Source organism: Ranitomeya variabilis, chromosome 5 (assembly GCF_051348905.1).
Source record: "Ranitomeya variabilis isolate aRanVar5 chromosome 5, aRanVar5.hap1, whole genome shotgun sequence".
NCBI lineage: Eukaryota > Metazoa > Chordata > Amphibia > Anura > Dendrobatidae > Ranitomeya > Ranitomeya variabilis.
Genome location: NC_135236.1, coordinates 59,474,431 through 59,546,519, shown reverse-complemented (window position 1 = coordinate 59,546,519; position 72,089 = coordinate 59,474,431). Strand labels below are relative to the sequence as shown.

Genomic DNA, 72,089 nt, shown 5'->3' with positions numbered 1-72,089 from the left:
GTGGGTCAGTTTTAGCATTTAGTGAACATGGTAGGAAAAAAAAAAAAACAATTGTGGAGTTGCACTTTTTTGCAATTCTGCTGCACTTTGAATTTTTTTTATCCCATGTTCCAGTACAAGAAGAGGTAACGGTGTCTTACAAAAGTACAACTCGTCCCACGTAAAGCAAGCCCTCACACCACACGGCCATATTGACCAAAAAATAAAAGGTGTTTTCTACCTCCTGAGAAGAAAGGGAGCAAAAAAAAAAACAGAAACGGGAAAAACCCAAGGTCGTGAAGGGGTTAAACGCGTGGTGGAGTCTTTTGAAAAGCTGAAGTGTTTTTTAAATGACACTCAAAAATTGGACATTTGAAGAGCAAGTCATGAATGAAATAGTGGAAAAGGTGCAGTGTGAACATACCATATGGTCTACAGGGAGAGCTAGACTTCCACGTAGTTGGTCCTTTTGTTAAAACTTTTCCAGACGCTTTTCAAAAAGTGCATTTATAGTTCAGCAAAATGATTTACTGGATCCTGGTCCAGCAGCCACATCGGTGGCAGTTGGCACAAGCTCAAGGCTGCCGGGCTAGAGAATGCCACCTCCTCCTACCTGGGACATGCCCAACACAGTACTATGCGTGCGTCGTGCCTCAACGATGACATGTTAGGACCTGCTAATCAAGAGGCACCAGGAATGACGGAAGGTAGGAGGACATTTCACAAGCTCTGGCCCGACTTGACTACTGGTCTAAGGTCTTACAAATCTTTTTTGCTCAACTATATTGGCTCATTCTGACGTCGGTGATCTTTCTTCAGTGTCTATATGCCAAAACCAGAAAACACAGAACAGGAGTCAATCTTTCAATTCTAGTTTTACTCTATATGTTCCACTCCTGGTTTTTGGCACTTAGACACTGATAAAGAATCACTGACATCTGAATGAGTCCCTAGGGCTTCTTAAGCATGGGATGAAGGATCTGTTAATTACTGGTAGTCCATACTCAATCTCCTTTTATATAGCCGTTGTCCTTTCATTTTACTTTAAGGGATTATCCGCTTTAGAAAGTCTGTTCACATGCACCCTAGAGCAGTGTTCCCCAAGTCCATTCCTCAAGAGCCACCAACAGGTCATGTTTTCAGGATTTGCTTAGAATTGCCCAGGTGATGGAATTATTGCCTGTGCAGGTGATGCAATTATCACTTGGGCAATACTAAGGAAATCCTGAAAACATGACCTGTTGGTGGCTCTTGAGGACCGGAGTTGGGGAAGACTGCCCTAGAGTGTATTTTGGTGAAGAGTGAGATCTTCTGTTCTCGCGGGAGATAAGCCACTACCAAAGGTGTCTAGCAGTGACTTATTTTCCACTACACATAGAAAACGTGAACAGACAACCTAGTGTGCATGTGTTTCAAGGGGGGACACTGCTTTTGTCTGAGTGAGCCGCTATTGAAGGTGTATAGTACCATTACTTCTCCAGTAGTCACAGAAGGACTCTATGTGCGCTTTTAACGTGCCCTCTGCTGGACCCTAGCCACCTGTTGCCAACCACTGTGTGTGTTGCTTTCTTCTAACGATGACTGATACAACGCAGTGGAGCGTGATGATGTCAGTGATTGCTTTTTTTTCGAATATTCGAATGGCAAGTAGCACAATACTGGTCTTTCCTTTCTTCACATAGGATTCGTCCCCTTTCTATAGCATCTCGCTCATACATGGTCAAGACATAAATATGAGTATTTGAGTGGATATTCCAGGATGACAGAATTTCACTACTTCTTGTGATAAAATAGGAAGAAAGTTTTATGTTTTCAGTATTCTCGGATGGTGCAGTGGTGATATAAGTGAAGATACCATCTGCTATAATATGATGGATCTCTTCGCTAGAGTTCCCGTGAAGAAAAGCAATCAAGAAATTATTTGTGATTCACTGCTTAATCAAGTAATTCTCTTTTGGTGTGACTTAGATGACTTTGAACTTCGCTATCAGACTGTCACGTGGTGAATGAATCGGGCCATCATCTCCACTGTAAATGGGTATTTGATACTCCTGTTCGCACCTTATTTGGCAAAATCTGCCATGTTACTGAAGCCATATATTAGGAATCATCTTCCTGAATGTGATCATGTTGCTGAAAGCATCCAAACCTGATCATGGATTATGAAAATTCCTAGAAAGCTCAACTGAGCGTGGAAATTTTAGCCATCACATTAATTGAATTTCCTTTATATAATGTAGAGCTTCCTCCACCCTACAAGAGCCCCTGATGAAGCTTACATTACATAGTCTTCTGTGGAGATATTATTCTTTCATCAGGCTTAGAAGGCTACAGTAAGTACAGTCCCGGAGACAACCACAAGTCTATGTGCCTGTTTTAAAGAGCTGAACCGGTCTTTTGTTTGGCTTATAAGTGAGGGTCCCAAAAGTAGGACCTCTAATGATTAATTTTAAAAGTCATAAGTCCTGAAACAAGAAATTTGGTTGAACCTCATCTTTGTCTTTTTGTGTGTCTTGTATTTGTGCATGAAAGAGTAGAAGCAGTAACATCTTTTGGGATCTGTTCCCATTTTATCATATTGGAACTTAGTTTAAGTTTAACCCTCGCGTTTTGCTCACAGTGGTACCACAAAGCCATAGGCATTCTTTGTGCCGCATACAGAATTCGAATGTTACATTCAGATTAGTTAGTGGAATTATATACTAGTTATTTTCAGATTAGTACGGAATTGGACAGGAAAAAAAAACTGCTTGCTTCCATGTAAAGCTGGGTTCATACTGCGTTCCAGCAGTCCGTTAGACTGCGTTACACCGCGGCATAACGCGGAGTAGCGCAAGTCCGTTAACGCTGCCATTAATCTCTATTTTGGGCGCATCGCTAGCGCACGCCCAAAATGAGCATGCGCTAGCGATGTGCCGTCATTGAGTGACGGACCCTGGGACCCGGGCTGCAGCGTTTCCGGGTCCGTCACCGCTAGCGCAGGTAGAGCATCTGCTAGCTCTATTTGTGCTAGCGCGATGGCATGTCGGCACTTGCGTTAACGCAGCCCGTTTAACGCATGTGTTGAACGGGCTGCTGTTAACGCAGTGTGAACCTAGCCTAAAGTCCACCATACACAGGTACTTTCGATGCACCATAGACTTCTATGGTTCCTCACATTTTGGAGGTAATATAGAGCCATAGTGACTAGTTTGCAGTAGACATAAAAGTAATCGCTTCAGCATAAAGCTACATGCCGTGACGTAATCTGACACATCAGCCATATGTATTCTATACTCATCAAGAGACTGCCGTGAGAAAACATCATTAGGTTTGTTTGAGGTCTGGCTTCTGTCATATATCTACTGTATCTAGACAGTACTAAAATAATGAGAATCAATACATTGGCAATTTTATTTTTTAACGTGGCTTATCGATGGGTTGTGTTTTGGGAGGAAAACGAAGGATGCACATTTATTTATTTTTTTGTTTTGCAATCCCTCATTTTACCTTGGTATGGATGCTGAACCTGGAATATACAGTGGGTAAGGAAAGTATTCAGACCCCTTTAAATTGTTCACTCTGTGTCATTGCAGCCATTTGGTAAATTAAAAAAAGTTCTTTTTTTTCTCATTAATGTACACTCTGCACCCCATCTTGACAGATAACAGAAATGTAGTAATTTTTGCAAAATTATTAAAAAAGAAAAAAAAATCACATGGTCGTAAGTATTCAGACCCTTTGCTCAGACACTCATATTTAAGTCCCATGCTGTCCATTTCCTTGTGATCCTCCTTGAGATAGTTCTACTCCTTCATTGGAGTCCAGCTGTGTGTAATTAAATTGATAGGACTTGATTTGGAAAGGCACACACCTGTCTATGTAAGACCTCACAGCTCAAGGAGATCAGAGACAGAATTGTGGCAAGGCACAGATCTGGCTAAGGTTACAATAGAATTTCTGCAGTACTCAAGGTTCCTAAGAGCACAGTGGGCTCCATAATCCTTAAATGGAAGAAGTTTGGGACCACCAGAAGTCTTCCTAGACCTGGCCGTCCAGCCAACCTGAGCAATCGTGGGAGAAGAGCCTTGGTGAGAGAGGTAAAGAAGAACCCCAAGATCACTGTGGCTGAGCTCCAGAGATGCAGTAGGGAGATGGGAGAAAGTTCCACAAACTCAACTATCACTGCAGACCTCCACCAGTTGGGCCTTTATGGCAGAGTGGCCCGACGGAAGCCTCTCCTCAGTGCAAGACATATGAAAGCCCCCATAGAGTTTGCAAAAAAAAACAAAACAGGAAGGATTCCCAGACTATGAGAAATAAGTTTCTCTGGTCTGATGAGACTAAGACTTATTTGGTGATGAGTCTAAGCGGTATGTGTGGAGAAAACCAGGCACTGCTCATCACCTGCCCAATACAATCCCAACAGTGAAACGTGGTGGCAGCATCATGCTATAGGGGTGATTTTCAGCTGCAGGGACAGGATGACTGGTTGCTATTGATGGAAACATGAATGTGGCCAAGTACAGAGATATCCTGGATGAAAACCTCTTCCAGAGTGCTCTGGACCTCAGACTTGGCTGAAGGTTCCCCTTCCAACAAGACAATGACCCTAAACACACAGCTAAAATAGCAAAGGAGTGGCTTCAGAATAATTCTGTGATCATTCTTGACCGGCCCAGCCAGAGCCCTGACCTAAACCCAATTGAGCATCTCTGGGGAGACCTGAAAATGGCTGTCTACCAACATTCACCATCCAACCTGATGGAACTGGAGAGGACTTGCAAGGAAGAATGGCCGAGGATCCCCAAATCCAAGTGTGAAAAACTAGTTGCATCCTTCCCAAGATGACACATAGCTGTACTAGCCCAAAAGGGGGCTTCTACTCAATACTGAGCTAAGGGTCTGAATACTTATGACCATGTGATAGTTCAGTTTTTCTTTTTTAATAAATTTGCAAAAATTTCTACATTTGTTTTTTTTGTCAAGATGGGGTGCAGAGTGTACATTAATGAGAAAAAATGTAAGTTTTTGAATTTACCAAATTGCTGCAATGAAACAGTGACAAATTTAAAGGGGAATGAATACTTTTCGTACCCACTGTAAATTGGCTTCGACAAAGACGAGTATCGGTGTGAAGAAGGCGAAGATATTTTGGGCAGAGTTACGATAAAGTCGGGTGGGTGAGCTTCCTTTCAGGAATTCTATTGATGGACACTAAAACTTTGTTTTCCTATGAAATCACAATGGAGGGGGGCTACTTAATTTTTTTCAGACATGAAGGACGTGCCAGGTTTAGACATCCATTCCAGTTTTCCCCAAAACAAGGGAAAATGGCTGAGATTATGGGCCCAATTTGTGAAGGCTTTCACACCAGAACTCTGGCATAAAAGCTTTGAAAAGTTGTAAAATTTAGGTGCAACTCAGAGGTTGCGCCTAAAATTTGCAAGTTTTGCCGTTTTCACACCAGTTCCTCGACGCGCTAACAAAATGGGTGGAGCTATGGTGGGACAAGGGTATTTAGACCTCACCTTGTCTTATTCATGATGAACGTCCGTGTTCACTACGCCACAAGTCTTACTCCAGCAAGGAGGAGTAGGATTTGTGGCGAGTCGCACACAGAGGTTTACACCACTGTTCCTGGCACTCCTGATTCATGAAAAGGCATTTTCCCACTCATGTAGACCAGCGTGAACAATGATGACCTTGATGTATCGGGCCCTATGTGTTACGGGACTTTAATACTTTGGCTCTGAGGCTCCCTGCTTGGGAATCTGGTTGTGCCTCTCTAACATATGTCTTGAAATGATCATTTTTAGTGCAGCTCCCTCTAACATTTGTATGAAACTTCTGGCGCTGTGTTTTTGTTTCATATAGGTAATATTCAGCAATCAGTACTTCCTTCCTGCAGGGATTCAATATCTGATTGATGCTATTCAATAGGAATATTCCTTCTGTATTTAAGGGGTCGTCCACTACTAAGTCAACCCCTTCTTGATCAAAATATTTGGCCCCATAAAATAATAAAGCCTATACTCCCCTCTCTCGTTCTGGCGCCATTCCCACGGTGTCGCCACTCGCTCTCCTGTGGCTTCCATGTAGTTGTGTGACACGTATCGCCGGCGTCCAATCAGCGCTGGCATCACTGTCTCCGCCTTTGGACAAATCGAGCATGAAGAGGAAGTGGCTGCAGCTGATCGCGTACTTCCTCTTCCTGCTCAATTCGACAGGAGGCGGGGACAGTGATAACAGTGCTGATTGGCCCTGGGGTCACAAAAAACAATTGTGGTACTGCACTTTTTGTTTTTAGGGTTTTTTTGCAATTTCACCGCACTTAGAATTTGGTTCTAAGCCCCTACACGGCCATATTGAAGGAGAAATAAAAAAAATTATGGCTCTGAGAAGGGGAGCAAGAAAAGGAAATACCCCTGGTCCTTAAGTGGTTAATAAACCAATTGAAGCCTTCCTGTGGCTGCCTCGTTGAGCAGCCGAGTGTGCTGATCATCCCCACCTGTAGTAAATGAATAGCAATAAAATCCTGTTATTTTCCTGCACTATTGCTATTTATTTACTCGTTTTGTTTTTATCTACAGTTTTGACTGTTTAGTGGTCAGTGTGAACACGCGCCTACACTCTGCCTGCGCACCAACTTATATTCCAGTTCATCTCTTTAGGTTTTTCTTTAGGTTCAAATTTTTGCCTCATCCGTACATCTCTAGTCCTTACACTTTAAGGATTGGCGGTGCACACTTCTATATAATAGGATGTTTGCGTGGAAAAAAAAAAAAAGTAGATATATGAATGACATCCAGCCGCGCAGTTTACTTATTTCCCATCTGTGTTTTTTGGCAGGGAATTATTTGCAATATATGCCAAATGGGGCTTTTATGTGTTTGTTTTATTTTTCTTTCATTTTGCTTCTGCGCCTTGTGTTTACAGATAAAAATGTGGATTTTAATTTGTTTAAAATGTTACAATATATATATATATATATATATATATATATTAGTACAGACCAAACTTGTACAAAGTTGTACATTCACACTGAAGGCATCAAAACTATGAATTATGTGGAATTATATACTTAACAAAAAATTGTGAAACAACTGAAATTATGTCTTATATTCTAGGTTCTTCAAAGTAGCCACCTTTTGCTTTGATGACTGATTTTCACACTATTGGCATTCTCTTGATGAGCTTCAAGAGGTAGTCACCGGGAATGGTCTTCCAAGAATCTTGAAGGAGTTCTCAGAGATGCTTAGCACTTGTTGGCCCTTTTGCCTTCACTCTGTGTCCAGCTCACCCCAAACCATCTCGATTGGGTTCAGGTCTGGTGACTGTGGAGGCCAGGTCATCTGGCGTAGCACCCCATCACTCTCCTTCTTGGTCAAATAGCTCTTACACAGCCTGGAGGTGTGTTTGGGGTCATTGTCCTGTTGAAAAATAAAAATAAATGATGGTCCAACTAAACGCAAACGGGATGGAATAGCATTCCGCTGCAAGATGCTGTGGTAGCCATGCTGGTTCAGTATGCCTTCAATTTTGAATACATCCCCAACAGTGTCACCAGCAAAGCCCCACCCCCCACACCATCACATCTCCTCCATGCTTCACGGTGGGAACCAGGCATGTAGAGTCCATGGGTTCACCTTTTCTGCGTCGCACAAAGACACGGTGGTTGGAACCAAAGATCTCAAATTTGGACTCATCAGACCAAAGCACAGATTTCTACTGGTCTGATGTCCATTCCTTGTGTTCTTTAGCCCGAACAAGTCTCTTCTGCTTGTCTGTCCTTAGCAGTGGTTTCCTAGCAGCTATTTTACCATGAAGGCCTGCTGCACAAAGTCTCCTCTTAACAGTTGTTGTAGAGATGTCTGCTGCTAGAACTCTGTGTGGCATTGACCTGGTCTCTAATCTGAGCTGCTGTTAACCTAAGGCTGGTGACTCGGATAAACTTATCCTCAGAAGCAGAGGTGACTCTTGGTCTTCCTTTCCTGGGGCGGTCCTCATGTGAGCCAGTTTCTTTGTAGCGCTTGATGGTTTTTGCAACAGCACTTGGGGACACTTTCAAAGTTTTCCCAATTTTTCGGATTGACTGACTTTAGTTTCTTAAAGTAACGATGGCCACTCGTTTTTCTTTACTTAGCTGCTTTTTTCTTGCCATAATACAAATTCTAACAGTCTATTCAGTAGGACGATCAGCTGTGTATCCACCAGACTTCTGCACAACCTAACTGATGGTCCCAACCCCATTTATCAGGCAAGAAATCCCACTTATTAAACCTGACAGGGCACACCTGTGAAGTGAAAACCATTCCCGGTGACTACCTCTTGAAGCTCATCAAGAGAATGCCAAGAGTGTGCAAAGCAGTCATCAAAGCAAAAGGTGGCTACTTTGAAGAACCTAGAGTATAAGACATAGTTTCATTTGTTTCACACTTTTTTTTGTTAAGTATCTAATTCCACATGTGTTAATTCATAGTTTTGATGCCTTCAGTGTGAATGTACAATTTTCATAGTCATGAAAATACAGGAAAATCTTTAAATGACAAGGTGTGTCCGAACTTTTGGTCTGTACTGTGTGTGTGTGTGTGTGTGTGTGTGTGTGTGTGTGTGTGTGTGTGTGTGTGTGTGTGTGTGTGTGTATGTAAGACGCTGCGGATTATAAGTGGCACCCCAAATTTTGAGGAGGAAAAATAGGAAAAAAAACTTTTTTTTAATAAATTGGTGGTGCTTCTTATAATCCATGCGGCTTATTGCTTACCGGGGGGTGGTGGCTGCGGTGAAGCGGGGTCCCAGGCTCGCTGCTGGAGGAGGTAGGAGTGGAGCGTTGCTGCTGGCTGGGATGAGGGGGTGTGCAGGTGTCCTGTGCTGCAAGGGGGGCCTCCGGTGCTGCGGGGGGGGGGCGGCTCTGCTGACCTTTTGTGAAAGGCCAGAGCCCCCCCGGCAGTTCGTTCATGCTTTCCTGTGTGGTGGACTTTGGGAAGATAGCCGCTGGGAGGCGGCGCATGCGCAGATGGAGATCTTGGGGCCAAGATCTCGAGAGATGAGATCTCAGCGCTGAAATCTCATCTCCTGAGATCCCGGCGGCCATTTTCCCATAGTCCATCGCACAGGAAAGCATGAACGAACTGCATCGGAGACTCCAGCATCACCCTGGGCAGCAGCGGACAACCTGGGCAGTGGCTGCGGCCAGCCCCTCATCCCAGCCGGTAACGGTCAGCGGTATATCCACTTTGTAACATGCACCCTCTTTTCCCCCCCAAATTTGGGGGAAATAAAGTGCGTCTTACAAAGCGAAAAATACGTTGTGTGTGTGTGTGTGTGTGTGTGTGTGTGTGTATATGTATGTATATATATATATATATATATATATATATATATATATATTCTCTCAATTTTATGTCAATGTTCCATTCCAGTTATCTTCATTCATTTGGAAACGACGACTGCCAGTTAGGATTTAGTTTTAGTTACCTTGCTGTAAAAATGTTACACCCCCTCCTCGGCCTAAGCCCCTTGGTCCTGCCATTTGGTGCCCTGTAGTCCTGAAAAGACACTCCTTGTCACTAAAGGACCCCAGTACAGCTCCCAATATGGCTGCCTCTAGGGAGTATTTGCACATCGTGCAGTTGAGGGATTGCGCACATTTCTCATTTCATGGATCTTTATTTATATGTTTGACTTCATTTTGTATGGTTAACATTAAAAGTCATATCCTGAAATAATGCAGTGTAAACTTTGCTTTAATAAATGTTTGTTTTGTAATATATTGTTTACATTTCTAGTTTGTCTTTTTTTTGCTGTTTGTTTTAAGCTTTTTGTAATCATACCTCTGGTGTTTTGGCAATAGTTGTTTTACATAAAAAATCACATGTCAGGTCCCCTGCATACTTGAATGCCAGCAGCGTTGTACAGCCGGCACCTGCTCCTAACGGGAAGAGTTGGCGCCGATCACTGCTGTTAAACCATTTAAATGCTGCTGTAATTTTTGGTGTCAGACTTAAAGGGGCATTCCCATCTCCAAGATCTGTCACTATAGAAGTGGTCAAAACCATTGCCGCCTAATAAGGGCCTGCAATGGCCTTCACATGGGGTAAGAGACATAGCAAATCAGAAAAACTATACTACATCTCTAATTAGAGGTATTTGCGAATCTTATTATACCTAATATATTATGAGATAGGAACTTGGAGATGGAAATACCCTTTTTAACCCTTTAACGACCGCCAATACGCCTTTTTAACGCCGGCAGTTAAGGGTACTTATGCCTCAGCGCCGCTTTTTAACGGCACTGAAAATGAAGTGTATAGCGCCCCCCAGAGTCGGAATTTCTCCGGGGTCTCGACTATCGGAGGTAGCTGAGCCCCCCAGAGATCATGATGCGGGTGGCTTTTTACCGACCCCAGTGTTGAGATCGCTGTTATTAATGTTTATAACTGCGCCCGCAAAAAAAAAGTCTGATTTTTCCATTTAATTTCTCCTTTGATGTGATTGCACATCAGAGATGAGAGAAATGGGATCCCCCACCGGTACCTACAGAGTCCCTGCATTCACCCATGAAGCCCCCCGGGGGCGCCGATGTCGTCTTCTGGGAGAAAATTGTGGCCGCATGCGCAGTGCGCCCGTCAAGATCTGCTGGCCGGCAACAATAGGAAAATGTTCCTATTGATTCATTTTGATCACTGTGATTGACCCTATCACAGTGATCAAAATAAAAAAAAATTGTAAATTAATCCCCCCTTAGGGAAAAATAATAAAATTAAAAAAATGTATTTATTTCCATTAGGGTTGGGCTGTGGTGACGGGTGGGAGTAAGGGTTATGGCTAGGGCTGCAATTCTCAAAATTTTTGCCAAATTTTCATTTTTTTCATAAATAAACACAAGTCATATAGAAGAAATTTTAACACTAACATGAAGTACCATATGTCACAAGAAAATCTCGGAATCAGTAGGATACGTTGAAGCGTTCCAGAGCTGTAACCTCATAAAGTGACAGAGGTCAGAATTGTAAAAATTGGCCCGGTCATTAAGTACCAAATTGGCTCTGTCGCTAGGGGCTTAATGCCTTCCCCAAGTGGGTCTATATTGCTTCTTCCAATGGTCACGGGAGGGACTCTCGTAGTCTAGTGATGGCTGTCCCCATAACACGTTAACGTTACACCAATGGTCAATAACAGTAAGTCACCTTGCCTCTTTCCCAGAATATTCTGGATATTATTCCGAGTAGACGATTTATAACTTGTATAGTTCAACCATCAATCTCAGACTTGTTAGGGTCCGTCCTGACCGTGGTGTTCGGCACAGTAAACCTCCCTTGGTATTCTTCCTACAGATCGTGTCGACAGCTCGTCTTATTCACCGCACTACAGACAGGTCTAACAGGTTGGACCTGACGACTGTTCAAATAAACCCAAATCTATGAAGTGCTATGAGAAATTTTGGATAATTAATGAAGAGTTATTTTCCATAGCACTGAAGCAGAACCGAGGTTGTCTAAACGTGATTCCTGATGCCTTCTATGTCCCTCCCCCGACACAGATCTTTTAAGCACATGTCTGAAAGAAAGGAAATTCCACAGCAAATTTGGAGTCTTCAGCTCCAGCCAAGTGACGTGTCCGTTTAGGAGAAACTTTTTAGCATGAAGTAGTTCACCTTTAAAGCCTTAGACAAGAAGCAACTGAACGCATCGGACAAACAGTCTAGAGACCTGGTCTGCAACAAGGGGACAAACCTCCGATCTGGTTTCTTAAAGATACAGAGGAACAAAAAAAAAAAAAAAAAAAAAGGCCACCTGTAAAATTGCAACTATTGTAATTTTAAAAGAACTGAACTAATCCAAAGCAATTGTAGTTTGTTATAATACTATAATTTAGTTATTGGAAAGGAAAAAAAAAAAAAAAAATCTCCCGCCCGAACAGGGACTTGAACCCTGGACCCTCAGATTAAAAGTCTGATGCTCTACCGACTGAGCTATCCGGGCTTCTGTAGCAGCCTGGTTATGACACTATTGTGAGTTTGCTCACAGAGAGACCAGATTTTCTGAGTTGCCTGGAAAAATCTGGTTTCACATGTTATTCTGTCAACCGATTTTTTTTTTACACAATCCGATAATTCACCTGAAAAAGAGGGAACTAGCCTCATAGATTGGACCACACTCGCCTATTATCGGTGTGCAAAAAAAGTCTTCTGATTCCGTACAGATCAACGATGTAAAATCTAATTTTCACATTGCCATTATTAACCGAGGAATTCATTTTTTTGGTTTTATAAATTTTATCCACTTCTGATGGGGGAAAAAAAGGGATGACAATACAGATGACGAAAAATTATCCATTTTTTTGCTGGATAAAAATATTATTGTTTTTTTTTTATACACTAGTGTGAACTTTGCCTTAGGATAGATTTTTGGTCTGTGGGACTAGTGTGTAAATGTACAATATACCTTTGATGCCAATCAGTGATGAGAAGCTGATTCTCTCATATTTCCACTAGACGTCCGCGTTTCGTCCTAGGGAATAGTGATGAGCGAGTATACTCGTTGCTCGGGTTTTCCCCAGGTGACCTCCGAGTATTTGTTAGTGTTCGGAGATTAAGTTTTCATCGCGGCAGCCAGGGCCGGACTGGCCATAGGGCAGTTCTGGCAAATGCCAGAAGGGCCGATGGCAGTAGTGGGCCGCTTGAGTGTGCCGCTGTCGGCACTCTTCCCCCCGCTGTTGCGGCACACTCCCGGCCCCGCATTCAACTATACCGGCGTCATAGACGCCAGTACAGTTGAATGCAATGATGGAGGAGAGTGCGTCTGCTGACGCCCCCTCTCCCATCATTCCCCGCTCTGCCTGCCGCTGACACTGCGGGTGCGTGATGACGTCATATCATCGCGCACCTGCTGTGTGACCGGGCGGGCAGACTGCAGCTGCTGAGACCGGAGCCAGAGGAGAGAGGTGAGTAGTGTGTTTGTTTTTTAACAAAGAGTGATGAGTGGATTGTGGAGCTATTGGGGGGGGGGAACTGCCTGCCTGCCTGCATTCCATTCTATGGGGGCTGCCTGCCTGCATTCCATTCTATGGGGTCTGCCTGCCTGCATTCCATTCTATGGGGGCTGCCTGCCTGCATTCCATTCTATGGGGGCTGCCTGCCTGCATTCCATTCTATGGGGGCTGCCTGCCTGCATTCCATTCTATGGGGGCTGCCTGCCTGCATTCCATTCTATGGGGGCTGCCTGCCTGCATTCCATTCTATGGGGGCTGCCTGCCTGCATTCCATTCTATGGGGGCTGCCTGCCTGCATTCCATTCTATGGGGGCTGCCTGCCTGCATTCCATTCTATGGGGGCTGCCTGCCTGCAGTACATTCTATGGGGGCTGCCTGCCTGCAGTACATTCTATGGGGGCTGCCTGCCTGCAGTACATTCTGTGGGGGCTGCCTGCATTACATTCTATGGGGCTGGCTGCATTCCATTCCATGGGCATGTGCTGCATTATATTCTATGGGGCTGGCTGCATTCCATTCCATGGGCCTGTGCTGCATTATATTCTATGGGGCTGGCTGCATTCCATGGGCCTGTGCTGCATTATATTCTATGGGGCTGGCTGCATTCCATTCTATGGGCCTGTGCTGCATTATATTCTATGGGGTTGGCTGCATTCCATTCTATTGGAGCTGTGCTGCATTATATTCTATGGGGCTGTGCTGCATTATATTCTATGGGGCTGTGCTGCATTGCATTCTATGGGGCTGTGCTGCATTACATTCTATGGGGCTGTGCTGCATTATATTGTATGGTAGCTGCCTGCATTATATTCTATGGGGCTGGCTGCATTCCATTCCATGGGCATGTGCTGCATTATATTCTAGGGGGCTGGCTGCATTCCATTCTATGGGAGCTGTGCTGCATTATATTCTATGGGGCTGTGCTGCATTATATTCTATGGGGGCTGTGCTGCATTAAATTCTATGGGGCTGTGCTGCATTATATTCTATGGTGCTGGCTGCATTCCATTCCATGGGCCTGTGCTGCATTATATTCTATGGGGCTGGCTGCATTCCATGGGCCTGTGCTGCATTACATTCTATGGGGCTGGCTGCATTCCATTCTATGGGCCTATGCTGCATTCCATTCTATGGGAGCTGTGCTGCATTATATTCTATGGGGTTGTGCTGCATTATATTCTATGGGGCTGTGCTGCATTGCATTCTATGGGGGCTGTGCTGCATTAAATTCTATGGGGCTGGCTGCATTACATTCTATGGGGGCTGTGCTGTATTACATTCTATGGGGGCTGTGCTGCATTACATTCTATGGGGGCTGTGCTGTATTATATTCTATGGGGGCTGTGCTGTATTACATTCTATGGGGGCTGTGCTGCATTACATTCTATGGGGGTTGTGCTGTATTACATTCTATGGGGGCTGTGCTGTATTACATTCTATGGGGGCTGTGCTGTATTATAGTCTATGGGGGCTGTGCTGCATTACATTCTATGGGGGCTGTGCTGCATTACATTCTATGGGGCTGGCTGCATTACATTCTATGGGGGCTGTGCTGTATTACATTCTATGGGGGCTGTGCTGCATTACATTCTATGGGGGCTGTGCTGTATTACATTCTATGGGACTGGGCTGCATTGCATTCTATGGGTGCTGTGCTGTATTACATTCTATGGGGCTGTGCTGTATTATAGTCTATGGGGGCTGAGCTGTATTACATTCTATGGGGGTTGTGCTGTATTACATTCTATAGGGACTGTGCTGCATTACATTCTATGGGGACTGTGCTGCATTACATTCTATGGGGGCTGTGCTGCATTACATTCTATGGGGGGCTGTGCTGCATTACATTCTATGGGGGGCTGTGCTGCATTACATTCTATGGGGGCTGTGCTGCATTACATTCTATGGGGGCTGTGCAGCATTACATTCTATGGGGGCTGGGCTGCATTACATTCTATGGGGACTGTGCTGTATTATAGTCTATGGGGGCTGTGCTGCATTACATTCTATGGGGGCTGAGCTGTATTATAGTCTATGGGGGCTGAGCTGTAATGTTGGATACAGCTGTAATTATATGTTATATAGTTGTGTTACACTCCCCTCACTTCTTGTAGCCTACAAGTGTACAAAGATATTATACAGTCACCATGCGACAAGTGGGCCTGTGTGACTTTAAATGCCAGGGCTGAATTTTAGTCCCAGTCCGGCCCTGGCGGCAGCTGAATGATTTACAGCTATTAGCCAGGCTGAGTACATGTGGGGGTTGCCTGGTTGCTAGGGAATTCCCATATGTACTCAGGCTGGCTAGTAGCTGTAAATCATTCAGCTGCGGCGAAGAAAACTAAATCTCTGAGCACTAACAAATACTCGGAGGTCACCCGTGCGTGCTCTGGAAAACCCGAGCAACGAGTATACTCGCTCATCACTACTAGGGAACTGTGAGTGCTGCAGCCTTTCAGCAGCCGGTATAACTTTCAGGAGACCATCGAGAGACTGAAGACCAACATTGATTAAATGGCTACAGGATTTAAGAATGGGTTGTCCAATTAGGGTATAGCGGACAGCTGCGGTATTTTCATCCGTTAGGAGATGCTATACACTTAAATTTCAGGTCAGTAAAAAGGGGTATTGTTGGTCACTAAGGGGTCACACAGGTTCTCTGCTTTTGACCTAGTCATCCACTTCCATTTGTTACAAACTACCTCCTTGGCTATCACAGACTTGGCTATCTCCTTGATCTCTTAAGTAGAGTTGGTACTGATCGATTTGCACAACTCGGTCCTTCAACCACATCAGTAATTTGTGGATAGGAGCCCTGAAAACTACCGCTTGGCACTAAGCCCCGCCCCCTTCTGGGACGCGATGATGCCGGATGTGTTAACTCTTCACATCCGGGATGATCGCGCTCTCCCATAGGGCCCTGTGTTATGCCTTGCGGGGACGCTGCGTCCCCGCAAGGTGTACGGACATGCTGCGATCTGAAAAGACGCGCAGCATGTCCGGAGTCGCAGGCCCGCCGCGTGCGGGTTTCCACGCATAGTGGACACGGGATTTCAAAAAATCCCCTCCACTATGCTGGAACATCTGGACGCTGCGTGTTTGACGCTGCAGCTCTGCGCAGCGTCAAACAAGCAGCGTTTACTGACCGTGGACACACACCCTTACCTGACGTCATCTCTGGGCTACTCCTTTGATTAGCGGTTAGGCATGAGATTGTTCTCGGAGCTGCGGTCCACCAGCCAGAGATTACTGACATGGTCGCTGACCAAGTCCTGTAAATTGATGCCTTCCATCTCTACTCCTATTCTAAATTAACACTGAGTTTTTTTTAGATATTTAAGATCACCAAGTTTTTCAAGCAGAAGCCACTTCAGGAAACCCTTTTTCTTTGGCATCTTTTAGACGCCGCCGCAGCCGCAGGAGTTCTCTTTAACAAAGTTGCTTCTGGAAGAAGCAGGCAGCTTTTTTCCAGAACCGTCTCTATAGGAGGTTTTGACGACCTTTTTACTTTATCTTTATAAAGAAAGCAGTTGGCTTCTCAGTGGAAGTCATCCGGAGAAAAAACATGATACTTTTTTTTAACCACTCCAGGGTCTCCACACCTTGAAACGGTTAAAAGAAGTAACAAGAGACCAGGGGTGGATTATCAGAGGGTCAATATGGGCGGTAGCCCAGGGCCCAGTGGCTTGGGGGGCCCTGGGCCACCGCAGATTGACCCTCTGATAATCCGCCGGAGTGTGACTGAATGCCCGGCCCGCCGGCATTTATGTGCCCCGCCCCCCGGACCCGGTGGGCAGAGAGAGGGGGTCCGCATCGGGCCCCTTCTCATCTGCTCACCGGGCCCCTTCAGGCGCTGCGGCGCTTTCCTATTGAGGTGCGGGCGCTCGCCCGCACCTCAATAGTTAACAACAGCCGCCAGCCAGCCAATTGGAGGCTGGCAGCTGAAGTCGGCCGCAGCTCACACGTCACCGGCGTCTGACGTCATTGTCAGTCGCCGGCGAGTGTGCGCGGCTGGAGGGAGCTCGCCGCATGGAGCGCTGGTAAGGTGAGGAGACTGTTTTGTTTTTTTCTTTTTTTTTTTTTATAAGCTAACGGTGGACTGTGGACACATTGGGGGCAATGCTGGAGACACTGGGGCAATGCTGGAGACACTGGGGCAATGCTGGAGGACACACTGGGACAGATTGCTGTAGACACTGGGACAGATTGCTGTAGACACTGGGGCAGATTGCTGTAGACACTGGGGCAGATTGCTGTAGACACTGGGGCAATGCTGGAGACACTGGGGCAATGCTGGAGACACTGGGGCAGATTGCTGTAGACACTGGGGCAATGCTGGAGACACTGGGGCAGATTGCTGGACACACTGGGGGCAATGCTGGAGACACTGGGGCAGATTGCTGGAGACACGGGCAGATTGCTGGAGACACTGGGGCAGATTGCTGGAGACACTGGGGCAATGCTGGAGGACACACTGGGACAGATTGCTGTAGACACTGGGGCAGATTGCTGTAGACACTGGGGCAGATTGCTGTAGACACTGGGGCAATGCTGGAGACACTGGGGCAGATTGCTGGAGACACTGGGGCAATGCTGGAGACACTGGGGCAGATTGCTGGACACACTGGGGGCAATGCTGGAGACACTGGGGCAGATTGCTGGAGACACGGGCAGATTGCTGGAGACACTGGGGCAGATTGCTGGACACACTGGGGGCAATGCTGGACAATTGGACATACTGGGGCAGATTGCAGGACACTGGTGGTAATATGCTGGACACACTGGGGCAATATGCTGGACATACTGGGGCAGATTGTTGAACACACTGTCTGGGGGCAATATGCTGGAGTCAGACACTGGGGCAGATTGCTGGAGACACTGTCTGGGGCAATGCTGGACACACTGGGGCAGATTGCTGGACTGGTTACTGGGGCAATATGCTGGACATACTGGGGCAGATTGCTGGACACACTGGGGGCAGGACTGGAGGCATGGGCAGAATGTAGAGACGGGGCAGAATGAAAGACATGGGGCAGGATTGGATCATGGGGCAGGAGAATACGATGGAGACAGATGGGGCAGGATGGGGAGATCATATGGTGTAGAATGGATACTCATGAGTGCAGGATGGGAGAACATATGGCAGGAGCCAGGAATGAGACACACGGGGCCAGGGTGGGGAATATTATTGCCATAGGGGCTAATTAAGGGATATTATTACTGCAGTGATGTATTTCTTTTATTTTTTGAGTATACTGTTTTAAATGGGGGGGGCGGTCCTGTTACTGTGCAGAGTGACTCTATATCGCCTTTTTTTCTCCATGTGTAATGTAGAAGTTGTGAAAAATTAAGTAATGTGTTCTGCAAGCAGAGCTCGAGATAACTGTGTTATTTCCTGCAGAAACGAGTCCTGGCTGGAAGAAATGATGGCGGTCTGTGCTGGATGAAAGATGAAGGACTTCACCTAGAGATGTCATTGGTGAGTCAGTGTTAGCTATACATTGACACTATACACTATACTATATACAGAGCTCCTGTGTACAATGTCACCAGTGATCTCTGTATTACCTCTACACAGACACTGCATACTAAGTATAGATCTCCTGTGAATACTGGCACTTATGGTGATAGTATTGTGTTTTTTTTTTTATTATTACTGATCAGTATTGTAGTATTCAGTCACTATGTGGTGGTAATATGTGGCCTGGAAATGGTGTTGTGGTATTTGTCCCTTGAATGTGCTATTTGGTCACCAAGTGGTGGTAATATGTGGTCTTGACATGGTGCAGTGGTATTTGTTCCTTGTATGTGATATTATTCGATCACTGTGTTTGTAATTTGTGGTCTGGTCATGGCGCGGTGGTATTTGTTCCTTGTATGTGATATTATTGGTCAAAATATACCTAAATTATATTGCAGATTTTAACAAATATTTAATAGGTCATAGTAGAGTAGGGCCCGGCCATTTTTCTGGAATAATCTGGTTTGGGTATAATATGACACCCCCCCCCCCCCGTCACATGACACCCCCCCCCATCACATGACCCCCCCGTCACATGACCCCCCCGTCACATGACCGGGGGGGCCCACAGTGTCTGAACAGCCCGGGGCCCTGGCTACCCTTAATCCACCCCTGCAAGAGACTGAACATGCGCCATGCATTTGTTTATTGTTTTGAATGGTTTATTAGATGTTTTGAGGTGGAAACTGCCCGAAAAGGTATTATGTGCACGTAGCCTTGGAGGGTTTTTGGAGGAGGTTCTTTTACTTAAGTGTTTTCTGAAGCAGTTTTGGAAGAGCTTTTTTTTTTGCAGCCTTTAGATTGGACAGTGCCTATTCTCTGAGAGGGTTCCTTCAGGACCCGTTTTAAAGTGTCATGCATTTTTTATCTTTTCCACAATGTGTTTCTCAAAATGTCTTCCGAGAAAAAAAACTCTTTAATATGAACAGCAATGTGGAAAAGTTTTCCAATTGCCTCTAAAACATTCAGTCTAGAAAAAAGCCTTTCTGTGAACATAGCCTCATATTCTGTTAGGCTGTGTGCACACGTTGCTTTTTTTTTTCAAGTTTTTTATAAAAACTCAATAAAAACACATAAAAAAGGCATACATATGCATCCTATCATTTAGAATGCATTCTGCAATTTTTGTGCACATGATGCTTTTTTTCTGCGAAAAAAACGCATCGCCTAAAAAACACAGCATGTTCATTAATTTTGTGGGTTTTTTCGTGTTTTTCCTGCTATATAATGCATTGGGAAAGCTCCGGAAAAAAACGCATGGGTATTTCTTGCAGAAAATGTCCGGTTTTCTTCAGGAAAGTCCTGCAAGAAATCCTGACATGTGCGCACACCCTTACTGTCCCTTAAGACCTGTCTCTTATCTATCTTTGGTGTTGGACCCATGGCTTTCCACATCACTTGTATGCCAAAGACACTGAACTTTACTTCTCTGGTCTAGATATTTTCTGCTATCCTGAATATACGAATCATATATAGCCTCCTCCCAGTTCCTTACGCTCAGTATGAAAATCCCATCCACTTTAAGGCCGGGGTCATACTTGCTAGTGTGATGCGAGAAACTGTCATCAATACCCAGCACTGCCGCCGGCACTTGGACTGGAGCGTGAGGCTGCATGTATTTCTATGTAGCTGAACGCACCGGTCCCGAGTGCCGGGTATTGATGCGAGAGGCTCACGCAAGTTTCTCGCATCACACTTGCAAGTGTGACCCCGGCCTAATGGAACTGAAAGATGCTGCGTTTTTTTCCTCATGGAAAGTACACAGCGTCATAAACTGGCTATAGGGCAACGAAAATGCTCATATGTACCCTCGTCTCCTGCCTAGACTATTATTATTTATTGTTATAGCGCCATTTATTCCATGGCGCTTTACATGTGAGGAGGGGTATACATAATAAAAACAAGTACAATAATCTTAAAAAATACAAGTCATAACAGGTACAGTAGGAGAGAGGACCCTGCCCGTGAAGGCTCACAATCTACAAGGGATGGGTGAGAATACAGTAGGTGAGGATAGAGCTGGTCATGCAGCGGTTTGGTCGATCAGTGGTTACTGCAGGTTGTAGGCTTGTCGGAAGAGGTGGGTCTTCAAGCTCTTTTTGAAGGTTTCTATGGTAGGCGAGAGTCTGATGTGTTGTGGTAGAGAGTTCCAAAGTAGGGGTGATACGCGAGAGAAATCTTGTATACGATTGTGGGAAGAGGAGATAAGAGGGGAGTAGAGAAGGAGATCTTGTGAGGATCGGAGGTTGCGTGTAGGTAAGTACCGGGAGACAAGGTCACAGATGTATGGAGGAGACAGGTTGTGGATGGCTTTGTATGTCATGGTTAGGGTTTTGTACTGGAGTCTCTGGGCAATAGGGAGCCAGTGAAGGGATTGACAGAGGGGAGAGGCCGGGGAATAGCGAGGGGATTAGTCGGGCAGCAGAGTTTAGAATAGATTGGAGGGGTGCGAGAGTGTTAGAGGGGAGGCCATAGAGCAGGAGGTTGCAGTAGTCAAGGCGAGAGATGATGAGGGCATGGACTAGGGTTTTTGCAGATTCTTGGTTGAGGAATGTACGGATTCGGACTACTGAAACATCCTTCTCAGGGGCCTCCTATCAATCAGGTCAACTACCCCTCCCTTCATTCTTCCTTTCTCAGTCCTTTTCATGGTTAACCATTGTGTGTAGAATTCAGCTGAAGGTGTTAAGAATGAGGTACAAGGCTGTCCCCTCCTAACCGTCTGCTACCTCCTGTTGCTCACCTTCTTTCTACTCCTCACACAACTGTCTCCAGGGTTTTTCCCCCTCCTCTGATCAGACCCCATCACCTCCCCACACATATCAGATTCATCTCTACTTTGTAGTCCACTGCAAGTTATATTTAAATTTCTGACTTTTTGCAGTAACCAAGTGCAGTTCTTCTAACAGCCACCAGATGCTACTAAAGTAACACCAAAAATGTGTGTAGCCTGTAGCAAAAAGCTGAAACACCATCTGCAATTGTAGTATTGTGGCTTTTAGCTGCGCGCTTGGCAGCAGCTCTTAACTTTGATACGACCTGTGGCATTCAAGTATCTTAAGAGAGGAAGTTGACTGGAACCCTATAGCGCCATCTGTTGGAAGCAGCAATCCTCCAAGTCACTATCAACCCTTTAACGAGCCTTGCAATATGACTTAAGATAAAAGCCAAATAAGAATCTCAATTTGCAGGCACTGGTTATTTAATTTATTCACTTATATAGCGCTATTAATTACACAGCGCCTTGCACACATTATCATCTCTGTCCCCATTAGGGCTGAAATCTAAATTCCTTATCAGTATGTCTTTGGAGTGCTGGAGGAAACCAGAGAACCCGGACAAAACCCATGCAGACACGTTTCTGGGTATTGCCGCTTGTCAGTACAAAGTAAAAGATCTGATTTGGCAAGGTGAAAGGCTCTGAACTGGGGTCTAAAGGGTAAGATTTCTCCTTGTGGAGAGTGACATACTGGTCCTTGCATGCCAATGTATAGTGGCTTGCAATGCGCCACTGGGAAAAATAAATATGCAAATTGCCTCTTCAGAGAGGAAGAGGACTAGAACTCTATAGCGCCACCTATTGGACAAGGACAAACGTTAGACCACAGTCCAGAGCCTCTCACCTAGCCAAATCAGATATCACCTTTGCACTGATGAATAATAATACTCCGAAACACCGTGTCTGCAAATTGAGATTCTGGTTTGGCTTTTATCTTAAGTCATATTGCAAGGCTCGTTAAAGAGTCGATAGTGACTTGTAGGATCGCTACTTCCAACAGGTGGTGCTATAGAGTTCAAGTCCTCATCCTCTCTGAAGAGACAATTTGCATATTTAATTTCCCACAGGAGCATTGCATAAAGAATAAGACTCCTCACATTGGCATGCCAGGCCTGGGATGTCACTCTCCACAAGGAGAAACCTTACCCCTTAGACCACAAGTATCTTAATAAGTAGTGATGAGCGAGTATACTCGTTGCTCGAGTTTTCCAGAACACGCTCGGGTGACCTCTGAGTATTATTATTATTATTATTATTTATTGTTATAGCGCCATTTATTCCATGGCGCTTTACAAGTGAGGAGGGGTATACATAATAAAAACAAGTACAATAATCTTGAACAATACAAGTCATAACTGGTACAGTAGGAGAGGACCCTGCCCGCGAAGGCTCACAATCTACAAGGGATGGGTGAGAATACAGTAGGTGAGGGTAGAGCTGGTCATGCAGCGGTTTGGTCGATCGGTGGTTACTGCAGGTTGTAGGCTTGTCGGAAGAGGTGGGTCTTCAGGTTCTTTTTGAAGGTTTCGATGGTGGGCGAGAGTCTGATGTGTTGTGGTAGAGGGTTCCAGAGTAGGGGTGATACGCGAGAGAAATCTTGTATACGATTGTGGGAAGAGGAGATAAGAGGGGAGTAGAGAAGGAGATCTTGTGAGGATCGGAGGTTGCGTGTATTTGTCACTGTTCCGAGATTTAGTTTTCATTGCGGCAGCTGACTGATTTACAGCTACTAGCCAGACTGAGTACATGTGGGGGTTGCCTGGTTGCTAAGGAATCCCCACATCTAATCAAGCTGGCTAGTAGCTGTAAATCATTCAGCTGAGGTGATGAAAACTCAATCTCCGAGCAGTCATAAATACTCGGACACCACCCGAGCGTGCTCTGGAAAACCCGAGCAACGAGTATACTCGCTCATCACTATTAATAAGCATTAGCACCGATATCTATCTATTATCTTGGAACATCTTTAACACATAAAATGCATTCCAGAAACTACTGGTTTTTATACTGGTACTCCATTGAGTACAGACACCATGATGAAATTTCACGGCCAAATCTCATCTCTTAAGACTTCCCTCTTCTGTGTCTTCAGGAGAATTTCCCAACACGATGCCCATAAAACTAAAAGTATCATTATACATTTGTCCCCGCATTATGTGCCTTCACAGTAATACACACCCGACCATCGAATATGACGGGAGATTTAATCTTTGGCTCCTTCATGGAGCGCTTACTGTTGCCTGCCATCTTGGCTGCCTCTAATCTCATCATGCTGCCGCACGTTGGAGTGGTGGCTGATTGGCGCTCCTCTGCCTCAGTCTTTGCACTCGAGTGCTCATATGTATCCAAGTCTGAGAGATGCCAATCATTTGACTATAGGAAGTAGGGAGCGGCCTCTCCCGGACATTTCTCTGCGGACTGGAACAAATCCTTTGGCAGCACACATGTGCAGGCCCGATTAAAACTATATACTGTAATGTATAGTACTGAAGTATGCAATATAAGTAGACCAAAAAATAATAGTACAATTTTTGTTACAAAATTACTTTAAATTTAAAAAAAATCTCCCGCCCGAACAGGGACTTGAACCCTGGACCCTCAGATTAAAAGTCTGATGCTCTACCGACTGAGCTATCCGGGCTTCTGTAGTTTGCTGGTTTTGACACTTTTGTGAGGCTACAGAAACACATTCACAGGTTCCGTCTGAGTAGTGTTGGGGAAAGTCTCACATTCACATGAAAAAAATCTGTGTGCACTAGTCTCCCATATTTTGGATGAGGCTTGACTATGCAAGTTTATTCGTATGCAAAAAAGTCAGATTCTGTACCCATCGGCAGTGTAAGGCTACTTTCACACTAGCGTCGTACTCGGCCCGTCGCAGTGCGTCGGGCCGACGTACCGACACTAGCAGTGAATGCGCCGCACAACGGGGGCAGCGGATGCATTTTTCCAGCGCATCCGCCGCCCCATTGTGAGGTGCGGGGAGGTGGGGGCGGAGTTCCGGCCGCGCATGCTCGGTCGGAAATGGCGGTCCGTCGGCAGCAAAAAACGTTACTTACATGTAATGTTTTTTGCAGCCGATGGTCCGCCATAACACGGCGCAACCATCGCACGACGGTTGCGACGTGTGGCAAAGCGTCGCAATGCGATGCTAATGCAAATCAATGGTGAAAAAACGCATCCTGCAAGCACTTTTGCAGGATGCGTTTTATCAACCAAACAACGCATAGCGACGTGCACTGCACGACGCTAGTGTGAAAGTAGCCTAACATCTGACTTTTACTGATACATTGCCATTATTGACATAGGTAACTATTTCTGGTCCTGTAAATTTTAACAACTTCCGATATAGAAAAACGGATGGCAATACAGATGAGTAATAATTTTTTTTTTTCAGGATGAAAATTGAAAAAAAAATTGCACATGCTTGTCTGAGCTTTATGGTACAATTTAAAGTGTTTGCATGTATCCAATAAAATTTTTTGATGCCACATGAGCGCTGCAGCCAATCAGTTCCCACAGATATGCTGCTTCACTAACACTTCAGTAGGACGTCCGAGTGAAGAGTGCTAGAGCCCATCAGCAGCCGGTATAACTAAGTCAGGGGAGCATCGAGAGACCCGACACGGACATTGCTAAAATGTCACTGGTGCAGGAGGCGAGCGTAAGGTTGTTTTATTATTAATGTAAAGAATAGCACAGAAGAAAAAACAAAATATTGTTTTAAAACTAAAATGTTTTTGTTTTTAAAGGGAATCTGATAATGTTGAAGTTGGTTTCTTATTGATCGAGTTTTTTATTTGGGGCTGGAGTTGGTTTCTTATTCATCCTGTTTCTTATTCGGAGCTGAAGTTGGTTTATTATTCGTCCAGTTTCTTATTCGGGGCTGAAGTTGGTTTATTATTCGTCCAGTTTCTTATTCGGGGCTGAAGTTGGTTTATTATTCGTCCAGTTTCTTATTCGGAGCTGAAGTTGGTTTATTATTCATCCTGTTTCTTATTCGGAGCTGAAGTTGGTTTCTTATTCATCCTGTTTCTTATTCGGAGCTGAAGTTGGTTTCTTATTCATCCTGTTTCTTATTCGGAGCTGAAGTTGGTTTCTTATTCATCCTGTTTCTTATTCGGAGCTGAAGTTGGTTTCTTATTCATCCTGTTTCTTATTCGGAGCTGAAGTTGGTTTCTTATTCATCCTGTTTCTTATTCGGGGCTGAAGTTGGTTTCTTATTCATCCTGTTTCTTATTCGGAGCTGAAGTTGGTTTCTTATTGGTCCAGTTTCTTATTCGGGGCTGAAGTTGGTTTCTTATTCATCCTGTTTCTTATTCGGAGCTGAAGTTGGTTTCTTATTCATCCTGTTTCTTATTCGGAGCTGAAGTTGGTTTCTTATTGGTCCAGTTTCTTATTCGGGGCTGAAGTTGGTTTCTTATTGGTCCAGTTTCTTATTCGGGGCTGAAGTTGGTTTCTTATTCGTCCAGCTTCTTATTCGGAGCTGAAGTTGGTTTCTTATTCATCCAGTTTCTTATTCGGAGCTGAAGTTGGTTTCTTATTCGTCCAGTTTCTTATTCGGAGCTGAAGTTGATTTCTTATTCGTCCTGTTTCCTATTCGCAGCTGAGGTTGGTTTATTATTCATCCAGTTTCTCATTCGGGGCTGAAGTTGGTTTCTTATTCATCCAGTTTCTTATTCGGAGCTGAAGTTGGCTTCTTATTCGTCCTGTTTCTTATTCGGAGCTGAAGTTGGCTTCTTATTCGTCCAGTTTCTTATTCGGAGCTGAAGTTGGCTTCTTATTCGTCCTGTTTCTTATTCGGAGCTGAAGTTGGTATTTTGTTCATCCAGTTTCTTATTCGGGGCTGAGGTTGGTTTCTTATTAATGTTATTTTTGTTGTTAAACATGTAAAAAAAATACAGAAAACAAATTGCCGAGTAAGAAACCAACTTCAGCATCGTCTATGTAATGGTGGTGAGGGATCAGTGACCCAAATGCATTTACCCCTTAAAAACACCAGTGGTTCAAATTTGTGAGAATTAGCTATTTGCCCACTTTGTTGCCAGTTCTGATACCCTGAACCGGTTTGGGCCAGGCGGGAATGATCTGATCTTGATGTGGGGCTTCACTCTCTATGTAATGGTGGTGAGATATCAGTGGTCTTAAGTCATTTAACCCCTTAAAAACACTAGTTATTAAAATCTGGGAAAATTTGCTATTTGCCACTTTGATGCCAGTTCTCATTCCCATAACCCATTTGGGCCTGCCTGGAGTGACCGGAATTTAATGCGGGGCAGCACTATCTATGAAATAGTGTGAGATCAGTGGCCCAGAGTCATTTAACCCTTTCAATAACACCCTTCGGTGCCCAATTTGATGGACATTTTTGTGCCAATTTTATAATTTTTTTTAACTGCTTTTAAAGGGAACCTGTCACCCCCTGGCATTTTTAACTAAAAGCGCCACCTTGTGCAGCATTAATGCTGCATTCTGTCAAGGTGGCTCTTTTAGTTGGGGTCCCTTCCAACGCTAAAATATTTGTTTTTATAATTTGCCCCTTATACCTGTAGTCTGTCCGGGGGGCATGTGTTTTCCCCCTGACACAAACGCCTCCCAGCCATCCCTCAGCCCCTCCGTGCACCGGGCGCCGCCTCCTCTGCCTTTATTAACGTCCCTGGCGCCTGCGCTGTAAGTTCCCATTATGTGATGGGAGTCGAAGGGCAGCGCAAACTGCGCATTCCCGAAAAAAAAAGTGCCGGGGACATTAATGACTGCAGAGGAGTCGGCGCCTGGCACATGGAGGAAATGAGTGATGGCTGGGAGGCGGTAGTGTTCGGGGGGAAAAGACATGCCCCCCGGACAGACTACATGTATAAGGGGAAAATTATAAAAATAAATATTTTAGCGTTGGAAGGGACCTCAAATAAAAGAGCCACCTTGACAGAATGCATCATTAGTGCTGCACAAGGTGTCTCTTTTAGTTAAAAACACCTGGGGGTGACAGGTTCCCTTTAAGGGTATGTGTCCACGTTCAGGAAACGCTGCGTTTTTGACGCAGCGCTGAGCCGCAGCGTCAAAAACGCAGCGTCCAGATGTTACAGCATAGTGGAGGGGATTTAATGAAATCCCGTCTCCACTGTGCATTAAAAAATGCATGCGGAATTCCCGCAAAAACGCACATGCGTTGCGTTTTTTCAGAACGCAGCATGTTGCTACAATGAGCAAAACACGCAGGAACACCGCAGGTGACTTGCCAGTGACCTCAGGTGCTTTTTTGGTCAGGATTTTACCTGCATAAAATCCTGACCAAAGCCTGAAGCAAACCTGACCGTGGACACATACCCCAAGTGTATTTTCATCAGGACACCTAGAGCAGCTTCCTACAACCTGCATGCCCATATAAAAGGGCGTTATAATTATCTACACAAAATATTATGGTTCTTTGAAGGATCTAATGGTCACAAGCTCTGAGGGCAAGTTCACACAGACGTATAAAAACAAAAAACGATCAGAGTTTCATCCAGAAAAGTGTGACAATTTTTTTTTTCTCACGTGTCTGTGAACTGTCTGTATAAGATCATGTTTTTTACAGCAATAGCTATTAATAATTTACAGGACTATTTATACCGTCCCTATGTTACAGAAGTGCGATGCATCTAACTTTATTTTTGCGCACTCATAGACTTGAATTTTCCAGTCTTATTTGATTTAACAAAGACACTAGAACAGGATCTGGTATGAAATAAGGTGCAGGAAACGTTCATTAGTGACACCACTCGGGGTAGGAAATTAAAGAAAACCCACCCAAATGGTAAGATACCAGAACACAAAACTCTACTATAGGAGATTGATATGCTATGTTCACCAAGAAGCCCGGCTAGCTCAGTCGGTAGAGCATGAGACTCTTAATCTCAGGGTCGTGGGTTCGAGCCCCACGTTGGGCGACGTATTTTGACAATTTCTTGTAAACCTTCATCTCCTCCTCTGCGGACTTCCAGATCATTTCCTATTGATTCTAGACATTAGAGTCTTAGGCTACTTTCACACTAGCGTTAACTGCAATACGTCGCAAATGCGTCGTTTTGCCGAAAATACGCATCCAGCAAAAGTTCTTGCTGGATACGTTTTTTCGTCATAGACTAACATTAGCGACGCATCTGCGACGCATTGCCAAACGTTGCGTCCGTTCTGCGACGCTTGGGCGTGTGGTAGCGGACCGTCGGGAGAAAAAAACGTTACATGTAACGTTTTTTGCTCCCGACGGTCCGCTTTTTCCGACCGCGCATGCGCGGCCGGAACTCCGCCCCCACCTCCCCGCACTTCCCCGCACCTCACAATGGGGCAGCGGATGCGTGGGAAAAATGCATCCGCTGCCCCCGTTGTGCGGCGGAGACCACGCTAGCGTCGGGAACGGCGGCCCGACGCACAGCGACGGGTTGTTCCCGATGCTAGTGTGAAAGTAGCCTAAGGCTTTGTATCCATGATGAGTTTTTAGTGAATTTTTGATGCTGGGTGTTTTTGCTGCATCCAAAGCTCAGTGTAAGGGTATGTCTCCACGGTACGGATGGGCGGCGGTATCGCCGCAGCGGCGAAGCCGCTCGGCGCTAAGCCCCGCCCCCTTAATAGGACGCGATCATGCCGGATGTGTTAACTCTTCACATCCGGGATGATCGCTCTGTCCCATAGGGCCCTGTGATATGCCTTGCGGGGACGCTGCGTCCCCACAAGGTGTACGGACATGCTGCGATCTGAAAAGACGCGCAGCATGTCCGGAGTCGCAGGGCCGCCGCGTGCGGGTTTCCATGCATAGTGGACACGGGATTTCATAAAATCCCCTCCACTATGCTGGAACATCTGGACGCTGCTTTTTTGACGCTGCAGCTCTGCGCAGCGTCAAAAAAGCAGCGTTTCCTGACCGTGGAAACATACCCTTAGGCTACTTTCACACTAGCGTTGGGCTACCGACGCTAGCGTTCTCTGCGCCGCACAACGGGGGCAGCGGATGCATTTTTCCAGCGCATCCGCTGCCCCATTGTGAGGTGCGGGAAGGTGGGGGCGGAGTTCCGGCCGCGCATGCGTGGTCGGAAAAAGCGGACCGTCGGCGGCAAAAAACGTTACATGTAGCGTTTTTTGTGCCGACGGTCTGCCACAGCACAGCGTAACCATCGCACGACGGTTGCGACGTGTGTCAATCCGTCGCAATATGTCGCTTACTGTTAGTCTATGGGGAAAAAACGCATCCTGCAAGCACTTTTGCAGGATGCGTTTTTTCTGGAAAACGACGCATTGTGACGGATTGCAGTTAACGCTAGTGTGAAAGTAGCCTTATAGTTAGGCTATGTTCACACTTTGCGGGATCCTCTGCGGGTTCTCCCGCAGTGGATTTGATAAATCTGCAGGGCAAAACCGCTGCGGTTATCCCTGCAGATTTATCGCGGTTTGTTTTGCGGTTTCCGCTGCGGGTTTAATCCTATACTATTGTTGCTGCATATGCAGCAATATGCAGCATCAATAATAATGTTAAAAATAATAAAAAATGGTTATACTCACCCTCTGACGTCCGGATCTCCTCGGCGCTGCACGCAGCGGTCCGGTTCCAAAGATCCTGTGCGAGAAGGACCTTCGTGATGTCACCGCAGGCCCTGCTCGTACACCAACCCTGATACCGGACGGCCGCGTGCAGCGCTGAGAGGTGAGTATAGCATTATTTTTTATTTTAATTCTTTTTTTTTTTTTACACAAATATGGTTCCCAGGGCCTGGAGGAGAGTCTCCTCTCCTCCACCCCGGGTACCATCTGCACATTATCTTCCCGCATCGTGCGGGAAGTTAGCGGATCAATGCATTCCTATGGGTGCAGAATCGCAGTGATTCTGCACAAAGAAGTGACATGCTGCGGAATGTAAACCGCAGCGTTTCTGCACGGTTTTTCCCGCAGCATGTGCACAGCGGATTGCGGTTTCCATAGGGTTTACATGTAAATGTAAACACTATGGAAACTGCTACGGACCCGCAGCATCAAAATCGCCGCGGATCCGCGGTAAAACCCGCAAAGTGTGAACATGGCCTTACAGCAAAGTGGATGGGATTTAGAGTATGTTCACACTTGGCGTTTTTGCTCCTTTTTTAATGCATATTTGCAGCTGTGTTTTACAGTGCCAACAAAGTCAATGAGATCCCTTGTTTTGGTTTTTTTGTCCTCAGTATTTAGTGCTTTGCTTAGTTTTTGCAGCCACTTGTTTCAGTGTTTTTCACCCATTGGAAGTAATGGGTGGATAAAAAATTCAGGGAGCAGGTTTCTCTGTGGTTCTTATGCCAAAACCTGATGAAGTATTGTAAGAATGTAAGAATGATTTTTTTTCTCGTCTCTAAACTTTATCAGCACGCACAAGAGGCAAATGTGGAAAGACAAAAATGGAGCAAAAAAAGTGAGAAAAGACAAAAATACACTATCAAAGCGTCAGCCATCGTGGGTGTGAATGAGGGTCTAATTCATAGGTGGAATCTTGTACCTTTCTTCTTTGTCTCCCCTCCCCCATTGCATTAACTGTTGTCTAAATTCCTTCACAGCTGGATCCTGTTGGGAGGAAATGCAGATGAAAGTGATGTGATCAGTAAGTAACACAAAAAGAAGTGTGAACACCTGGCTGTTACTAGTGATTTTATAGTGGAATCCTTCCTGACTTGTAGTTTCTCGGGGACATTTGTATTTTCTTCTCACTGTATTTAGGCACAATGTCTAATGAAAGCTGAACATCATCAGCAGGGAAAATAAAACAAAAAGCGATTTCCCTGACTGGGAATCGAACCCGGGCCACGGCGGTGAGAGCGCCAAATCCTAACCACTAGACCTCCAGGGAACTTGATAGATTTACTATGTGATGTGTGTCAGGACCTGAGACTGATGGATTTCTACTATAGATCTGCTGCATCATACTCAAATATCCAAAAAAGAAAAGAATATATCCACTCTTACAATATCCTTCTCCCTCTTGCCGTGATCCTAATTCTGTATTTAGTTAGATTATCTAATGGAAGCAGAAAATCACCTAGAGAAACAAAACTAAAAAAATAGTATTAATAACATTAAATTATTCATTGGTGAACGTGCTCGGATATTATTAGTGTGATTGTGTGTATATTTGTATATATTCCTGCATGATTAGCACTTGTTAGACTCAATACGTGAGGGGATTGCGTAACAAACAGGCACAACTCCCGCACATGTGATGAGACTGTCCAACAACCACAAATCATGCAGCCGCAGAGATTCGAACATAATATTCATATTTAAACTTTGTTATGGATTATTACAGGGGAAAAAAAAACTAAGTTTCCCTGACCGGGACTCAAACCCGGGCCGCGGCGGTGAGAGCGCTGAATCCTAACCACTAGACCACCAGGGAAGTTGTAACTTTGCCATGTATATGATTTATCACTCTTCTACTGACAACACAAAAAAAATACAGCAGAGGTAAAATTATCCACACAGATATGCTGATACTTTGTGAGAAAGCACACAAACTTTTTTATAAAGTAGGCATCTGCTGTGATGTTCTGCCGACTGAGATATCCGGGCTCTTTACTCCATTGTTTTCTGGTACATTGTTGCCATGTGTTATTGTTAACAGAAATGTTCTTTGGCTGCAGATTGTTGAAAAAACAAACCATTCTTTGCTCACCTTCCCCCAGTCCATGGACCAGTCTCGGCCGCTCAGCGACTGCCCATGTAGACGGACTGCCCACTTCAGAGACGCTGAGCTCACTGATTGGCTGGGGCACTGTCAGGGTGTCTGTGCTCTGAAAGCTGCAAATATGATTGTTCTGGTGAGCCAATACAGGTATCACTCCTAGGATACTTTTGGGAATAAAAGTATTTACATTTTTCCGGCTAACACAATATCATTTTTTATTGTACATTATTGCTTTGTTCACTTATAGTTTAGCTGCGACATTTGTGTTTTACTTCTCATTAGAGGTGAAATAGTCAATCAATAGGGTATAGTCTTCTGCTTCCTCCCCTGCCCAGGAGCTCTGCTATGATCAGACCAAGTCCCTGTAGACACGGCCATTACACAGAACACAGCAGGGACACATTTATAAGCACAGGAACATTTTATTTAAACACATCCAAATGTGGAAATTATTATTATTCCAAGATCTATTCATTAAAATCAACTTTGTTCATTGGAAAACCCATTTACCACCTTAGGCATATATTTACATCTAAGGTGGCCTCCTTTTGTTTGCTGTGGGCTTCGGCGCTGAGTCTGCAACTTTTCATCAGCTGACACTTGCCCCTTGAGAAGATGATTCGTGCCAGCTTTTACCATCCACAGTCTTGGGGCAAAAAAAGAATAATAAAAAGTCCAATTTCTCATTCATTTCTCTCCTCTGTTATGATCTAGCGTCCCCCGTGCCCCCCCCCCCTGGTACCTCCACAATCCCTGGACCCACCAGCTCTGTCCCTTTGCCCCCGACCTCTTCTTCCTGGATAAAAATGGCGAGTGCATGCACAGTGCACCTGCCGAGATCAGCCAGCCGGTACCCGGCAAAAATAGATTTTTCCTATTGGTTCATTTTGATCACTGTGATAGGGTCTATCACAGTGATCAAAATAAAAACAATAGTAAATTAAACCCCCTTTTGTCACCTCCTTAGTGTCACGACTCAGCTTTCGAGTGACCTGGGACCAGGGGCTCCTTTCTTGGACCTAACAATAGGTGTCGCCCTAGCTCGCCCTGTTCCCCAGGATACTTCAGATGGTGAAGATGCCAGGGCCTCTGCCCTGCTTTACCTCCTAAGTTAGCCTTTTGTCTGTCCCTTTCCCCCTCCCAGGGAAGCAGGGGTGTTACTGTGCACCACAGTATACTAACCTGACAAACAGGGCAACACACACAAGGGTAAACTGAAAGCTACACACAAACAAAATATTCACTCACATATAACAGAGGAATCCACCAGGGTGGGCAGGAAGGAGAAGAAAGAAAAACAGGGAAGGATAAAGAATTACCAAGCATACAAACCAAACAACACTCCTTCTCAAGCCAACTTCTCCTTTTTGTCATGCAGCAAGTGCTATCTCTGACAAGGACAAGGTAATAGAACTCAGATTTTATACAGAAAAGGAGTGGCTTTCCAAGCACAGCTGAACACAGGAATCTCCAACATGGCTAATTAACCCCTTTTCTGCTGGCAGAAATAAATATGTTTAATAAACCGGAGAAGTGCTTCTTAGCGGCGGAGTAGGAGCAACCAAACACTGTTTTTAATGGCCTCAGCTTCTGCATGTGCTCTTACGAGCTGTTCGCTGAGGGTTGATGATTTTGAAGAGCGTGACTTAGATGATTGTTTGGCTGAGCTGGAAATACAAGATGACATCTCGGCTATTAGCTCGATTCTTGCCTCTGTCTTGGCTTTTATATCGCCCACCGTGCTTTCTCTCTCAGAGTTAAGTTGTAGGAAAGCTTGCAGCTCCTTGCAGGGAACTGACGGGTTAAGTCTCTGTAACAGGGAGGTGCACTGATCTGCCTTTTCTGCATACAGTTGAAAATCTGAACACAGTTGTGCAAGGGTTCCCTCTGGTGGTCGTTCGAGAGACAGGCTGTCTATGTGACTCAGCAGTTTTTGCCATAGCTCTGCTATAGCACGAAGAAGATCACGCTTACTGGATTCTGGATTCTTCCTTACTTTCCATGTGGGCTTTGTGGGATGTCTAGCCTTCTCACTAGATGGTGGATTAAGTTCATGCCATAGCTCTGCTATAGCACGAAGAAGATCACGCTTACTGGATTCTAGATTCTTCCTTACTTTCCATGTGGGCTTTGTGGGATGTCTAGCCTTCTCACTAGATGGTGGATCAAGTTCTATGCACTCTTCCTCCAACAATGGGTCTGGCAGAGACCGTGTAGTCATTCCTTCAGCCATCCTGATTCACAGGGAGAAGGGGAGCTGTATAGTCTCTTATATGCTGAGAGCGGATGCTCTGCAGGAAGTTCTGTAGCTTTATAGAAGCTGTGGGTGGCTTTACAAATGAATCTGGTAAGTCTTTTTTACTATTCTGTCCCCGGGGCCTGTGGCTGCAAATATGGCTCTGTGAGATGCTGAATCTCTTCACCTTACTTACAATTGGCAATGGTCGCAGATAGCTTAACTTAGCTGCAGCACACATGTTATGAAGAATCCAGAAGAGACTTTGATTTCTTTAAGAATTCTTGATGAATGCATACAATCAGCAGCAGGTAAAAAAGACTTTCTTCAGACAGGCTGAAAGCACATGTGCCTCTAATGAAGCCAAGATGGAGACTAAGACACAGGGAGAAGAAGGAAGTGACATGACACCCAGCAGAGGGAGACAGAAGGGGCAAACTTCATGGAAAGGGAGGATTTCAGCTATGCAAAACACAGGAACACATAGCAACAATAAACAATATGAGAACTGCAATACAGCATGTAAAATGTACAGGACAGTCTGTAAAATGTCTCACTCATGGGACATGGGACATAACAAAGGGGTTACAATTATCTACACAATATATTATGGTACTTTGTAGGAGCTAATGGTCACAAGCTCTTAGGGTGAGTTCACACACGCGTATAAAAATAACGGTCAGCGTTTCATCCAGAAAAATGGGACAATTTTGTTTTCTCACTTGTCCATGTTCTGTCCGTATAAGATCACATGTGTTACAGCAGCAGCTATTAATAATTTACAGGACTATTTACACCGTCCATATGTTACATAAGTGCGATGTATCCGTAAAAATCAAATTTTGTATTGTGTCTTTGGCATCTAATTCTTTTTTTTTTTGCCCCCATAGACTTGGATTGTCCAGTCTTATTTGATGGACACTAGACCATGCTGTAATTTCTTTCACACCCAGATCCGGTCAGTGAAACTAATCGCTCATCTGCACTGCCCCATTGAATGACTTTGGTCTGAGTGCTGTCTGTTTTTGTCCCAGTCTGAACAAGCCTTTACCATCAGTAGATGTGAGCTTTGCTCTGCTGCTCCTAGGTTTTCTTTGAGAAGTTAATTCTGGTCTGCGCAGTAAACACTGGAGCGATCTGCCCGGTCACACAACTAGCAGAAGACGACTGGAGCGACACCGAGACCAGAAGTAGATGGAGACCAGTCAGTGTTCTACTACAGATAGGAAACGTGCATTAGTGATGCCACTCGGGGCATGAAATACAAAAATGTTTTCTCGGAACTCAAAAACTTTTCCCCAGGAGATTGACTTGTTGTATTGACCATGTAACCTGGCTAGCTCAGTCGGTAGAGCATGAGACTCTTAATGTCAGGGTCGTGGGTTTGAGCCCCACGTTGGGCGACGTTGATTTGACATAGAATCACTTGCCTTACTTTTCTCATTCCAGAAACATCCACACTTGTGTATACAGGTCCTTCTCAAAAAATTAGCATATAGTGTTAAATTTCATTATTTACCATAATGTAATGATTACAATTAAACTTTCATATATTATAGATTCATTATCCACCAACTGAAATTTGTCAGGTCTTTTATTGTTTTAATACTGATGATTTTAGCATACAACTCCTGATAACCCAAAAAACCTGTCTCAATAAATTAGCATATTTCACCCGTCCAATCAAATAAAAGTGTTTTTTAATACCAAACAAAAAAACCATCAAATAATAATGTTCAGTTATGCACTCAATACTTGGTCGGGAATCCTTTGGCAGAAATGACTGCTTCAATGCGGCGTGGCATGGAGGCAATCAGCCTGTGACACTGCTGAGATGTTATGGAGGCCCAGGATGCTTCAATAGCGGCCTTAAGCTCATCCAGAGTGTTGGGTCTTGCGTCTCTCAACTTTCTCTTCACAATATCCCACAGATTCTCTATGGGGTTCAGGTCAGGAGAGTTGGCAGGCCAATTGAGCACAGTAATACCATGGTCAGTAAACCATTTACCAGTGGTTTTGGCACTGTGAGCAGGTGCCAGGTCATGCTGAAAAATGAAATCTTCATCTCCATAAAGCATTTCAGCCGATGGAAGCATGAAGTGCTCCAAAATCTCCTGATAGCTAGCTGCATTGACCCTGCCCTTGATGAAACACAGTGGACCAACACCAGCAGCTGACATGGCACCCCACACCATCACTGACTGTGGGTACTTGACACTGGACTTCAGGCATTTTGGCATTTCCTTCTCCCCAGTCTTCCTCCAGACTCTGGCACCTTGATTTCTGAATGACATGCAAAATTTGCTTTCATCAGAAAAAAGTACTTGGGACCACTTAGCAACAGTCCAGTGCTGCTTCTCTGTAGCCCATTTCCTGCACACACCTGTGCACGGTGGCTCTGGATGTTTCCACACCAGACTCAGTCCACTGCTTCCTCAGGTTCCCCAAGGTCTGGAATCGGTCCTTCTCCACAATCTTCCTCAGGGTCCGGTCACCTCTTCTCGTTGTACAGCGTTTTCTGCCACATTGTTTCCTTCCAACAGACTTACCATTGAGGTGCCTTGATACAGCACTCTGGGAACAGCCTATTTGTTGAGAAATTTCTTTCTGGGTCTTACCCTCTTGCTTGAGGGTGTCAATGATGGCCTTCTTGACATCTGTCAGGTCGCTAGTCTTACCCATGATGGGGGTTTTGAGTAATGAACCAGGCAGGGAGTTTTTAAAAGCCTCAGGTATCTTTTGCATGTGTTTAGAGTTAATTAGTTGATTCAGAAGATTAGGGTAATAGGTCATTTAGAGAACCTTTTCTTGATATGCTAATTTATTGAGACAGGTTTTTTGGGTTATCAGGAGTTGTATGCCAAAATCATCAGTATTAAAACAATAAAAGACCTGACAAATTTCAGTTGGTGGATAATGAATCTATAATATATGAAAGTTTAATTGTAATCATTACATTATGGTAAATAATGAAATTTAACACTATATGCTAATTTTTTGAGAAGGACCTGTAATACAGAAGATTGATCTAGTGACTTGCAATTATAAAAAATATTTTTGATTAATTTATCAAGAATGTTGTCCCTGATCATTTCCTATTGATTCTACAAATTACAATGTAAGACTTTGTGCCCACAATGAGTTTTTGGCGCTGGGTATATTTGCTGCATAAAAACTCAGTGTCTTACAGTTCCAGCAATGTGGATGACTCTTAAGGTATGTTCATCGTAGCGTTTTTGCTGATCATTTCCTATTGGTTCTAGAAATTTGAGTGTAAGACCTTGTGTCCACGATGAGTTTTTAGTGAATTTTTGATGCTGGGTGTTTTTGCTGCATCCAAAGCTCAGTGTCTTAGGCCGGCGTCACACTGGCGAGTTTTACGGACGTAAGAGCACAGAAAATACGTCCGTAAAACTCGCAAAATAAACGGCACAATTATTCTCAATGGGGCTGCTCCTATCAGCCGTATATTATGGTTCAGTATTATACGGCTTTCTACGGCCGTACAAAATCGCAGCATGCTGCGTTTGTCAGCGTATTGCGCAAAAAAATCGCCAATGAAAGTCTATGGGGGCGAGAAAAATACGGATTCCACACGGATCAGCAGTGTGACTTGCGAGAAATACGCAGCGGTGTTAGTGAAAAGTCGGTAATTCAATTGCCGGCTTTTCATTTCTCCTGCCTAAACCCGACAGGATATGAGACATGGTTTACATACAGTAAACCATCTCATATCCCCTTTTTTTTGCATATTCCACACTACTAATGTTAGTAGTGTGTATTTGCAAAATTTCAGCGCTGTAGCTGCTAAAATAAAGGGTTAAATGGCGGAACAAATTGGCGTGGGCTCCCGCGCAATTTTCTCCGCCAGAGTGGTAAAGCCAGTGACTGACGGCAGATATTAATAGCCAGGAGAGGGTCCATGGTTATTGGCCCCCCCGTGGCTAAAAACATCTGCCCCCAGCCACCCCAGAAAAGGCACATCTGGGAGATGCGCCTATTCTGGCACTTGGCCACTCTCTTCCCATTCCCGTGTAGCAGTGGGATATGGGGTAATGAAGGGTTAATGCCACCTTGCTATTGTAAGGTGACATTAAGCCAGATTAATAATGGAGAGGCGTCAATTATGTCACCTATCCATTATTAATCCAATTGTTTGAAAGGGTTAAAAAACACACACACACATGATTTAAAATTATTTTAATGAAATAAACACAGCGGTTGTTTTAATATTTTATTGCTCTCTCAATCCACTTGCAGACCCTCGCTTGGCAAAACAATAAACCAACAATATACATACCTTCTGCTGACCCGTCACGTCCCACGAGGTAATCCATCTGAAGGGGTTAAAATATTTTACAAGCAGGAGCCCTGCAAATGCAGCTGTGCTCGTGCTTGTAATTCCCCGGCGAATGAAGGAAATGTAGGTCATTGACCTACATTTCCTTCAGTCGCAGTGATGCGCCCCCTGGTGGATGTCCTCATATGACCTGGAGCGTGGGAAAAAGTTCCCAGGCTGCAGTTCATGAGAACATCCAGCAGGGGCGCATCACCGTGACTGAAGGAAATGTAGGTCAATGACCTACATTTCCTTCATTCGCTGGGGAATTACAAGCACGAGCACAGCTGCATTAGCAGGGCTCCTGCTTGTAAAATATTTTAACCCCTTCAGATGGATTACCTCGTGGGACGTGACGGGTCAGCAGAAGGTATGTATATTGTGGGTTTATTGTTTTGCCAAGCGAGGGTCTGCAAATGGATTGAGAGAGCAATAAAATATTAAAACAACCGCTGTGTTTATTTCATTAAAATACTTTTAAATCATGTGTGTGTGTGTTTTTTAACCCTTTCAAACAATTGGATTAATAATGGATAGATGTCATAATTTACGCCTCTCCATTATTAATCTGGCTTAATGTCACCTTACAATAGCAAGGTGGCATTAACCCTTCATTACCCCATATCCCACCGCTACACGGGAATGGGAAGAGAGTGGCCAAGTGCCAGAACAGGTGCATCTTCCAGATGTGCCTTTTCTGGGGTGGCTGGGGGCAGATGTTTTTAGCCACAGGGGGGCCAATAACCATGGACCCTCTCCTGGCTATTAATATCTGCCGTCAGTCACTGGCTTTACCACTCTGGCGGAGAAAATTGCACGGGAGCCCACGCCAATTTTTTCCGCCATCTAACCCTTTATTTTAGCAGCTACAGCGCCCAAATTTTGCATACACACACTACTAACATTAGTAGTGTGGAATATGCAAAAAAAATGGGGATATGAGATGGTTTACTGTATGTAAACCATGTCTCATATCCTGTCGGGTTTGGGAAGGAGAAATGAAAAGCCGGCAATTGAATTACCGGCTTTTCACAGATATCGCGCGGTAGTAAATATAAATACAGACTATATATATATATATATATATATATATATATATATATATATACTAGCTATTGAACCCGTTCTACGCCCGGGTGGCGAGCATTTATATTGGAATATGGTCTCCATCCTGGTATGTGCTGCTCCCATCCTGTCATATGCTGCTCCATCCTGCGCCCCCATCCTGTCATGTGCTGCTCCCATCCTGTCATGTGCTGCTCCATCCTGCGCCCCCATCCTGTCATGTGCTGCTCCACCGTGTCATGTGCTGCTCCATCCTGCATCCCCATCCTGTCATGTGCTGCTCCATCCTGCGCCCCCATCCTGTCATGTGCTGCTCCACCGTGTCATGTGCTGCTCCATCCTGCGCCCCCATCCTGTCATGTGCCACTCCACCGTGTCATGTGCTGCTCCATCCTCATCCCCATCCTGTCATGTGCTCCTATCCTGCGCCCCCATCCTATCACGTGCTGCTCCATCCTGCGCCCCCATCAGTGCGGGCGGCTGTGCTGAGTGCGGGCGGCTGTGCTGAGTGCGGGCGGCTGTATGTGGCTGTGCTGAGTGCGGGCGGCTGTATGTGACGTGGCTGTGCTGGGTGCGGGCGGCTGTGCTGGGTGCGGCAGCTGTGGACGGCTGTGCTGGGTGCGGTGGCTGTGCTGGGTGCAGCGGCTGTGCGTGGCTGTGGGAGGCTGTGCGTGGCTGTGCTGGGTGTGGCGGCTGTGCGTGGCTGTGGGCGGCTGTGCTGGGTGCGGCGGCTGTGCTGGGTGCGGTGGCTGTGCTGGGTGCGGCGGCTGTCCGTGGCTGTAGGCGGCTGTGCGTGGCTGTGCTGGGTGCGGAGGCTGTGCGTGGCTGTGGCGGCTGTGCTGGGTGCAGCGGCTGTGCTGGGTGCGGCGGATGTGCTGGGTGCGGCGGCTGTGCTGGGTGCGGCGGCTGTGGGTGGCTGTGCTGGGTGCAGCGGTTGTGCGTGGCTGTGCTGGGTGCGGCGGCTGTGCGTGGCTGTGGGCGGCTGTGCTGGGTGCGGCGGCTGTGCTGGGTGCGGCGGCTGTGCTGGGTGCGGCGGCTGTGCTGGGTGCGGCGGCTGTCCGTTGCTGTGGGCGGCTGTGCGTGGCTGTGCGTGGCTGTGGTCGGCTGTGCTGGGTGCGGCGGCTGTGCGTGGCTATGGGTGGCTGTGCGTGGCTGTGGGCAGCTGTGCTGGGTGCGGCAGCTGTGCTGGGTGCGGCGGGCGGCTGTGCGTGGCTGTGGGCGCCTGTGCGTGGCTGTGGGCGGCTATGGTCGGCTGTACTGGGTGCGGCGGCTGTGCGTGGCTGTGGTCGGCTGTGCTGGGTGCGGCGGCTGTGCGTGGCTATGGGTGGCTGTGGGCAGCTGTGCTGGGTGCAGCGGGCGGCTGTGCGTGGCTGTGGGCGGCTATGGTCGGCTGTGCTGGGTGCGGCGGCTGTGCGTTGCTGTGGGCGGCTGTGCTGTGCGTGGCTGTGCTGGGCGCGGCGGCGGTGCTGGGTGCGGCCATTTTCTTGGTCCTGCTCCCGGAGTCGGCGCCTGCGCAGTCCGCGCTTTCCGGCGCCATTTTCTTGAAGACACTGCAATGTGTCTTCAAGAAAATGGCGCCGGAAAGCGCGGACTGCGCAGGCGCCGATTCCGGGAACAGGGGGACAGTCACGGCCCGGAAGCGCGTCGGTGGAACGGGTCAGGTAAGTATACTCACCCTCCGCCTCCTGGCTCGTCCCTGCTTGTCCGGTGGAGATCGCGGTGTGCGTTCAGCGCTTACGCATACCGCGATCTCCTGGGAGCGTCGCTCTGTGCGGTCCAGACTGCGCCGGCGCTTGCGCAGTCTATAGAGGCTTCGGACAGAGTGACGCTCCCAGCGTTATATTATAGATACATACACCGTATATATGTTTTCCCGAACATTTGAGCACATATATCCATTAGATATCGGTTTTGCAAGCCTGCGAGAAAATATCGCAGTACGGATGCCATACGGATTACATACGGAGGATGCCATGCGCAAAATACGCTGACACACCCTGCCTACGGATCACTATTTTGGGAACATTTCTCCGTATTACGGCCGTACTACGGCCGTAAAATACAGACCGTATTGTCTTACGCCGAGTGTGATGCTGGCCTTACAGTTACAGCAAAGTGGATGGGATTTAGAGTATGTTCACACTTGGCATTTTTGCTGCTTTTTTTAAGGCCTGTTTCACACGTCAGTGGCTCCGGTACGTGAGGTGACAGTTTTCTCATGTATCGGAGCCACTGACACACGTAGACCCATAAAAATCAATGCATCTGTGCAGATGTCATTGATTTTTTGCAGACCGTGTCTCCGTGTGCCAAACACGGAGACATGTCAGTGTTCGTGGGAGCGCACGTATTACACGGACCCATTAAAGTCAATGGGTCCGTGTAAAACACGTACCTCACACGGACGTTCTCCGTGTGGCGTGCAGGAGACAGCGCTCTAGTAAGCGCTGTCCCCCCCCACATGGTGCTGAAGCAGCGATTCATATCTTCTGTGCAGCAGCGTTTGCTGCATAGAAGATATGAATAAGAGTGTTTAAAAGAAAGATCTTATTATAATAAGATATTATTATTATTATTATTATTAAGATCTATCTGTCCACCCTGTGTGCCCCCCGCTGTTCTGAAAATACTCACCCGCCTCCCTCGTTGGCTGTCGCTGCTTCCTGTCCTGGCCGCGCCTTCTACTGTATGCGGTCACGTGGGGCCGCCGATTACAGTCATGAATATACGGCTCCACCTCCCATAGGGGTGGAGCCGCCTATTCATGACTGTAAATGAGCGGCCCCACGTGACCGCATACAGTAGAAGGTGCGCGGCCAGGACAGGAAGCAGCGACAGCCAACGAGGGAAGCAGGTGAGTATTTTCAGAACAGCGGGGGGGCGCACAGGGGGTTGGAGGGCTGCGGACAGATAGATCTTTCTTTTAAACACTATTATTCATATCTTCTATGCAGCAAATGCTGCTGCACAGAAGATATGAATCGCGGCTTCAGCACGATGCAGGGGACAGCGCTAAACTTTAGCGCTGTCTCCTGCACGCTCCGTGTGGTACCCACTCGGCACACGGGCGGCACACGTGTGCCGCACGTATGGCCTACGTGAGCTCACGGGCACACGGACACGGATAACTCCGGTACCGATTTTTTCCGGTACCGGAATTATCTGGACGTGTGGGACAGGCCTTATGCAAATTTTCAGCTGTGTTTTACAGTGCCAACAAAGTCAATGAGATTCCATTTTTTTTTTTTTGTCCTCAGTATTTAGTGCTTTGCTTAGTTTTTGCAGCCACTTGTTTCAGCGTTTTTCATCCATTGAAAGTAATGGGTGGAGAAAAAATTCAGGTAGCAGGTTTCGCTGTGGTTCTTATGCCAAAACCTGATGAAGTAGAATGATTTTTTTTCTTGTCTCTAAACTTTATCAGCACGCACAAGAGACAAATGTGGAAAGACAAAAACAGCAAAAAATGCAAGAAAAAAAACAAAAATACACTATCAAAGCGTCAGCCATCGCGGGTGTGAATGAAGGTCTAAAGGTACCTTCACACGAAGCGACGCTGCAGCGATAGCGACAACTATGCCGATCGCTGCAGCGTCGCTGTTTGGTCGCAGGAGAGCTGTCACACAGACAGCTCTCCAGCGACCAACGATGCAGAGGTCCCCGGGAAACCAGGGTAAACATCGGGTTACTAAGCGCAGGGCCGCACTTAGTAACCCGATGTTTACCCTGGTTACCAGCGTAAAAGTAAAAATAACAAACAGTACATGCTCACCTGCGCGTCCCCCGGCGTCCGCTTCCTGTACTGTGTGAGCGCCGGCCCTAACAGCAGAGCGGTGACGTCACCGCTGTGCTTTTACTTTCACTTTAGGGCCGGCTCTCACAGTCAGAGCAGGAAGCGGACGCCGGGGGACGCACAGGTGAGCATGTACTGTTTGTTATTTTTACTTTTACGCTGGTAACCAGGGTAAACATCGGGTTACTAAGCGCGGCCCTGCGCTTAGTAACCCGATATTTACCCTGGTTACCAGCGTAAAACATCGCTGGTATCGTTGCTTTTGGTGTCAAACCTGATGATACACGCCGGTCTGACGACCAAATAAAGTTCTGAACTTTATTCAACGACCAGCGATATCACAGCAGGATCCAGATCGCTGCTGCGTGTCAAACACAACGATATCACTAGCCAGGACGCTGCAACGTCACGGATCGTTGTCGTTCTCGTTGTAAAGTCGTTTCGTGTGAAGGTACCTTAATTCATAGGTGGAATCTTGTACCTTTTGTCTTTGTCTCCCCTCCCCCATTGCATTTAACTGTTGTCTAAATTCCTTCACAGCTGGATCCTGTTGAGAGGAAAAGCAGATGAAAGTGATTTGATCAGTAACACAAAAAGAAATGTGAACACCTGGCTGTTACTAGTGATTGGATAGTGGAATCCTTCCTGACTTGTAGTTTCTCGGGGACATTTGTATTTTCTCTTCACTGTATTTAGGCACAATATCTAATGAAAGCTGAACAACATCAGCAGGGAAAATAAAACAAAAAGCAACTTCCCTGACCGGGAATCGAACCCGGGCCGCGGCGGTGAGAGCGCCGAATCCTAACCACTAGACCACCAGGGAACTTGATAGATTTACTATGTGATGTGTGCCAGGACCTGAGACTGATGGATTTCTACTATAGATTGGCTGTATCATACTCAAATATCCAAAAAAGAAAAGAATATATCCACTCTTACAATATCCTTCTCCCTCTTGCCGTGATCCTGATTCTGTATTTAGTTAGATTATCTGATGAAAGCAGAACATCACCTAGAGAAAGAAAGCTAAAAGAATTAATAACATTAAATTATTCATTGGTGATGAGTGAACGTGCTCCGATATTATGAATGTGCTTGCATATATATATATATGTATATATATATACTAGATGGTGGCCCGATTCTAACGCATCGGGTATTCTAGAATATGTATGCGTAGTGTATAGCACAGCCCACGTAGTATATTGTGCAGCCCACGCAGTACATTGCGCAGCCCATGCAATACATTGCGCAGCCCACGCAGTACATTGTGCAGCCCTCGTAGTATATCGCGCAGCCCACATAGTATATCACGCAGCCCACTTAGTATATCGCGTAGCCTACGTAGTATATCGTGCAGCTCACGTATATCGCGAAGCCCACGTAGTATATCGCACAGCCCACGTAGTACATTGCACAGCCCACGTTGTATATTGCGCAAGCCACGTTGTATATTGCGCAGCCCACGTAGTATATTGCGCAGCCCAAGCAGTATATTGCGCAGGCCACGTATATTGCGCAGCCCACGTTGTATATTGCCCAGCCTATGTAGTATATTGCACAGGCCACGTTGTATATTGCGCAGCCCATGTAGTATATTGCCCAGCACACGTAGTATATTGCACAGCCCACATTGTATATTGCGCAGCCCACGTATATAGCAATGTGGGCATGATATCCCTGTTAAAAAAAAATAATTAAAATAAAAAATAGTTATATACTCACCTTCCGTTGGCGCCTGGATCCAGGAAGCGGTTACTGACGCTTGGGATCCACCGAAGCTCCGCCGAGCTGCTGGCGCCGGCTGCCATCTTCCTTTCCCAGGATGCTTTGTGAAATTACCCAGATGACTTAGCGGTCTCGCGAGACCGCTAAGTCTTCTAGGTAGTTTCGCAATACATCGCCGGGAATGGAAGATGGGGCTGGCGCGAGCGGCTCGGCGAACTACGGAGGGTGAGTATAGCAGGTTTTTTGTTTTTTTTATTATTTTTAACATTACATTTTTTTACTATTGATGCCGCATAGGCTGCATCAATAGTAAAAAATTGGGGACACACAGGGTTAATAGGGGTTACGGAGTGCGTTACCCGCGGCATAACGCGGTCTGTTACCGCCGGCATTAACCCTGTGTGAGCGGTGACCGGACAGCGTATGCGGGCGCTGGGCAGTGAGTGCGGGGAGTAAAGAGCGGCCATTTTCTGCCAGACTGTGCACGTCGCTGATTGGTCGTGGCAATGGTCGTGGGCGTTTTGCCATGACCAATCAGCAACTTGGATTCCATGACAGACAGAGGCCGCGACCAATGAATATCCGTGACAGACAGAAAGACAGACGGAAGTGACCCTTAGACAATTATATAGTAGATATATAATCCTGCATGATTAGCAATTGTTAGACACAACACATGAGGGGATTGCGTAACAAACTGGCAAAACTCCCGCATGTGTTGAGACTATCCAACAACCGCAAATCATGCAGCCGCAGAGACTCGAACATAATATTCATATTTAAACTTTGTTATGGATTATTACAGGGGAAAAAAAACAACACATAGCTGATAAGGTTTGTCTAAATATGAAGTTCTATCCATAGGAAAATCTAATCATAAACAAGCAGGGTAACGTTTCTCCTTATGGAGAGTGACATACCAGCTGGCTTGTCAAGGTAAGGAGGCTTATTCGCCTCAGAAGAGGCAATTTGCATATTTAATTTCCCAGAGGCGAATAAGCCTCCTTACCTTGACAAGCCAGCTGGTATGTCACTCTCCATAAGGAGAAACGTTACCCCTTAGACCCCAGTCCAGAGCCTCTCACCTAGCCAAATCAGTTCTCATGCTTTACACTGACAAGGGCCAACAGCCCGAAACACCGTGTCTGCGAATTGAGATACTGATTTGGCTTTTATCCTAAGTCATATTGCACGACTCGTTAAAGGGTTGATTGTGACTTCGCTACTTCTACTAGGGTCTATCACAGTGATCAAAATGAAAAACAATAGTAAATTAAACCCCCCTTTGTCACCTCCTTAGTCTCACGACTCAGCTTTCGAGTGAACCGGGGCCAGGGGCTCCTTTCCTGGCCCTAAAAATAGGTGGCTCACTAGCTCGCCCTGTTCCCCGGGATACTTCAGACGGTGAAGACGCCAGGGCCTCCGCCCTTGCTTTATCTCCTAAGTTAGCCTTTTGTCTGTCCCTTTCCCCCACCCAGGGATGAAGGGGTGTTACTGTGCACCACAGTATACTAACCTGACAAACAGGGCAACACACACAAGGGTAAACTGAAAGCTACACACACACAAAATATTCACTCACATATAACAGAGGAATCCACAAGAGTGTGCAGGAAGGGGAAGAAAGAAAAACGGAAGGATAAAGAATGAGGGTGTGTGTCCACGGTCAGTAAACGCTGCTTGTTTGACGCTGCACAGAGCTGCAGCGTCAAACACGCAGCGTCCAGATGTTCCAGCATAGTGGAGGGGATTTTTTGAAATCCCGTGTCCACTATGCGTGGAAACCCGCACGCGGCGGGCCTGTGACTCCGGACATGCTGCGCGTCTTTTCAGATCGCAGCATGTCCGTACACCTTTCGGGGACGCAGCGTCCCCGCAAGGCATAACACAGGGCGCTATGGGAGGGGGGCGATGATCCCGGATGTGTACAGTTAACACATCCGGCATCATTGCGTCCCAGAAGGGGGCGGGGCTTAGCGCCGAGCGGCTTCGCCGCTCCAGCGATACCGCCGGCCATCCTGAACGTGGACACGCAGCCTTACCAAGCATACAAACCAAACAACAGTCGCTTATACTGTACCTCCTCCAGCACTCCTTCTCAAGCCAACTTCTCCTTTTTGTCATTCAGCAAGTGCTATCTCTGACAATAGAACCCAGATTTTATAGGGAAAAGGAGTGGCTAACCAAGCACAGCTGAACATAGGAATCTCCAACATGGCTGATTAACCCCTGTTCTGCTGAAAGAAATAAAAGTTTAATAAACTGAAGTGCTTCTTCTCAGCGGCGAAGTAGGAGCAACCAAATGCTGTGGTTTTCTGGCTCCGCTCTGTTGCAATAACCCTGTGACACTTAGGTAAAAGTAATAAAATAAAAAATATTTTTTTCCCATTCTTTGCAGTTAGGGTTAGGTTTGGGGTTAGGGATATGGTTGGGGCTAGGGTTGGGCTAGGCTTAGGGCTGGGCTAGGGTTAGGGTTGTGTTGGGGTTACAGTTGTGTACGGGTTACGGTTGGGGTTGGTGTTAGGGTTGTGGCTAGGGTTGTGATTAAGATTGGGATTGGAGTTACGGCTAGGGCTGTGTTAGGGTTGGGATTAGAATTGGGGGGTTTCCACTATTACATACAACAGGGGTCTTCAAACGCTATAAAAAAGTCAAAACGTGTCCAAAAAGTCAAACGGTGCTCCCTTCTGAGCCCTGCCATGCACACAAACTGTGGCTTTCCCCAACATACGGGATATCGGCGTAGTCTGTAGAAATTGCACAACAAGTATTGTTGTTTATTTTCTCCCATTACCCTTGTGAAAATAAAAAAGTTTGGGTCTAATATACATTTTTTGTGAAAAAATTAAAATGTTCTTTTTTTCCTTCCACATTGCTTTAGTTCTCGTGAAGCACCTGAAGGGTTACTAAACTTCTTGAATGTGGTTTTGAGCACCTTGAGTGGTGCAATTTTTAGAATAGTGTCACTTTTGGGAATTTTCTGTCTATTGACTGACTCACATGTGAGGTAGTCCCTAAAAAAATGGTTTTATAAATTTTGTTGCAAAAATTAGAAATCGCAGGTCAAATTTTAACCCTTATAATATCCTAACAAAATAAAATTATGTTTCCAAAATTGTGCTGATGTAAGGTTGAAATGTGGAAAATATTATTTATTAACTATTTTTGTCACCCGCCTCTGATTTAAGGGCACAAAAATTAAGTTTTAAAATTGCAAAATGTTCAAAATTTTTGCCAAATTTGTTTTTTTTCATAAATAAAAGCAAGTCATATGTGAAGTACAATATGTAAAAAAAAATACAGCCTCAGAATCAGTGGAATCCGTTGAAGCGTTCCAGAGAAATAACCTCATAAAATGAAAGTGGTCAGAATTGTAAAAATTGGCTTGGTCATGTTGTGCTTAAAAGGTTAAATCATTGAAAGGCACTTTACAATATTATTCATTTTGATAATTTTGTAAACTAGAATTATATAAAGAACACTTCCGCCCGAACAGGGACTTGAACCCTGGACCCTCAGATTAAAAGTCTGATGCTCTACCGACTGAGCTATCCGGGCTCTGTAAATAACTGCTAATGACACTATTGTGAGGCTGCAGGAACACATCCAGAGCTGCAGGAACACATCCAGAGATTCTTTTGTGAGTACTGTTTGGGAAATCTTTCATTACTCAGCTAAATGTTATTCTGACCTTTTTTTTTTTTTTTTTTTTACACAAACCAAATATTCACGTGAAAATAATTGCAGCATTAGTCTCCAATATTTTGGATGTGGGGCATCACTACCTATGTATTGGTGGTGTGAGATCGGTTGCTCAGAAACATTTAACCCTTTCCAAAAATGTACTGTGGTGCCCATTTTAAGTGTATTTAGGTCAGGACACCCAGGGCAGCTTCCTACTACCTGCATGCCCATACAGTAGTGTAGTTGATCCTACAAGGGCATTACAATTATCTACACAACATATTATGGTACTTTGTAGGAGCTAACGGTCACAAGCTCTTAGAGCGAGTTTACACATGCGTATAATAATAACGGTCAGAGTTTCATCCAGAAAAATGGGACAATTTTGTTTTCTCATTTGTTTGTATGCTGTCCTTATAAGATCACGTGTATTACAGCAGCAGCTATTAATAATTTACAGCACTATTTACACAGTCCCTATGTTACAGAAGTGCGATCTATCCGTAAAAATCAAATTTTGTATTGCGTCTTTGGCATCCAATTTTTTTTTTTGCCCCCATAGACTTGGATTGCCCAGTCTTATTTGATTGATTGACACTAGACCATGCTGTAATTTCTTTCACACCCAGATCCGGTCAGTGAAACTAATCGCTCATCTGCACTGCCCCATTGAATGCCTTTGGTCTGAGTGCTGGCTGTTTTTGTCCCAGTCTGGTCGACCCTTTACCATCAGTCCATGTGAGCTTTGCTCTGCTGCTCCTAGGTTTTCTTTGAGAAGTTAATTCTGGTCTGCGCAGTAAACACTGGAGCGATCTGCCCGGTCACACAACTAGCAGAAGACGACTGGAGCGACACCGAGACCAGAAGTAGATGGAGACAGGTAAGTGTTTTACTACAGATAGGAAACGCGCATTAGTGATACCACTCAGGGCATGAAATAAAACAAATGTTTTCTCTGAATTTAGAAACTTTTCCCTAGGAGATTGACATGCTGTATTTCCCATGTAGCCCGGCTAGCTCAGTCGGTAGAGCATGAGACTCTTAATCTCAGGGTCGTGGGTTTGAGCCCCACGTTGGGCGATGTATTTTGACATTTTCACTTTTCTCATTCCAGAAACATCCACCCTTGTGTATAATACAGAAGATTGATGTAGTGACTTGCAGTTATAAAAAACATTTTTCATTAATTTTTCACGAATGTCCCAGATCATTTCCTATTGATTCTACGAATTACAATGTAAGGCTTTGTGCCCACAATGAGTTTTTGGTGCTGGGTATTTTTGCTGCATCAAAAGCTCAGTGTCTTACAGTTCCAGCAATGTGGATGGGATTTAGGATATGTTCACATGTGGCGTTTTTGCTGCGGTTTTTTAATGCCAATTTTCAGCTGCTTTTTATAACACCAGCAAAGTCTATGAGATTCCAGAAATCACATATATTGTTTTTTTGGCCTCAGTGTTTTGTGCTTTGCTTGGTTTTTGCAGAATAGAGCATGTCCCTTCTTTCAGTATTTTTAACTAATTGAAAATTGTCTCTTCAGAGAGGAAGAGGACTAGAACTCTAGTGTCACCTATTGGAAGTAGAAATCCTAACAGTCAATGTCGACCCTTTAACGAGCCTTGTCACAGGATAAAAGCCAAACCAGGATCTCAATTTTATCCTAAGTCATGTGACAATGCTCGTTAAAGGGACGACATTGACTGTTAGGATTGCTACTTCCAATAGGTGGCACTAGAGTTCTAGTCCTCTTCCTCTCTGAAGAGACAATTTGCATATTTCCCAGAGGAGCATTGAGGCTTTTACGTCTCCTCACCTCGGCATGCTTAACATGTCACTCTCCGCAAGGAGAAACGATACTTCTTGGATCCCTTACTCATTGAAAGTAATGGGTGATGAAATAATACAGCAAAAGGTTTTCCTGCCTTTTTTTCCTGTCATTAAACTTTATCAGAATGCACAAGAGACAAATGTAGCATGACAAAACGCAGCAAAAAATGCAACAAAAACGCAAGAAAAACCAAGCAAAACCTGCAGGGAACACGACATGTGTGAACATAGCCTTACAGTTCCAGCACTCCAGCACAGTGGATGGGATTTAAAAATTTATTTTATTTAAAAAAAAAAAGATATTTTGACAAATTTTATCTTCAGTCTTCGTGGGAACAGTTTGGGGAAGGCCATTTTCTGTTCCCCATGACTGCGCCCAGTGCACAAGGTCTATAAAGGCATGGAGGAGGAGATTGGTGGGAAAAAACTTGACTCACAGAGTCCTAACCTCAACCCCACTGAACTTTACTTTCAGAAGGTCAGCCATTGAGGGTGAGAATGAGGGTCTAATTCATAGGTGTATTGTTACCTATGACTGTTGTGTTTGAAACTGTTAAACTGTAAAGCGCTGCGGAATATGTTGGCGCTATATAAATAAAGATTATTATTATTATTATTATTATAGGTGGAATCTTGTACCTTTTGCCTTTGTCTCCCCTCCCCCATTGCATTAACAATGACTGTTGTCTAAATTCCTTCACAGCTGGATCCTGTTGGGAGGAAAAGCAGATGAAAGTGATGTGAGGGGCAAGTAAGGCTACTTTCACACTAGCGTCGTACTGCGATGTGGCAACGTACCGATGCAAACTGATTAGAAAACACAAAGGTGGCAGCAGATGCAGTTTTACAACGCATCCGCTGCCCCATTGTGATGTCCGGGGAGGCGGGGGCGGAGTTCTGGCTTCGCATGCGCGGTCAGAAATGGCGGACACGACGCACCCAAAAACGTTACATGTAATGTTTTTTGTGCCAACGGTCCGACGCAACACGACGCAACCGTCGCACGACGGTTGCGACGTGTGGCAATTCGTTGCAATGTGTCGCTAATGCAAGCCTATGGAGAAAAAACACATCCTGCAAGCAATTTTGCAGGATGCGTTTTTTCTACAAAACGATGCATTGCGACGTGCAGTGCACAACGCTAGTGTGAAAGTAGCCTAACACAAAAGAAGTGTGAACACCTGGCTGTTACTAGTGATTGGATAGTGGAATCCTTCCTGACTTGTAGTTTCTCAGAGACATTTGTGTTTTTTTTCTCACTCTAGGGCTGAATACTGACGCTTCGCTGCAGCTTTTCCTAGTGCTACTGATTGGATTTTAACTATTTAGCTGCAGCTCACTGAATGGCATTTGGATTGCAGCTAAATAGATAAAATCAGGAATTATTGCTGCAAACAGTCTTCGTGTTCCCCGTGCCTTTAATCCCTAGTTTATCAAACAGTTTGCATCGGAATATTGGTGTAAATCTGAAACGTTATATTTATTTCTGCACAACTTGACTTGTTCAAATGTTTTGTGATTTTTGCCATTTACGCCAACTCGGCAAACTTTCTGAAAAGTGGATGGAACTTAACCAGGAGGAGTGTAGCCGAGCACCGCCAACTTATTTATGCTGAATAGTTGCAGGAATTGGGACAGAAATGTCTTCCGGTCCCTGATTGGTGTATGAGTGAAAGATGCTCAAATTCACTAAGAGTCGTATCTTACTTCAGTGCACCCGTCATCAGAATACCAGTATTGATGAATTTAGGTCTACATCATAGAGACACCTACAATGCCCTACTCCTTGTTAATGAGATCATATTTCTGTATCTATTCACAATATCTAATGAAAGATGAACTACATCACCTGGAAAAATTAAACAAAAAGCTATTTCCCTGTCCGGGAATCAAAGTGTAGCTGGATTTAGAACATTTCTGTGTTTGATAGTCATATTGGGGGGATATTAAATGGCGAGGTTATAGGGGCTCTCAGACATTATCATGTATCACCACATTCTGGACAGCACTTATAGGGTCCTGCTTTATATAGGGGGCTGGAGACCTTGTTTTATGTTTTACTGTCATCGGGGAATGGGCAAATTTCCCACATCAAGTTTGTAACATGCCCTCAGCTGCAAGGGTATGTTTTCGAACCAAGTAGGTAGAGAATGGGTATCGGAGCATGTGCTGATCAAGTCTGTGGGAATTGTCAGGGACAGGAGACTACACGTGATGCCTTCATCTATGGGGTAGTAATCTTGGGGTCATTGGAGATCTACGCAGAGTCCAATTTTCTGCAACACATCTGTCCCTAACGAATTAAGATGCATCAGGGTGACAACTTGGGTCACTCACAATTAAATGTTATCATGCAAATTCAGTCAGAGGGTCTGATTAATTTGTAATTTAGTAGGTCACCCCCTACGCCTTCCCAAGTTGCATATTTGGGGGACAGTATGTCCTTTGAGACGTGTTCCTGCACGAATACTGTACAGGCTGCTCCAGTGTTTATTATGAATGAAACAGATCGTCCCTCCCCAGGAAGAAAATGGTGGACATTGAGTGTGGGCCCCTGGGAGGTGACAATGGGGCACAGGGAGATATCTGGATTGCCAGTTTCCTAAGGGGGGGGGTTCAGGATAGTAGCTATTGATTTTATAGGACATTTGACTGAAAAATATTCTTTTTGTCCACAACACCAAAATTAGTTTGCTGCAGTCTCTATTCTTCCTTGATGGTTTCTTCCCCCTCTCCCTCTTTCCTTTCTGGCTGCACCTGTTCTAATTAACTCTTTCTTTTAGATGCTTTCTACTCCAGCACCTTGGGTTATTTCCTTCAGATCAACCCATTGCATATTACGCCACTCCAGGCGACTAGTACATACTACAGTCTGGACTATAGTATTAACCATATCCACCATGTGTATCACAGAGGAAAAAAGAGGCAAAAGCAAATCAACGTACTATTAAAATTAAATAATTTATTTCACATATACACTTATTAATGCCTCCTGTTGAGGAAGCCAGTACGGCGAAATGGCACTGTCGTGGTATCTGAGGATACTGACACCGGGACAAATACTTATTTAACCCCTTTACCCCCAAGGGTGGTTTGCACGTTAATGACCGGGCCAATTTTTGCAATTCTGACCACCGTCCATTTATGAGGTTATAACTCTGGAACGCTTCAACGGATCCCGGTGATTCTGACAATGTTTTCTCGTGACATATTGTACTCCAAGATAGTGATAAAATTTATTTGATATTACCTGCGTTTATTTGTGAAAAAAATGGAAATTTGGCCAAAATTTTGAAAATTTCGCAATTTTCCAAATTTGAATTTTTATGCAATAAAATCACAGAGATATGTCACACAAAATACTTAATAAATAACATTTCCCACATGTCTACTTTACATCAGCACAATTTTGGAACCAAAATTTTTTTTTGTTAGGGAGTTATAAGGGTTAAAATTTGACCAGCAATTTCTCATTTTTACAACACCTGTTGTGATCCCAATGGCAAGGGATCTCCGAGATTAAAGCAAAGTCTGCAAACATAAATACCAGCTCATAGGGAAGTGGTAACTAAGCTGACCATGTAGCTGATCCTAGCACAAACACTAACAGTAGCCGGGGAACATGCCTACGTTGATCCTAGACGTCTCGCGCCAGCCGGAGAACTAACTAACCCTATCAGGGAAAATAAGACCTCTCTTGCCTCCAGAGAAAAGACCCCAAAGTAATACAAGCCCCCAACAAATAATAACGGTGAGGCAAGAAGAAAAGACAAACATAAGAATGAACTAGATTTTAGCAAAGAGAGGCCCACTGACTAAATAGCAGAAGATAGAAAGATGACTTATATGGTCAGCAAAAAACCCTGCAAAATATCCACGCTGAGTATCCAAGAACCCCCAAACCGACTAACGGTGAGGGGGGAGAATATCAGCCCCCTAGAGCTTCCAGCGATATCAGGAATCACATTTTGTACAAGCTGGACAAAAATAAGAACAATGCAAATAAACAAAAATAAGAAAGCAGGACTTAGCTTATCTTGCAAAGAACCAGGACCTGAAGACAGGAGCAAACAGAAATGAACTGATTACAACGATGCCAGGCACTGGACTGAGAATCCAGGAAGTTTAAATAGCAACACCCCAGGCCTAACGAAGCAGGTGAGTACCAACCTGGTAAAAGACAATCAAGTGCCAAATCACTAGTGACCACAAGAGGGAGCCAAGAAGTATAGTTCACAACAAACACCATTTTTTTTAGGGACCACATCTCATTTGAAGTCATTTTGAGGGGTCTATATGATAGAAAATAACCAAGTGTGACACCATTCTAAAAACTGCACCCCTCAAGGTGCTCAAAACCACATTCAAGAAGTTTATTAACCCCTTCCCGACCTTTGACGCAGCGTATGCGTCATGAAAACCTGTGCCAATCCGACCTGTGACGCAGCATATGCGTCATGGTCGGATCGCGCTCCTGCAGGCCGGGTGAAAGGGTTAACTGTAATTTCACCCGGCCTGCAGGGACATTGGGAGTGGTACTTGAGCCCAGGGCAGGTGGCTTCGCCCCCCCCGTGGCTACGATCACTCTGATTGGCTGTTGAAAGTGACGTTTCACTTTCACTTTCAATCAGAGCGATAGTAATATTTCACCAATGAAAATTGGTGAAATATTACAATCCAGCCATGGCCGATGCTGCAATAGCATCAGCCATGGCTGGAGATCGCGATCAGCCCCCCCCCCACCACCACCGATCTCCTCCCCTCCGGTCCTCCGTCCTGTCATATAGTGTCCCCCGCTCCCCTCCGTCCTCCTGTCCGCTCCCCCCACTGTCCGATCACCCCCCCGCTGTCCGATCACCCCCCCACTTCATACTTACCGACCTGTGTCCCTACCGGTGTCCGTCCGTCTGTTCGATGGGCGCTGCCATCTTCCAAAATGGCGGGCACATGCGCAGTGCGCCCGCTGAATCTGCCGGCCGGCAGATTTGTTACAGGTACATTTTGATCACTGTGATAGGTTCTATCACAGCGATCGAAATAAAAAAAATAATAAATAAACCCCCCCTTTATCACCCCCATAGGTAGGGACAATAATAAAATAAAGAATTTTTTTTTTCTTTGCAGGGTTAGGGTTAGGGTTAGGGTTTTAGGGTTAGGGTTTGGGTTTTAGGGTTAGGGTTGGTTCACACTGCGTCTAAGCAGTCCGTTTGACGGACTACGTTACACCGCGGCATAAACGCGGTATAACGTAGTCCGTTACGGCCGCCATTGACAGCAATGTCAGATGCATCACAAGCGCACGCCCACAATGGCTGTGCGCTAGGGATGTGCCGTCATTGAGTTACGGACCCGGAGACGCGGACTGCAGCGTTTCCGGGTCCGTCACTGCTAGCGCAGATAGAGCTAGCAGATGCTCTATCTGCGCTAGCGCGATGCAAATGTCGGCACTTGCGCTAGCAGAAGCTCGTTAGCGTATGTGCTGAACGGGCTGCTGCTAGCGCAGTGTGAACCTTGGATTAGGGTTACGGCTAGAATTAGGGTTAGAACTAGGGTTAGGGTTAGAATTAGGCTATGTGCACACGGTGCAGATTTGGCTGCGGATCTGCAGCGGATTTGGCTGCGGATCCGCAGCGGATTTGGCTGCGGATCCGCAGCGGATTGGCCGCTGCGAATTCGTAGCAGTTTTCCATCAGGTTTACAGTACCATGTAAACCTATGGAAAACCAAAGTCGCTGTACCCATGGCGCGGAAAATACCGCGCGGAAATGTCAATTCTTTGTGCGGATTCCACAGCGTTTTACACCTGTTCCTCAATAGGAATCCACAGGTGAAATCCGCACAAAAAACACTGGAAATTCGCGGAAAATCCGCAGGTAAAATGCAGTGCCTTTTACCTGCGTATTTTTCAAAAATGGTGCGGAAAAATCTCACACGAATCCGCAACGTGGGCACATAGCCTTAGGGTTAGGGTTGGAATTAGGGCTAGGGTTGGAAATAGGGTTAAGATTAGGCTGTGGTTAGGGTTATGGTTAGGGTTAGGGGTGTGTTGGGGTTAGGTTTTGGATTAGGGTTGGGATTAGGGGTGTGTTGGGGTTAGGGGTGTGTTGGGGTTAGGGTTGTGATTAGGGTTATGGCTAGAGTTGGGATTAGGGTTAGGGGTGTGTTGGGGTTAGTGTTGGAGTTAGAATTGAGGGGTTTCCACGGTTTAGGCACATTAGGGGTCTCCAAACGCAACATGGCGCTACCATTGATTTTAGTCAATCTTGCATTCAAAAAGTCAAATGGTGCTCCCTCCTTTCCGAGCCCCGACGTGCACCCAAACAGTGGTTTACCCCCACATATGGGGTACCAGCATACTCGGGACAAACTGGGCAACAATTATTGGGGTACAATTTCTCCTGTTACTCTTGTGAAAATAAAAAATTGCTTGCTAAAACATAATTTTTGAGGAAAGAATAATGATTTTTTATTTTCAAGGCTCTGCATTGTAAACCTCTGTGAAGCACTTGGGGGTTCAATGTGCTCACCACATATCTAGATAAGTTCCTTGGGGGTCTAGTTTCCAAAATGTGGCCATTTGTGGGGGGTTTCTACTGTTTAGGCACATCAGGGGCTCTGCAAACGCAACGTGACGCCCGCAGACCATTACATCAAGTCTGCATTTCAAAAGTCACTACTTCCCTTCCGAGCCCCAACGTGTGCCCAAACAGTGGTTTACCCCCTCATATGGGTTATAAGTGTACTCAGGACAAACTCGGCAACAACTACTGGGGTCCAATTTCTCCTGTTCCCCTTGTGAAAATAAAAAATTGCTTGCTAAAACATCATTTTTGAGGAAAGAAACATGATTTTTTATTTTCACGGCTCTGCATTGTAAACTTCTGTGAAGCACTTGGGGGTTCAAAGTGCTCACCGCATATCTAGTTAAGTTCCTTGGGGGGGGTCCAGTTTCCAATGTGGGGTCACTTGTGGGGGGGTTTCTACTGTTTAGGCACATCAGGGGCTCTGCAAATGCAACGTGACGCCCGCAGACCATTCCATCAAAGTCTGCATTTCAAAAGTCACTACTTCCCTTCCGAGCCCCGACGTGTGCCCAAACACTGGTTTACCCCCACATATGGGGTATCAGTGTACTCAGGACAAACTCGGCAACAACTATTGGGATCCAATTTCTCCGGTTCCCCTTGTGAAAATAAAAAATTGCTTGCTAAAACATCATTTTTGAGGAAAGAAACATGATTTTTTATTTTCACGGCTCTGCGTTGTAAACTTCTGTAAAGCACTTGGGGGTTCAAAGTGCTCACCACATATCTAGATAAGTTCCTTGGGGGGGTCTAGTTTCCAAAGTGGGGTCACTTGTGGGGGGTTTCTACTGTTTAGGCACATCAGGGGCTCTGCAAACGCAACGTGACGCCCGCAGACCATTCCATCAAAGTCTGCATTTCAAAAGTCACTACTTCCCTTCCGAGCCCTGATGTGTGCCCAAACAGTGGTTCCCCCCCACATATGGGGTACCAGCGTACTCAGGACAAACTGGACAACAACTATTGGGGTCCAATTTCTCCTTTTACCCTTGTGAAAATAAAAAATTGTGGGCTAAAAAATAATTTTGGAGGAAAGAAAAATTATTTTTTATTTTCCCGGCTCTGCGTTATAAACTTCTGTGAAGCACTTGAGGGTTTAAAGTAGTCACCGCACATCTAGATTAGTTCCTTGGGAGGTCTAGTTTCCAAAATGGGGTCACATGTGGGGAAGCTCCAATGTTTAGGCACACAGGGGCTCTCCAAACGCGACATGGTGTCTGCTAACGATTGGAGCTAATTTTTCATTCAAAAAGTCAAATGGCGCTCCTTCCATTCCGAGCCCTGCCATGTGCCCAAACAGTGGTTTACCCCCACATGTGAGGTATCAGTGTACTCAGGAGAAATTGTCCAATACATTTTAGGATCCATTTTATCCTGTTGCCCATGTAGAAATGAACAAATTGAGGCTAAAAGAAATTTTTTGTGAAAAAAAAGTACTTTTTCATTTTTACGGATCAATTTGTGAAGCACCTGTGGGTTCAAAGTGCTCACTATGCATCTAGATAAGTTCCTTGGGGGTCTAGTTTCCAAAATGTGGTCACATGTGGGGAAGCTCCAATGTTTCGGCACACAGGGGCTCTCCAAACGCGACATGGTGTCCGCTAATGATTGGAGCTAATTTTTCATTCAAAAGTCAAATGGCGCTCCTTGCCTTCCGAGCATTGCCGTGTGCACAAACAGTGGTTTGTGACCACATATGAGGTATCAATGTACTCAGGACAAATTGCCCAACACATTTCAGGATCAATTTTATCCTGTTACCCATGTGAAAATGAAAAAATTGAGGCTAAAAGAAATTTTTTGGGAAAAAAAAAGTACTTTTTCATTTTGAGGGATCAATTTGTGAAGCACCGGGGGGTTCAAAGTGCTCACTATGCATCTAGATAAGCTCATTGGGGGGTCTAGTTTCCAAAATGGGGTCACTTGTGGGGGAGCTCCAATGTTTAGCCACACAGGGGCTCTCCAAACGCGACATGGTGTCCACTAAAGATTGAAGCCAATTTTTCATTGAAAAAGTCAAATGGCGCTCCTTCCCTTCCGAGCTCTGTCGTGCGCCCAAAGAGTGGTTCCCCCCTACATATGGGGTATCGGTTTACTCAGGACAAATTGTACAATAACTTTTGTTGTCCAGTTTCTCTTTTTGCCCTTGGGAAAATAAAAAAATTCATTTTTGTGACTAAAAAGTTAAATGTTCATTTTTTCCTTCCATGTTGCTTCTGCTGCTGTGAAGCACCTGAAGGGTTAATAAACTTCTTGAATGTGGTTTTGAGTACCTTAAGGGGTGCAGCTTTTAGAATGGTGTCACTTTTGGGTATTTTCAGCCATATAGACCCCTCAAACTGACTTCAAATGTGAGGTGGTCCTTAAAATAAATGGTTTTGTAAATTTTGCTGTAAAATCGCTGGTTAAATTTTAACCCTTATAACTTCCTAGCAAGAAAAAAAATTGTGTTCCAAAATTGTGCTGATGTAAAGTAGACATGTGGGTAATGTTATTTACTAACTATTTTGTGTCACATAACTCTCTCATTTAACAGAATAAAAATTCAAAATTTGAAAATTGCTAAATTTTCAAAATTTTAGCCAAATTTCCATTTTTTTCACAAATAAACGCAAAAATTATCGACCTAAATTTAACACTAACATGAACCCCAATATGTCACAAAAAAACAAACTCAGAACCGCTAGGATTCGTTGAAGCGTTCCTGAGTTATTACCTCATAAAGGGACACTGGTCAGAATTGCAAAAAATGGCCAGGTCATTAAGGTCAAAATAGGCTGGGTCATAAAGGGGTTAACCCTTCAGGTGTTTCACAGGAATTTTTGGAATGTTTAAATAAAAATGAACATTTAACTTTTTTTTCACAAAAAAATGTATTTCAGCTCCAATTTGTTTTATTTTACCAAGGATAACAGGAGAAAATGGACCCCAAAAGTTGCACAATTTGTCCTGAGTACGCCGATACCTGATATGTGGGGGTAAACCACTGTTTGGGCGCATGGTAGAGCTCGGAACCGAAGGAGCGCCATTTGACTTTTCAATGCAAAATTGACTCGAATTGAGATGGGATGCCATGTTGCGTTTGGAGAGCCCCTGATGTGCCTAAACATTGAAACCCCCCACAAGTGACACCATTTTGGAAAGTAGACCCCCTAAGGAACTTATCTAGATGTGTGGTGAGAACTTTGACCCATTAAGTGATTCACAGAAGTTTATAATGCAGAGCCGTAAAAATAAAAAATCATATTTTTTCACAAAAATGATTTGTCACCCCCAATTTTTTATTTTCCCAAGGGTAAGAGAAGAAATTGGACCCCAAAAGTTGTTGTACAATTTGTCCTGAGTACTCTGATACCCCATATGTGGGGGTAAACCACTGTTTGGGCGCATGGGAGAGCTCGGAAGGGAAGGAGTGCCGTTTGACTTTTCAATGCAAAATTGACAGGAATTGAGATGGGACGCCATGTTGCGTTTGGAGAGCCACTGATGTGCCTAAACATTGAAACCCCCCACAAGTGACACCATTTTGGAAAGTAGACCCCCTAAGGAACTCATCTAGATGTGTTGTGAGACCTTTGAAAACCCAAGTGTTTCACTACAGTTCATAACGCAGAGCCGTGAAAATAAAAATTATTTTTTTTCCACAAAAATTATTTTTTAGCCCCCAGTTTTGTATTTTTCCAAGGTTAACAGTTGAAATTAGACCCCAAAAGTTGTTGTCCAATTTGTCCTGAGTACGCTGATACCCCATATGTGGGGGGAACCACCGTTTGAGCGCATGACAGAGCTCGGAAAAGAAGGAGCATCATTTGGAATGCAGACTTAGATGGATTGGTCTGCAGGCGTCACATTGCGTTTGCAGAGCCCCTAATGTACCTAAACAGTAGAAACCCCCCACAAGTTACCCCATATTGGAAACTAGACCCCCCAAAGAACTTATCTAGATGTGTTGTGAGAACTTTGAACCCCCAAGTGTTTCACTACAGTTTATAACGCAGAGCCTTGAAAATAAAAAATCCTTTTTTTTCCACAAAAATTATTTTTTAGCCCCCAGTTTTGTATTTTCCCATGGGTAACAGGAGAAATTGGACCCCAAAAGTTGTTGTCCAATGTGTCCTGAGTACGCTGATACCCCATATGTTGGGGTAAACCCGTTTGGGCGCACGGGAGAGCTCGGAAGGGGAGGAGCACTGTTTTACTTTTTCATCGCAGAATTGGCTGAAATTGAGATCGGGTGCCATGTTGCGTTTGGAGAGCCCCTGATGTGCCTGAATAGTGGAAACTCCCCAATTATAACTGAAACCCTAATCCAAACACATCCCTAACCCTAATCCCAATGGTAACCCTAACCACACCCCTAACCCTGACACACCCCTAACCCTAATCCCAACCCTATTCCCAACCATAAATGTAATCCAAACTCTAACCCTAACTTTAGCCCTAACCCTATCTTTAGCCCCAACCCTAACTGTGGCCTTAACCCTAGCCCCAACCCTAATCCTAGCCCTAACCCTTGCCCTAACCCTAGCCCTAACCCTAGCCCTAACCCTAACCCTAGCCCTAACCCTAACCCTGATGGGAAAATGGAAATAAATACATTTTTAAAATTTTTTAATTTTTTGCTAACTAAGGGGGTGATGAAGGGGGGTTTGATTTACTTTTATAGTGGGTTTTTTAGCGGATTTTTATGATTGGCAGCAGTCACACACTGAAAGACGCTTTTTATTGCAAAAAATATTTTTTGCGTTACCACATTTTGAGAGCTATAATTTTTCCATATTTTGGTCCACAGAGTCATGTGAGGTCTTGTTTTTTGCAGGACGAGTTGACATTTTTATTGGTAACATTTTCGGGCACGTGACATTTTTTGATCACTTTTTATTCCAATTTTTGTGAGGCAGAATGACCAAAAACCAGCTATTCATGAATTTCTTTTGGGGGAGGCGTTTATACCGTTCCGCGTTTGGTAAAATGGATAAAGCAGTTTTATTCTTCGGGTCAGTACGATTACAGCGATACCTCATTTATATAATTTTTTTATGTTTTGGCGCTTTTATACGATAAAAACTATTTTATAGAAAAAATAATTATTTTTGCATCGCTTTATTCTGAGGACTATAACTTTTTTATTTTTTCTTTGATTACGCTGTTTTGCGGGACAAGATGACGTTTTCAGCGGTACCATGGTTATTCATATCCGTCTTTTTGATCGCGTGTTATTCCACTTTTTATTTGGCGGTATGATAATAAAGCGTTGTTTTTTGCCTCGGGGGTTTTTTTTTTTACGGTGTTCACTGAAGGGGTTAACTAGTGGGACAGTTTTATAGGTTGGGTCGCTACGGACGCGGCGATACTAAATATGTGTACTTTTATTGTTTTTTTTATTATTTAGATAAAGAAATGTATTTATAGGAACAATATTTTTTTTTCCGCATTTTTTGGGGGGATTTTTTTTTTTACACATGTGAAAAACATTTTTTTTACACTATAACATTGCCCCAGGGGGGGGCATCATGTTATAGTGTAAGATCGCCGATCTGACACTTTGCTGTGCACTGTGTCAGATAGGTGATCTGACATGCACAGCTCCTGGAGGCTTCCCAGCGCCTGCTCTGAGCAGGCGCTGTGAAGCCACCTCCCTGCAGGACCCGGATGCCTCGGCCATCTTGGATCCGGGCCTGCTGCAGGGAGGAGGAGGTAAGAGACCCTTACATCGCGTTGCTCCGGGGGTCTCAGGGAGCCCCCTCCCTGCGCGATGCTTCCCTGTACCGCTGGAACACTGCGATCATGTTTGATCGCAGTGTGCCGGGGGTTAATGTGCCGGGGGCGGTCCATGACCACTCCTGGCACATAGTGCCGGATGTCAGCTGTGATAGTCAGCTGACACTCGGCCGCACTCCCCCCGTGAACGCGGCCGATCGCGCAGGACGTACTATCCCGTCAGTGGTCATACGGGCCCACCCCACCTCGACGGGATAGTACGTCCAATGTCAGAAAGGGGTTAAGTAAAGGATGATGTTGAGATATGGGCATTAGCATATGGTAATGCACCTCTTTGCATTGGGCACTTTATATCTAACAGTATATTATAATAATATTACAAATTGGTCATTACAACAATGATCTATTGCACTGGGCGCCTTTATAAAGTACTGTTTGTTGATTACCAAAATTGATGATGTGTAATACGGCATGAATTATATATGTCCCATTTCTCATAGTCCATGGTCTTTGTTTTACCCTAAGTAATTATGTAAAATTCCCTTGTTTTATTTTAATAAGTGTATATGTGAAATAAATTATTTAATTTTAATAGTGCATTGATTTGCTTTTGCCTCTATTTTCCTCTGTGATACATATGGTGGATATGGTTAATAATAAGTATTTGGAGGTTACAATTACATGGTTGGATTTTTGAGATGTAGAAGTCTGGACTATAGGTCTAATGTCATTCATGAAGCACTGCAGCAATAGCAAGAGGTCACAGCAAAATGACTGAGACTTGATCATCCCATGTGGCTTGATGTCACACCGCTCTGTCATACTTACCTTCCTTCGGAGTCCCGGCTTGCTTCTGGACTCGGAGCACGCAGCTCAGCATCCTCACTTCCGGTCTCATGGCCGGCTCCGGGGTCTCGTCTCATGCGCACATTGCAGCTTAGACCGCGGCCATGCGCACCTCTGCTTCCTTAAGCTGCTGGAGGCTCCTGACCCGGAAGTCCTGCGGTACGTCCCCAGGTATATCAGGCAGTCTCTTCCTGTAGGGGGTGCATGATTATCACTTGCACTTCCTAGTTATTTGGGCCTTGGTATTTTCTCCTGTGTCTCAAGTCCTCACCTGTCGTTTCCTAAACTCCAAGTTACATTCCTCCTTTCTTCGTTCCCTCAGTGCTCATCTTCCCCAGTTCCTGTACCTTTCCCTTGAGGTCTGTTTGGTACTTCCTGGCCATCTCGTCTCTGTCTTGTACCCTGCCTTACTTCTGCCTAGTCCTCTCTTCCCTTGACACCCTAATCTGTTGCTTCTTCTTGTGTCTCCAACCAGCCGTAATTTAGTACCGGCTGTCGCGGTGATAGTCTCCTTTGGGCCTGCCCCTGATGCTCTCTGTATAGAGGGTGGTCCTCACTAAGTTAGCTCACCTGGAGGAGGTTTGTCACCGTCATCCAGTGGTTTCACCCTTGGAGTTCCACAGGTTGTCACACTTGATATGTCTCCTCAATACCTTGGAGACGCATTCTAAATGTTAGGGGTCTGGGGGCTGAGTAATGAGAGATGAACTCATTGGATGAACCAGGGCCAATGTTATGCTAGCAGCTATACCTGTGGTAGATCATGTACCAGCAGGTTATTTTTTATACTAGGAGATAGAAAGTGTACATGACTCATGGTCCTCATGGGGAGCAGAGGCACCTTGGGCATTCATGGGCATGGAGACCCACAGGACACAGTAATTACCCCAGGGAATTATGTTGGCCACAGTATCTTCAGTCCCATTCTATCGTTCCTGCATAAGGCAGCGGTATCAAAAAGGATGCACAATTTACATCCAGTACAGAGACTACTGGGGTCTCTGCATTTTCATACTATCATAGATTACATACAGAATTCTATGTCTATTTCTAACTGCATCCTAGCCAACTCAAGTCTGCTCTTATCGATCTTCCAGTAATCCTTCCCAATTCCAAATATACTTCTCCCTTTCCTTTTTAGGCTGCCGTCACACTAGCAGTATTTGGTCAGTTTTTTACATCAGTATTTGTAAGCCAAAACCAGGAGTGGAACAATTAGAGGAAAAGTATAATAGAAACATATGCTCCACTTCTGCATTTATCACCCACTCCTGGTTTTGGCTTACAAATACTGATGTAAAATACTGACCAAATACTGCTAGTGTGACGGCAGCCTTAGTCGTATCACTATGTCACAGTACCTCTGAGGTTACTTATTAACTTGCAGTTGCTAATTCTCTGACTGCAACTTTAATGCCTGCAGTTATGGGAAGGACTGAATGGGATCACATAGTCTTAACCGCAGAAGACACTATTCTTCTCCCACCACGAATTTGCTTGCAAGAGAAGGCTTTGAACTCCCAGAACCATTGAGCTCATAAAAGAAGAATTTCTAGGAAATATCAAAATCAGGTAATCAGCCCTTTGTACCCATGCAACTTTGATAAACAACCAACAAAGCAAAATCTATACCACCAATAGTTATTGCAATTACTTCCACTAGTAGTGTTGAGCATTCCGATACCGCAAGTATCGGGTATCGGCCGATACTTGCGGGTATCGGAATTCCGATACCGAGATCCGATACTTTTGTGATATCGGGAATCGGTATCGGGATTAATATCAATGTGTAAAATAAAGAATTAAAATAAAAAATATTGATATACTCACCTCTCCGACGCAGCCTGCACCTTACCGAGGGAACCGGCAGCCTTCTTTGCTTAAAATGCGCGCGTTTACTGCCTTCCGTGACGTCACGGCTTCTGATTGGTCGCGTGCCGCCCATGTGACGGCGACGCGACCATTCACAACAAGCCGTGACGTAATTTCAGGTCCTGAATGCCTAATTCTAGGCATTCAGGATTTGAAAATTACGTCACGGCTTGTGATTGGTCGCGTGCCGCCCATGTGACCGCGACGCGACCAATCACAAGCTGTGACGTAATTTTCAAATCCTGAATGCCTAGAATTAGGCATCCAGGACCTGAAATTACGTCACGGCTTGTTGTGATTGGTCGCGTCGCGGTCACATGGGCGGCACGCGACCAATCACAAGCCGTGACGTAATTTTCAAATCCTGAATGCCTAGAATTAGGCATTCAGGACCTGAAATTACGTCACGGCTTGTTGTGATTGGTCGCGTCGCCGTCACATGGGCGGCACGCGACCAATCAGAAGCCGTGACGTCACGGACGGCAGTAAACGCGCGCATTTTAAGCAAAGAAGGCTGCCTGTTCCCTTGGTAAGGTGCAGGCTGCGTCAGAGAGGTGAGTATATCAATATTTTTTATTTTAATTCTTTATTTTACACAGTAATATGGATCCCAGGGCCTGAAGGAGAGTTTCCTCTCCTTCAGACCCTGGGAACCATACAGGATACCGTCCGATACTTGAGTCCCATTGACTTGTATTGGTATCGGGTATCGGATTAGATCCGATACTTTGCCGGTATCGGCCGATACTTTCCAATACCGATACTTTCAAGTATCGGACGGTATCGCTCAACACTATCCACTAGTCAAAATACCATATTATGAGAGAGTGTTATTTTTTTTTTATGCAAAACCTTTATACACATCCTCTGATTCAAGCAGATTACATCTAGCACAAAAGAGGAGGGATTACCTAGATCAGAGCATAATGGCAGGTTTCAAGTACTTAATCCAAAACGTTCCCTTCAACATCCTGCAGGAGGCACAGCTTAACAATTAAATCTGAGTTACCTTTCCCCTCTCTGGCTATTGTTTCTTGATCTGGATATACTGGTTGGATGGACTACTACTCCTATCACGATATTTCCTCTCTTGAGTTCACACAGAACAAAGCACAGGCACTTAGGACAACGATTCTAATTTAACACAATTTTACGTCAGTCACTCAATCCACACTCCACAATCGCTGGTATAAAATCCTAACGGGATCTCTTTTTCAATCAGAGACTGTAATCCCTTATTGGTCACTCAAAAATCATTCAGTCCCACATTCAAAAATCCTCATAGTTTACAACAATATCACTCCAGACTTTACAATCAGATAGACAAGGAGGACAACATATAACAATGCTCTGACTGCTGAAATATACAGGTAGAACTGCGAAGGCATCTGACCAGGGTCGGACTGGCCCACCGGAGAACTGGAGGATCCTCCAGTGGGCTCAGGCACTGACACCTGCTGGCACACTGGGCAAGCAGTTGCCTTGGGCCCCCGCTGCCCCAAGTGCCCCAGCGGCACACTAAGCAACCCCTGAGTGAGGGGAGGGGGAGCAGCTGGTCACAGGAGGCAGGAGCTGCTGCTGAGGCTAACCCTGTGCCTGCTGCTAAAGAAATGAATATTCACTGCTTTCCATGCCCATGGGAGTGGAGAGCAGTGAACAGTCATTTCTTTTTAGCAGCAGCAACACCTGATCACCCACAGTCTTAGGAAGCCTGCCAGCCAACACTGCCTGCTATTAAAGAGGAAGAATACTCACTGCCACCAAGGCTGGTCTCTTAGAGGCAGTTTTGGGCTGCCTAATGCTTTAGACATGCTTTGTGGTATTTTCCTGATGAAGGGGTCAGATAGACCTTGAAACAGGTTGAATAAACCACCAGAGTTTTTCATTACATTTGAATCTGTATTATTGTGGCAGCGCGGACTAAATCCACAAACTATCCTGCTCCCCCACCCACGGGACCTTCATGATGCACAGATACAGCAGAATAATATAGGTATAGTACAATGCCAGATTTCACTTCTTACATGAGTGATAGCTCTACAATACCATACAGCAGAGGGCCTTTATATAAGTCAACCCCTTATATGCCAATTATGCGAGAGCAATGCGCGAGCCTTGTATTGCATCACCCGAAACATCCGTATTTCTATGCAGCTGCACACTCCTGTCCAAAGAACTGGCAGCTGTGCAGGGTGAAGCGATGCAAGGCTCTCGCAAGTGGAACTCTGAGTCGGACCTAATATATAGTAATGATTAGGGTTGAGCGAAACGGGTCGGCCATTTTCAGAAGTCGCCGACTTTTGGCAAAGTCGGGTTTCATGAAACCCGACCCCTGTGTGGGGTCGGCCATGAGGTTGGCGATCTTCTGAATCTGGTATCGGAATTCCGATACCGAGTTCCGATATGTTTGCGATATCGGGAATCGGTATCGGAATCCATATTTAAGTTTAAAATAAAGAATCAAAATAAAAAATATTGATATACTCCCCCTCGGACGTGCCCTGGTACTAACCGGCAGCCTTCCTTCCTAAGAATGAGCGCGTGAATGACCTGTGGTGACGTCGCGTCTTGTGATTGGTCGCGTGAGCGGTCACATGGGCGGTCACGCGACCAATCACAAGCCGCGACGTCATCTAAAGTCCTTCACGTGCTCATTCTTAGGAAGGAAGGCTGCCGGAAAGAAGCAGAGCGCGTCCGAGGGTGAGTATATACCTAACAGGAATATACTCACCCTCGGACGTGCCCTGCTTCTTTCCGGCAGCCTTCCTTCCTAAGAATGAGCGCGTGAAGGACCTTAGATGACGTCGCGGCTTGTGATTGGTCGCGTGACCGCCCATGTGACCGCTCACGCGACCAATCACAAGCCGCGACGTCACCGCAGGTCATTCACGTGCTCATTCTTAGGAAGGAAGGCTGCCGGTTAGTACCAGGGCGCATCCGAGGGTGAGTATATCAATATTTTTTATTTTGATTCTTTATTTTACACTTAAATATGGATTCCGATACCGATTCCCGATATCGCAAACATATCGGAACAGTATAATGCAGTCCACATATAGTATAATGCTGCCACCTCCCGGAGTATAATGCAGCCACCCCACAGAATATATTGTAGCCCCCTGAGTATAATGTAACCCCCTAGAGAATATAATGCAGTCCCCTCATATAGTATAATGCAGCCCCTGCATATATAATATATGGTAGCCCCTCATAGAGTATAATGCAGCCCTCCTCATATAGTATAATGCAGCCCCCCATAGAATATAATGTAGCCCCCTCATTGAGTATGATGCAATCACCCCTCATAGAATATAATAAATGTAATACATAGAATACATTTAATACGTAGAATATAATACAGCCTACCTCCCCATAGAATGTAATGTGGCCCAATAAAAGAGTATGATGCAATCTCTCCTCACAGAATATAATGCATCCCCCATAGAATATAATGTAGCCCCCCAGAGAAAATAATACAGCCGCCCCATAGAATGAAATACAGCCCCCCATAGAATGTAACATAGTAACATAGTAACATAGTTAGTAAGGCCGAAAAAAGACATTTGTCCATCCAGTTCAGCCTATATTCCTATATTCCATCATAATAAATCCCCAGATCTACATCCTTCTACAGAACCTAATAATTGTATGATACAATATTGTTCTGCTCCAGGAAGACATCCAGGCCTCTCTTGAACCCCTCAACTGAGTTCGCCATCACCACCTCCTCAGGCAAGCAATTCCAGATTCTCACTGCCCTAACAGTAAAGAATCCTCTTCTATGTTGGTGGAAAAACCTTCTCTCCTCCAGACGCAAAGAATGCCCCCTTGTGCCCGTCACCTTCCTTGGTATAAACAGATCCTCAGCGAGATATTTGTATTGTCCCCTTATATACTTATACATGGTTATTAGATCGCCCCTCAGTCGTCTTTTTTCTAGACTAAATAATCCTAATTTCTCTAATCTATCTGGGTATTGTAGTTCTCCCATCCCCTTTATTAACTTTGTTGCCCTCCTTTGTACTCTCTCTAGTTCCATTATATCCTTCCTGAGCACCGGTGCCCAAAACTGGACACAGTACTCCATGTGCGGTCTAACTAGGGATTTGTACAGAGGCAGTATAATGCTCTCATCATGTGTATCCAGACCTCTTTTAATGCACCCCATGATCCTGTTTGCCTTGACAGCTGCTGCCTGGCACTGGCTGCTCCAGGTAAGTTTATCATTAACTAGGATCCCCAAGTCCTTCTCCCTGTCAGATTTACCCAGTGGTTTCCCGTTCAGTGTGTAATGGTGATATTGATTCCTTCTTCCCATGTGTATAACCTTACATTTATCATTGTTAAACCTCATCTGCCACCTTTCAGCCCAAGTTTCCAACTTATCCAGATCCATCTGTAGCAGAATACTATCTTCTCTTGTATTAACTGCTTTACATAGTTTTGTATCATCTGCAAATATCAATATTTTACTGTGTAAACCTTCTACCAGATCATTAATGAATATGTTGAAGAGAACAGGTCCCAATACCGACCCCTGCGGTACCCCACTGGTCACAGCGACCCAGTTAGAGACTATACCATTTATAACCACCCTCTGCTTTCTATCACTAAGCCAGTTACTAACCCATTTACACACATTTTCCCCCAGACGAAGCATTCTAATGTAATACAGCCCCCCATAGAATGTAATGTAATACAGCCCCCCATAGAATGTAATACAGCCCCCCATAGAATATAATATAACCCCATAGAATATAATACAGCACAGCACCCCATAGAATATAATACAACCCCCCATAGATTACAATGTAGCCCCCCTGAGAACGGCCCCACAATCCAGTTATCACTCATTGATAGATTTAAAAAAAACATGCACAATCCTCACATCTCATTCTGCGGCAAATTTTAGGCCACGCCTCTGACCACACCCATTTCACAACTAATCACACCCATATACACGTCCCAACCAAACCCACTTAGCACTGCTGATCACACTGTTTCATAAACAATAATTATAAACAAAAAATATGACCACATATGATGCTCAATACCGTATAATGGCCCCACATGATGCTCAATACTGTATAATGGCCCCACATGATGCTTCATACAGTATAATGGCCATATATGATACTCAATACTGTATAATGGCCACACATGATGCTCAATACTGTATAATGGCCCCACATGGTGCTTTATACAGTATAATGTCCCCACATGATGCTCTATACAGTATAATGGCCACACAAGATGCTTCATACGGTATAATGGCCCCACATGATGCTCCGTACTGTATAATGGCCACACGTGATGCTCCATACAGTATAATGGCCACACATGATGCTCAATACTGTATAATGGCCACACATGTTGCTCAATACTGTATAATGGCCACACAGTGCTCCATACTGTATAAAAGTCACACCTGATGCTCAATACTGTATAATGGCCACACATGATGCTCCATACAGTATAATGGCCCCACATGATGTTCAATACTGTATAATGGCCACACATGATGCTCAATACTGTATAATGGCCCCACATGATGCTCCATACAGCATAATGGCCACACATGATGCTCAATACTGTATAATGGCCACACATGATGCTCCATACAGTATAATGGCCCCACATGATGTTCAATACTGTATAATGGCCACACATGATGTTCAGCACTGTGTAATGGCCCCACATGATGTTCCATACAGCATAATGGCTACACGTGATGCTCAATACTGTATAATGGCCACACATGATGATTCATACTGTATAATGGCCCCACATGATGCTCCATACAGTATAATGGCCACGCATGATGTTCAATACTGTATAATGGCCACACATGTTGCTCAATACTGTATAATGGCCACACATGATGCTCAATACTGTATAATGGCCACACAGTGCTCCATTCTGTATAATGGTCACACATGATGCTCAATACTGTATAATGGCCACACATGATGCTCCATGCAGTATAATGGCCACACATGATGCTCAATTCTGTATAATGGCCACACATGATGCTCAATACTGTATAATGGCCCCACATGATGCTCCATACAGCATAATGGCCACATGATGCTCAATACTGTGTAATGGCCACACATGATGCTCAATCCTGTGTAATGGCCACACATGATGCTCAATACTGTATAATGGTCACACATGATGCTCCATACAGTATAATGGCCCCACATGATGCTCAATACTGTATAATGGCCACACATGATGCTCAATACTGTATAATGGCCCCACATGATGCTCCATACAGCATAATGGCCACATGATGCTCAATACTGTATAATGGCCACACATGATGCTCAATACTGTATAATGGCCACACATGATGCTCAATACTGTATAATGGTCACACATGATGCTCAATTTTGTATAATGGCCACACATGATGCTCAATACTGTATAATGGCCCCACATGATGCTCCATACAGCATAATGGCC

The 72,089-nt window shown here is 45.0% G+C and overlaps 1 protein-coding gene and 7 non-coding genes across 8 annotated transcripts in view; 2 read left to right on the top strand and 6 right to left on the bottom strand.

Annotated features, from left to right (window-relative positions):
* FBXL12 (F-box and leucine rich repeat protein 12) overlaps positions 1-240 on the top strand; it is a 10,292-nt gene extending 10,052 nt beyond the window's left edge. Inside the window, exon 3 of the mRNA XM_077262082.1 lies at positions 1-240. This exon is cut by the window's left edge and continues 1,976 nt beyond it. The gene's annotated coding sequence lies outside the window, so the exon portion shown is untranslated.
* An 11,629-nt stretch (positions 241-11,869) lies between these two features.
* On the bottom strand, positions 11,870-11,942 carry TRNAK-UUU (transfer RNA lysine (anticodon UUU)). The gene has a single exon. It is a non-coding gene; the product is annotated as a tRNA-Lys (tRNA).
* An 11,877-nt stretch (positions 11,943-23,819) lies between these two features.
* Positions 23,820-23,892, bottom strand: TRNAK-UUU (transfer RNA lysine (anticodon UUU)). Its single transcript has one exon. It is a non-coding gene; the product is annotated as a tRNA-Lys (tRNA).
* Positions 23,893-28,104: 4,212 nt separating this feature from the next.
* On the top strand, positions 28,105-28,177 carry TRNAK-CUU (transfer RNA lysine (anticodon CUU)). The gene has a single exon. It is a non-coding gene; the product is annotated as a tRNA-Lys (tRNA).
* Positions 28,178-31,020: 2,843 nt separating this feature from the next.
* On the bottom strand, positions 31,021-31,092 carry TRNAE-CUC (transfer RNA glutamic acid (anticodon CUC)). Its single transcript has one exon. It is a non-coding gene; the product is annotated as a tRNA-Glu (tRNA).
* A 474-nt stretch (positions 31,093-31,566) lies between these two features.
* Positions 31,567-31,638, bottom strand: TRNAE-CUC (transfer RNA glutamic acid (anticodon CUC)). Its single transcript has one exon. It is a non-coding gene; the product is annotated as a tRNA-Glu (tRNA).
* Positions 31,639-44,110: 12,472 nt separating this feature from the next.
* On the bottom strand, positions 44,111-44,182 carry TRNAE-CUC (transfer RNA glutamic acid (anticodon CUC)). Its single transcript has one exon. It is a non-coding gene; the product is annotated as a tRNA-Glu (tRNA).
* Positions 44,183-48,572: 4,390 nt separating this feature from the next.
* TRNAK-UUU (transfer RNA lysine (anticodon UUU)) lies at positions 48,573-48,645 on the bottom strand. Its single transcript has one exon. It is a non-coding gene; the product is annotated as a tRNA-Lys (tRNA).
* Between the last annotated feature and the right edge of the window lie 23,444 nt (positions 48,646-72,089).